This window comes from Cynocephalus volans, chromosome 6, assembly GCF_027409185.1.
Source record: "Cynocephalus volans isolate mCynVol1 chromosome 6, mCynVol1.pri, whole genome shotgun sequence".
Classification (NCBI taxonomy): Eukaryota; Metazoa; Chordata; class Mammalia; order Dermoptera; family Cynocephalidae; genus Cynocephalus; species Cynocephalus volans.
The window spans coordinates 27,504,209-27,557,819 of record NC_084465.1 but is presented as its reverse complement, the minus strand read 5'-3'; the positions used below and the strand labels follow the sequence as shown (position 1 = coordinate 27,557,819).

The following is a 53,611-nucleotide window of genomic DNA, read 5'->3' as shown; positions in this document are numbered from 1 at the left end:
CCGTTCCCTTGCCTCCTACGGACGACGGCACGGTCCCCTGGAGCGCCTCCTACCGGCCGGCTGCACACCTCCCGCGCGAGGGCCACGTAGGTGGAGGACGCTCTCCATCTGCCTCTGCAAACCCAGCAGACTCCACCTGAGCTGGGAGGAAAGCAGATTTCCACAGTCGTCACTAGCCACTGCTTGAGAAAACAGACAAGGCTGCAGGCTCCTTAAGGAAAAGGACCCAGTCTTGCCTCGGTTGGGGTACCCCGTAACAAGCGAGTGAGGCAGAGTACGCGGCGTACTCAAACTTGTTCATTTAGGGACTAGAAAGCACACCTTCTCCTATTTAATCATTGTTACCATTGTCAACAACGACTGAGCACCTAGCAAAGGTGTAAGATAAGGCACGGAAAAGTAAGAGTTCCTGTCCTCAGGCAATTTATTTTAAGAAACAGAACAGATAAACAGCTAGGCTGACCGGTTAGTTAAGAGTGTGGTGCTGATAACACCAAGGTCCAGGGTTCATCCCTGTACCGGCCAAACGCCCGACAAGAAGAAAATAAGCAGCTGAGAATTCTTTTTCTTTTCTTTCTTTCTTTCTTTTTCTTTCTTTTTTATTTTTTTTTATTTTGGTATGAGCGCTTTGGGGATCCGAACCCTTGACCTCGCAGCTCATAATTCTTATACCATACACGGTTGGCCCTCCATATCCAGGGGTTCTGCATCTGTGGATTCAACCAACAGCAGATCAAAAATATTTGAGAAAAGAAAAACAATAAAAAATACAGATAAAAAATACAGTACAACAACTATTTACATAGCACTTACATTGTATTAGGTACTATGAATAATCTAGAGATGATTAAAAGTATATAAGTGCAAATACTATGCCCTTTTATATCAGGGATTTGAACAACCCCAGATTTTGGTATTGGATCCTGGAACCAATCCAAGATTCATAAAATTTTTGTATTTTATAAATATGAAGGATGACTGTACTTTTTTAAAAACCTGACAATCTGAGGGAACAAATGATAAACACTGAATGATTGTGGGCAGAGGGATTGCAAAGATGCATTCCAAGGAGGCAGTTATGGGTCAGGCTCTTCAGCAACTATTTCACGAAGGAAAGTGAACTTATGCAATGATAAGATCTTGCACTTTATCCTTCCTGGTACCTTTTCCTATACACATAGGCACCTACTCCCTAGAATAAGAATTAAAACACAGTTTCTTCCAGCCCCATGTGAAATCTTGTCACTGTCAGTGGCATTATAGACAAGATGTTGTATAACATGATCATTTCCATATTCCTGCAGATCTCTCAAAGAGACAAAGTTGGACTGATCTAAATTGTACACAATGATCAAGTCATTTTTCTGGTCCCAATTCACGGAATGATCATTCTGCACACAAAAAGAGCCAACATACAGGTTTATGACTATAAATAGGAGAGGTAGTGTATCAAGGCACACTAAGACTGGCTTCTGTAGTTAGGTGAGCATAGATCCAAATCTGGGCTTCCTGCTGTTTAATCACCTGTCTTGAACACTCTCTGAGCCTCAATTTCCTCATCTTTCACCTGGGGTACTATCTATCTTATAAGGTTGTTTGTGATTCGCTAGATAACACATGGAAAGTTCCTGGTGCATAGAAGGCTCTTAATAAACACAAGCAGTGATTATTGTACACTAAGTAAGCTGTAACTAATTTCTGTACTTTCGACCACAGCTAAATGCAGTACGTTATAATTTCTATTTTATATTTATTCAACAAATGTTTATCGGTTCTGATTCTTGTACTGGCCAGGCACACAAAAAAAGAAAGTTTATTGGACATCTCCCATGTGCTAACAAGATGCGGGGAGCACAATGGATAACAGGATGGTCATTGTTTTTACTGTCATGGACCTTAAAGTCAAGTGGGACAGAGAGACAAACAAGCAATCAGAATACAATTCGAGAATGGCTCTAACAGGGAAGGACACCTCTCTACCTAGCCCAGACACCTGGGCAGTGCACAGACAGAACCAGATGTTCTGAGAAAAAAGTCAGAACCTCTTTAAAGGCTCCCAGAAGTAGGGAGAATATGATAAAATAATGGCACACACATACATAATGAGTAGGCTCAAGTAATGGCAGACCTGGCACTCACTATAGAGTGGCTCTGTCTTATCTCCAGAGCTTGTTGGCTACAAATGAGATTTGCTAGCAAACTATTCATTAAAACAATCATATTACAATGGGATAGCCTGAGGGCTTAGGCATTTCATATGAAGGGATTTTACCTACAGTAATGTCTAGATCAGTGGTTCTCTACGGGACATTTTGCAACATCTGGAGACATTTTTTATTGTCACAACTAAGGGGAGAAAGGGTGTTGCTATGGTTTGAATGTTTGTCCCCTCCAAAACTCATGTTGAAACTTAATCCCCAATGTAACAGCATTGGAGGTGGGGCCTTTCATCTAAGAAATAAGAGTATTGGCTTAGATTATGTAAAAGGTCCTTTCCAGCTTGATAAAAGTATATAAATAAAATATACTTATAGGATTAGGGTGCAATTAACAGGGGGCTGTAAGAGTGAGGGGTGGTGGTCAGTCCTGGTGCTGGTCTGTCTATACTCCCTCATCTTCCAGATTTCCTGGAGTCAGGTGCTGAGTCCATGCATCAAAAATGTATGGAACATGGGCCAGCCCATGGCTCACTCAGGAGAGTGCGGTGCTGATAACACCAAAGCCACTGGTTCAGATCCTGTATAGGGATGGCTGATTAGCTCACTGGGTGAGCGTGGTGCTGACAACACCAAGTCAAGGGTTAAGATCCCCTTACCAGTCATCTTAAAAAAATAAATAAATAAAAGTATGGAACAGGTATGGTGCTGATAACACAAAGTTCCAGGGTTCGATCCCTGTACCAGCTAGCCACCAAAAAAAAAAAAAAAAAAGAAGTTTGATCCAGCAATCTTACTTCTGGGTATTTATTTACCCATAAGATTTGAAATCAATTTGTCAAAGAGATGTCCACACTCCCATGTTCATTGCAATGTTATTCACAGTAGCCAAGATATGGAATCAACTAAGTGTCCATCAACAGATGAACGGATAAAAAAAAAGTACATATACACAATGAGATACTATTCAGCCTTAACAAGCAAGAAAATTCTGTCATTTATAACAACAGAGATGGAATTGGAGAACATTACACTAAGTGAAATAACCCAGGCAGTGAAAGACAAATACCACATGTTCTCATATGTGGAATCTAAAACAATTGAACTCATAGAAGCAGAGAGTAGAATGGTGGTTACAGAGGCAGGGAGGTGAGGGGAATGAGGAGGTGATGGTCAGAAGGTACAAAACAAAATCTGAGTCAGGAGGAAAATGTTTGGGTTGTTATTTCTTATTTTTTTTATTTTTTAGTTCTATTGCACAGCATGGTGAATATAGTTTAACAGAGTATTGTACATTTCAAAATTGCTAAAGGAATAAATTTCAAATGTTCTCACCACAAAAAAATGTTAAGAATTTGAGGTGATGGATATGTTAACTAGCTTGATTTAATTATTCCACATTGTGTTCATAAATCATAACATCACTTTGTACCCCATAAATTTATACAATTATTTTTAAAAAGAAATTTCAGATCACCATGCCAGCCAGCCACAGGAAAAAAATTTTAATTTAATTTAAAAATAAAAATAGAAATAAAAAAATGTTTGGAGCACCTACTGTGGGCAAAGCACCGTGTTAGGTGTTAGAGGGATACAAAGGGGAATTGGATACAGTTCTTGCCCTTGGATTACCCACAATGTGAGAGGGCAGAAGAAGCAAGGATAACTACACACAAGGACAGGCACTTTGCATACCCTGCTCATTCATCCTCACTGCGTCGCTTTACTTATGCCTATTTCTCAGGCAAGGAAGCTGAGGCTCAGGAAGATTAAGCAGCATGTCCACAGTCAGAGAGGGATGATTGGTGGAGCCTGGCTTAGACCCTTGGCCTGTTTGCTCCAACACATGAGCCTTTTCTAACGACTCCCACTGCCTGGGCATTGCCAAAAGAGGGGCACAAACAGCTCTGGAGAGCAAAAGGAGGGAGACGGTCCAACCTGGAGGGAAACAAGAGAGACTTTCTGAGTAGGGGAGACACTCTAATTGTTACTTTTAGTTTTTTTTTTTCTTAGCTGGCAGGTACAGGGATCAAACCCTGGACCTTGATGTTATGAGCACCACACTCTAACCAATTGTACTAATTAGCCAGGCTTCTAATTGTTATTTTAAATATCTTCCTAGTAACTCCTCTTCCATTGCACAGCACCTGATGCCATCAGCAGAGAACCTAATACAAGTCACAGCCCATTGCAGTGGCCTTCAAAGGATGATTATTTTGTGATTCAGACTTTGATCTGAGTGATATCACTTGAAATAAGTGGATTTTAGCTTGGATTTTTTTTTTTTTTTTTTGTGGTGGGCCTGTATTGGAAATATTTTTGTTGTAGATTATATTTATTTTAACAAAATTTCTGCAGTAGACATAGCAAAGTTCCTTGCTAACAATTGTTCCTCATGATCTGATTGTGGGAAGAGAGTGAATTGACCTTTTAGAAGCAAATATGAATATTCTCACCCTGTAGAAGTGTATCCTAGGCCTAAAGGTAGCTGTGATGACTTCCTGTGTTTTTGTTTGTTTGTTTGTTTAAAGATGACGGGTAAGGGGATCTTAACCCTTGACTTGGTGTTGTCAGCACCACGCTCACCCAGTGAGCCAACCGGCCATCCCTACATGGGATCCGAACTCGTGGCCTTGGTGTTATCTGCACCGCACTCTCCCGAGTGAGCCACGGGCCAGCCCGACTTCTTTTGTTGTTAATGCTTGAAAAGACTGTATTGATTTGTTCAACAGATAACTGTGGCACATGACAGCTGTAACTGTGCATAGGCACGTGAGGGCGTACAGAGGAACCTAGCCAGGGAACTGAAACATTAAAAGCTAAATACAAATATAAAGTAGTAGTTCTCAACTGGGGGTGATTTTGCCTCCGGAATTCATTGGCCATGTCTGGAGACAATATTGTTTGTCACAGCCAGAAGGGTGCTGCTGGCATCCGGTGGGCAGAGGCCAGGGATGCTGCTGAACATCCCAAACTGCACAGGGTAAGCTTCCGTATTTGTCCATAATTTATAAAGAAATAAAATTTATTTCTTACAGTTTCAAAGGCTGCGAAGTCCGAAGTCCAGGGAACACATCTGGTGAGGGCCTTCTTGTTCTGGGTGTGTGGTGACTCTTCACAGCAGTGCAGAGTGTCACATGGGGAACTGCTTGAGCAAGAGAGACAGGGCTAAGCTTCTCATGTCTCACTCACTCTCCTTATGAAGTCATCAGAACCACGCCCACTACTCCATGAATGGATCAATCCATTCTCAAGGGTACAGTCCTCACAATCCAATCACCTCACAATCCAATCACCCACCTTTCAATGACCATAATGGGATTTCCTACCCTGTTAACAATGTCACAGTGGGGACTAAGTTTCTAATACATGAAACTTTGGGAGATGCATTCAATCTATATCACCCTCTACAACAAAGAATTATCCAGCTCAAAATGTCAATAGTGCTGAGGTTGAGAAATCCTGTCAGAATTACAGAATTACATGCTCATTGGGTAATGCCAACTATGAGTGTTACAGAAGTTGAAAGAAGCGACCCAGCACTATCAGCTGGAGCAATCAGGGAAGGTTTCATGGAAGAGAGAGGACTACAGGGTCTATGAAGGAGAGTTAGGATTTAGGTAGGGAGGGGCCTGGAGAAGACATTCCAAGAGGGAAGATGGGCAAAGTGCTGAGGTGGGGGCACCTAGGAGGTTTCTGGGAGCAGTGAGCCACCCACCCTGGATGGGATGTGATTTCCACTCCACGGCTTGTAGGTTGGGTAAGGCAAGTTTGTTATCTCCATGTGACAGAGGAGGAAACCGAAACACAGAATGCTTGAGAGGGGATCCTGTCATGGTCTCTGAGCTGGGACTAGAACCAAGTCCACCTGTTACCCAGGCCCTGGCCTTTCCCCAGTGGAATCTACCTCACCTGAGCCATGATCCCATCTTGCGCTGATATCAGCCACCAGGAGCCAAATGCAACCTTCAGGGGCATCACCCAAACCAAAGCTTCCTTCTGCCCCAAATCCAGCTGTCCTACTCTGGAACATCCCTGTCTCTTTATTTGAAAGGGAGCCCTGTAGAAACCCAAACACACACACACTCACATACTTCTCAAGCAAGAAATGGAGAGAGGCTGGGAGAAAATGGAATCCCATTCTAAAGAGCACAGACACATTTAGTACAGAATATCAGTTGAGAAGAGAACCTGCTGGTGCAACAGAAACAGAACAGCTTCTGGCCCGCCAAGGCATGGTCACGGTCACTAGGAATGAAGCGGCCAGCAAGTGGGAGGGTGGGGATAGGAGGGGGCTGGAACAGACAGGTGTTCCGTACTGCTGGAGTGGGGGAAGTGGGGACAGAGTCTCAGCTGGCGGAGTGAGGGGCAAAGCGAGAGCTGCCCACTCAGATGCTCTGAGGAGACCCAAGGGCAGATGCTGAGGCCTGTCTGAGAAGCAGGGAGCAGTGAAGGTCCCCAGGCAGTCATTACACAACTTCAGTCCCTGCAAGTCTGTTCTGAATGACTGGGGTCTCTCCTCTCCATTCTACATTTGGGGACCCTGAGGTAAAGCGTCCTGGAGCATGGTCAGAAAAGGGTAAAAAGGAGAATGAAAGGCAGAAAAGAAAGAATAACTGGAGGTGGTTTAGGCCAGTGGAGACAATGTGGGGATGGGATGTGGGGAAAGTAGAAGTGAATTTCCAGGAGCTGCCCCGGACGCCTTAGAAGCCAGAGTCATCTGCCTGTGCCAGATACTGAGGAGGTGGGTGAGGCCAGGTGAGAAGGAGCAGCGGGCAGAGGTTAGAGGTCCTGCAGGAGGCACAGCCCCAAACCTGGCTCTCTCTCCCATCGCTGCCACCCACCCAGGCCCAAGTGATGGAGACCCAGGCACCGGCCCCATGACTCCTCTCCCTCCCAGTCCTCATCCCGGCCCTGGCCTCCAGGCCTTAAGCAGGCTGAAAGCTTCGCCGGCCGATGGTTTCGTGCAGTGCTGTGCCTGCTTCAGTTTCTCCACTGAGGATAACGTTGGGCCATAAAGAGCTGGTATAGTGCTGGGGTCACTGGCCCAGGAGACATCTAGGCCGAGACCACAGCAGTTCCTTCCACCTGGGGCCACAGCATCCACTGCACTGGACCCCCTCTGAGACGCCCTTCCCCTCACCCACAGGGGCACAGGAGCACCAAGTGTCTCTGAGGACAGTCTGCCCACCATCCCTTGATTTTATTTCCAAGCATTTCCCACTCTGGCCTCATAAGAAAAATGTAAGCAATGTGCAAGCTACACTTTTCTCTTGCCCGGGAGGCCCTGACATTATTGAAGCCACAACAAACCCCGGCCTTCACCCCAACCCACTCCTGCCTCTTGCCCAGGGCTTGAAAGCAGAGGCCCCCACCCTAGCCCCTGCATTGGCCGGCCTGCGGAATTGCTGCTGTGGGCGCTTTTCAGTCTGCAGAGTGCCAGGAGAGCAGAAGGGGGAAGATGTTCCGGTCCAAGTTTGGGACAGCAATTGGGTCCAAAGTTCAGAAAAAGCCCACCCCCTCCCTGTCTGCTAAGCCCCTGCCTCCCCCTGCCCTCTGCCAGGTCTCAGGTGGCACGCAGGCTGCTGGGTTTTATAGAACAGAGGGCAGGGGGCAGTGGAGGCCAGGATGTTGGGAGGGAGGGGAAGGGTATGGTCCCACCCACAGGAGAGGTGGTCCCAGGCTCTCCCCCAGCCTCCATCCTGCCCCAGGCCTTGCCTCCTACTTGCCTAATTGGTTACATCTGGGAGTGGCACCTCCCACCCTGCTCCCAGGCCTTGAGACCCGGTTGGTTCCCACAGCTGTTGTAGCTCCCTCTGCCCCTCCCACTCACTCCCCTGAGGGGACACGTGGGCCCCATTTCCACTCCTCCCCCCAAGCAATCCAGCTCAGACCCCGGCTCGGTCCTCAGGGTGGTGTGAGCGGGCACCGAGGGTCTCTTGCCTGGAGACTTAGGTCTCGTGGCTGATCCACAGGGCCTGGTGCAGGCCCAAGCCCCACCTGGATACCTGCAGCCTGGAGCTGTATCCACAGCACAGCCTTCCCCTGCCTTAAATGTGTCTGCGGCTCAGCCCAGAGCCACGTGGGAGTACCAGGAAGGGCAGCCCTGGAGTGAGGGGGGAGGCACAGAGGTGGGCCTAATGAGCCCAGGCCGGATGAGATCTTGGTGGGATTACAAGACGCACCCTTTGCGGCTCCTTGTCACCCTGCATTATAGGCCTATGTGGTCTTCACTCTATTCCCCCATCTTCCACCCCTGACGCAATCCCACCGCACCTTCCAGGCAGGCCTGAGAGAGAGAGAGAGCCCTAAGTCTCCCTCACCCTGTGTGCACTGAAAAAAGAGAAAAGACATCATATCTGCAATCTTGAAATGCTGTGAGATACTGCCCTGGTGAGTTTCCAGTCAACAAAATCAAGAGGAATTCTCCCAAAACTGAAAGCAGATTTAGGAAGTGGTTTGGAAAGCTTCCATCACCACCAACCGGCAACAGAGTGGGTTCCTGTGGCCCCGAGAATCCTGAGCCAGCTGGGGGAGGAGTGTGGAGTGGGGGGGTCTGTGACAAACCCACTGAGTGCACCAGCTCTGCTGCTGTCTCCCTGGGTGCTGGCATGGGGACAAGGCCTGGCACCTGTCCTGGTCTTGGGGGACAGGGGCTATGAGCAGCAGCTCTGTCCATGGGCCCTTCTGCATGGGTGTGTTAGCTTCCCCTGCCCTGGCGCTGTCACTTCCGGCCTCGTCTTCCTGGTGGTTTATCACCCGGTTTTCTGAAGACTGATTGTCACCATGATGGAATATATTAAACAGTAGCTGAGATAACAAATCAAGTTACTTGAAAGTGCTTTGAAAAGTGTCAGGAATTACACAAACACAAGTTATTGTTCTTAGTGTTTCCATAAATCAAGGGGTGCCGCAGAGCGTCCTGCTAGGTGAGAGGGGTCTGAGAGTTCATCTAGTCCAACTCTTTCATCTTGCAAGGGAGAAACACGAGGCTCGGTGAAGGGAGTTGGTTCTCCCAAGGCCACCCAGAGTGATGAAGCCAGAACCGTAGCATCCAGTATGAAATCAGTGCTACGCTGTTCACCACATTAAATCCACTCCACACAGCCACCCTATGAAGCAGGAATATTAATCTGATAGAGGAGAAAACTGTAGCTAAAAAAAAATGTTTTAATTTACTTTAAAAAATTGATATATAATTCACATACCATAAAATCAACATTTTAAACTATAATTCAGTGGGTTTTAGCATATTCACAAGGTTATACAACCATCACCAAATTCCAGAACATTTTCATCACCCCAAAAAGGAACTCCACATCCATTAATAGTCACCCCCGTTCTTCCCTCCTCCCCAGCCCCTGGTAACCACTAATCTACTTTCTGTCTCTGTGACTTTGTCTACTCTGGACTTTTCATATAAATGAAATCAAACAGTATGTGGCTTTTAATTCACTTAAATTTTTGTATATGTATATATGGTAAAATCCACTGTTACTGATGTACAGTTCTGAGTCTTGACAATGTACAAAGTCATGTAAATGCCAACACAGTCAAAGGATAGAACAATTCCCATTACCTCAAACTGCCCTTGTGTAGTCCAACTGTCCCGCCCCGCCCCCACCCCATCCCTAGTCCTTGGCAACCCCTAAAATGTTTTCTATTCCTGTAATTTTGTCCTTTCCAGTAGTCCCATAAATGGAATCATACAATATGTACCTTTTTGTGTCTGACTTTTTTCTCTTAGCATAGTGCTAAGAGAAACATATAGTTTTGTGTCTGTAGGCCCTTCCTTTTTATTGCTGAGCAGTAGTTCATTACGTAGATGTGCCACACGTCGTTTACCCACTCACCAGTGGAAGGACATTTGAGGTGTTTCCAGTTTTTGGCAGTTATGAACACAACCACTATAAACATTTGCATGTAGGTTTTGTATAAATTAAGTTTTTACTTCTCTTGGGTAAATCAGGGTGAGGTTGATGGGGCATATGGTAAGTGCATGTGCCCCACTTAATTTATATCTTAATTTTATAAAAAATCGCTAAACTGTTTGCCAAAGTAACCACGCCATTTTGCATGCTCTGTTCCAGCGGCTCGGCATCCTTGCCAGCATTTGGAATGGTCAGGTTTTTTCGTTTGTTTTTTGCCATTCTGACAGGTGTGTATAAAAAGGTTTTAAAATTTGCTTGAAATCATACATATGTAAGTGGCAGAGCTGATATTTAATTATAACTTATCTGTCTCCAAAATCCATTCTCTTTTTAGTACACACACTGCTCCTTAAGTGTCCTGGGTTACCAGGAGCCTTTCTGGATAGTTCTTTGAGGAAAGAGACCATATCTCCTGCTTCTCAATGCCTTACACTGGTGTATAGTGCTATACAGTTTAAAGAACAGTTTCACACTCATTATTTCACATGTCATGATAATCGTATGAATCATGACTGGACACAAATTATTTTCCTCATTTTACACGGAAGAATATAAGTGAAGAGACAGTAAGTGACTTATGCAAGATCACACAGCCATTGAATGAGAAAGAAGTTCTAGAACTCAGGTCTTCAGATACCTAGGTTTCTGTTCTTTCTGCATAACCACAATACAAATATTACTTTTATTTTATTTATTTATTTGGTGGCTGGCTAGTATGGGAATCCGATCCCTACCTTTATTTTTAAAATATCCTCTTTACTTACTGTGTGCAAGACCAGTGATTCTTAACCCTGGCTGCACATTAAAATCTCCTGGGGTAATTAAAAAAGTAACTCCTCTACCTGGGCCCCTCCCCAACCAATTACATCCGAATCTGTAGGTAGGGTTCGAGACACCCATGTCTTTATTAGCTCCCCCAGGTGATTCTAATGTACAGCATCAAGACCCATCGTACAGGGGCCTTGTCGTTTAAACCGCATCATAATCCCATCAGCTAGGTATTACTATTCACTTTACAGGGTAGGAAACCAGGGCACAGAAAGGATAAGTTGTCCAACTTACCTTGCATAGTCCCTGATATCACAATTCCCAAACTGTTCACTAAGGCACTCCAAATGGCGACAGTGCATTCACAGAGATTCAGCAGGATTTCTGGAAAAGTTCGGGGAAACACAGCAGTGCTCGGCGTCTGTCCGATACCATGTGCACTAACCTGAGGTAGTTCACCATTTCTACAGTAGATGGCGCTACATTCCTTCCAATAACGTCGTATCTCTGCAAAACTGGATTTTCCAGCCTGAAAATCAGCGTGGAACAGGAAATGAATGTGGTGATGTCAAATCTGTTTCCGCAGTTGGAGAAGTAGTACAGTGCCCAACAGGCACAGATGTCCCATCAGTAAGTAACTGTGGTCATTCCAGAATAAAATAAAAATACTTTTCTTCGATTTATGTGCATTATTTTGTAAAAACAGCGAAACTGTTAGGACATAAGTACTTATTAAGTTGTTTGGAACTAACTGTTTAATAACGGTAAACCTATGGTATTTTTTTTTAAGGCACTGACACACTAAGGGCACATTCCTAATGCCAAGGCCACACAATAAATGGCAGAGGTAGAATTTGAATTTGATCAGTTTGACCCCCAAGTCTGAATGCTTAACCATCCCTCTGAACTGGACTCAATCAGTGCTTTTCTTCTGTGTCCTAGATGCCAACCGCTAAACAATGAATAGGGATGAACCTGGAAATGACAGAGCAGACATAAATTAAATGTTACTGTCATGACCACAAATTATTACAATGTCCTTTGGCAAGTGAAATAACATTCTGAGTCTGTGTTGCCTCATCTGTAAAATGAGAATAGCAAAATCTATTCTACAGGGTTGTTGTGAAGATTAAATAAGATACAAATCATAAAGTATCTGGTACAGCAGGTTCCCAATAAGTGTATATTCTCTCTCTTTCTTCTCTCCTCACTTCCATGACAGACCTGAAGACGCAGCAACACACAAGTGTCCACAGATGTGTGAAACACACACACTATATATATATAAAATCATCTGTTATCAAAGGAAAAAATCACAACAACTTTAAAGTTCTTAGGTGGCTTTATTGTGATTCTGGAATTGGGCACACTTCATTCCATAAAACAGAATAAGTGTTCCAATGAACCAAGCAGAGGAGGTTGGTTTTATAGACAGAAAAGGCTGAAGAAAGCAGAAACATAGAACAAAAAGTGAATTGGTCATTTCAAAGTTATTTTCCTTATAAGGTGGGACAGGGAGACAGAACAATAGAAAAACAGCTGATTATTTAACATCAGGTTACTTCAGGCTATACTTTTTGTGTAAGGATTAAAGCAGAAGGGACTTCATTTTCATCACGCCTATTAAAGATTTAAACTGGCCTCTTTGGGAACTTGGCTGTTAGCTCTCTCCTGATTTCTTGGAAGTTCGGACCACAACTTAGTTTAGACTTGGTGATGTGGAACTGACCGGTAGTGACTCCATTTTGATTTCCAGTCTGGTCTTTTGGAGCCTAGTGTAGAAACTTCATCCAAAACAATGACCTCCTATAATTTTTATTTTTATGTTTTTAATTTTTTATTTATTTATTTTTTAAAAGATGATCGGTAAGGGGGTCTTAACCCTTGACTTGGTGTTGTCAGCACCACGCTCTCCCAAGTGAGCTAACCGGCCAACCCTATATAGGGATCCGAACCCGTGGCCTTGGTGTTATCAGCACCACACTCTCCCGAGTGAGCCACGGGCAGGCCCCACTCCTATAATTTTTATTATTTAGAATGTCTATGCCCAGTCCTCAACCTCAAGCACATTATTTATACATACATACTCATATACATATATGTATGATCACAGCATCTTGGCTGATTAAATAAGCACAAAATAAACTGAAAGGCAATGAAGCAAATAAAACAAGTTCTTTCCTTTTGGGGGTGGCTGGACGATATGGGGATCTGAACCCGTGACCTTAGTGTTATAAGGCTGCACTCTAAAAATAAGTTCTTGATCTTACTCTCTCCTTTCTCCACACATCCTCCATGGATAGCTACTGCTGTTGAGAGATCCTCTGCCAGCCCCACAGTATGGCACAGACTCAAGAAGTCCATATCCGCCTCCTTTTCCAGTTGCCCATTGTATCACTGCACATTGTGCCACTGGATCAAAGGGATCCTCAAGACCTAAAAATTCCTCCAGTTCATTTCAAGACACTGGCACATTCCTGCCATTGCTTAGAAGAATCAGCCCCAGAACAGATGACCACCAACCTCCCCCACGTGTTATTTGCAGGAGTAAGGGGTAAGGAGAGCCTGAGCTTTAGATATTATTTCTTCAGGCTTGAAGGCTTTTATAAAACACAACTCTCTCTGCAAGAGGTAAATCTTACATCTCACCGGACAGGTGGTTAACTCCAGGTCAGCTACACAGAAGGAAGTAGAAGCAGAAGCGTCCCTGACACATTCATCCCACAAATATCAAGTGAGCATCTACTGTGTGCGAGGCACAGGGGCAGGGGCATGAACCATAAGCCTCAAGGCCTGGGGTCTAATGAAAGACTCAGGCTAGGAAACAGGTAATAACAACTCCCATGTGACACAGGCTAATACAGGAAGGAAGTGAAGGTATTATGGGAGCACACAGGAAGGACACTGACCTAGACTAGGAGAGTTGGCAAAGACTTCCTAAAAGAAGTGACATCTATCCTTAAAGGATGAGGAGTGAGGTCTGTGAGGAGGTGGGAGCATTCCAAACACAGAAAACAGGACAACACAGGAAAAAGGCCAGGGATGAAAAAGCATGGTGTATGGGATCTGAGTGCAAAGGGCTGGGCCATGGTTATGACCCCTTTTATTAAGTCTAAAATTTAGCCAGAATTTTTCATTTAACAATAATTTACCAAGTTCCCCCAGTGTAAATACCCTTTGCGGTTGTGTGATGTGTGTGTGTGAGAACACCTGCATATCGTGACAGTATGATCCCCACACTGATCTTCCCTGATCTTGCCACCAGGCACACCTTCCTAAGACTCTAGTGATCCCAGGCTAGCATCCTACCTGTATGTCAGGACTGGTTCACATCTTGGTTGTCCTAAGTATGGACATGCTTTGGATTCCAGCAGCCCTGATGACAAAGTGCCAGCCTTAGGCAGGGCTTGTATTAACCTCTCAGCCAGCAAGGGCAGTGGGTCAGAGGTAAGACTACATGGCAAGGTGCCTGCACACCCATTCTGAGTTTCAGAGGCCTCGGGCAGCTCATTGCTCCCATCAGAAACTTAAGTGTAGGGAAAGGTGGGAAAGATATTTTTTAGCTGAGGGTTGGACACCAGAATTCTGACCACAGGCAAGGAGCCTGAGGAGATGATTTGTCTTATTCTATTTAAACTTTTGGAATCCCCAGGTTATGCAAGACAGGGTGGTGTTAGAAAGCGAGTTTCAACATGCTTGCTGTCTAATGTCCACATGGTGGCATGACATCTGGGCATGAAGCTCCAGACCAGTCCTGTACCCACCTGCATCCCTACCCTGGGACCCTGAGTGGCCTAATACAAAACACCAACCTCACCGCCTTCTTAAAATTTATTACAAGCAAAATTAGTCAGGATAGAAATTGCCCCCAAAGAAACACTGCTTCAACAACCTTAAGCTGGTTGCTTAGTTGTTGACCTGCTTGTGATCAGGGCAAGACCCATGCCTTTTCCAGATTTGGGGAAAGACTCAGTCACCATGGCCCTCCCTGTTAGGCCAGGTTTGCTGACCTCATGGGTGTGGGTGAGGCTTAGCTGGAGAGGGACCTTTCACCTCCTTCCTGCCCACTTCTTTGCCTGTTGTGGCACAGGTCCCTATGGTGTGCAGGTAGGCACCTCGCACAACAGGCTGACATCTGTCACCCAAAGACTGGGCTCTGGTCCCAGGGAGTTTGGCAGCATCTACCACCTTAAGGGGTTTACAATTCTGGCCGGCTTTGGCGGCTCCCTAGGGCTCCCCCTCAGGGAGCCCCGGGCCACACCAGCAGTCACCACAGGTTACCCCAGGCCATCCTCAGGTGGAGCAGCTCCGTTCTGGGTTCTGGGACCATCCCTTCTGGAGGCCCTTCCATGCGGAAGCCTGTGTATAACGGGACCCCGAAGGCACCCGCTGACTCCCTGCTAAGATCTGAGAAGAGAGTGGCTTCCAAGGTGACTGGGACAGACTCCCCATGGGACGGGGCAGACATGGTACCCCCAAATCACCAGCAAACGCGCCTGCCCCGCGAGCAGAGATTCTGGGTTCTGCGCCTGTCCCCCCTCTCCCTGCCTCGATGTCTCAGCTGGAGGGTGAAAGTGAGGACAGACCCTTTCCCGTCACGGGCAGCCCAGGGCGGTTTCTGGCTGAGCCAGGCTGGGCGCAGGGGACCAGCCCGTCCTCTTCCTCCTCACACTGGGCAGCCCCGCATCGCATCGCTCCTCGACCCCAGGGGCAAACAGTGTCATCCAGACATTTAAGAGTGACACCTCCCCGGCTCAGGATTTTCGTGGTAGAGCAATTACTTATTGAGAGGAGGGAACTCTCCCATGAGTGCCCCTTTCCGCTGGAGAGAAGCCAGGGGATAGATGCATACCCAGGAGGCGTAAGTATCAGAGGCAGCACGAGGGATAGTTAAAAACACGAATTCTAGCGTCCTAAACTGCGCTTGACGTCCCGATTTTGCCATTTTTTTGAGCTGTCACCCTAGGCGAGTGTCTTTTCTCAGAGGCCAGTTTCCTCATTTGTGAAATGTATAATAATGATTATTGCACCTGTTTCTTAAGATCACCGTGAAAATTAAATGAGACAAAACATGTAATGCTCTTAGATGGTGCCGGCACATAGCACAAACTCGGTATATGATTTTAAAATATGTCTTTTGTGGGACAACACTTAATCCCAAAGGGTGGGGTTTCACACAAAGAGGGAGATGTGTTGGAGCAGGCAGGTTTTGCATTGCCAGCCAGGTTGCATGGAATACACCACAGCATGCTTCCTGCCGACCACTTCTGTTGTCCTGCTGGATAGAACAGTCCTAACTAAAGGCAAGCTGCGAACTAAGATGCTAATAATGCTTCCTAAAACTCCCAAGAATGATTTAATCAATCCTCCCATCTCTACCCCTTCCCTCCACCCCAGACGCAGGAGGTTGTACCCTGGTCCTCCAGAGCCACAAGACCAGGAGGTAACCTGGAAGTCTCATTGTTGGGAAAATAGGATAGTTTGGTCAGGGCCCTCACCTCCAGTCTGGTTGGGTGTGGTTCAGCACATCCTTTGTAAGCAAATTTGTGTGTGTGTGTGTGTGTGTGTGTGTGTGTGTGTGTGTGTGTGTGTAGTTAGAGTGCATGTGCGCCAATGTATCTTTTTAGTTTTGTTGCTATTCTTGTGTTCTTCAGAGTTTGTGAAGCGGCTGGCTGACTACTGCCTCAGGTGGTGGCTGCCACACATGCAGCCATGCTTTTCCAACCTACGGCTTCCAAGGACCTGTTTGCCAGTTACCTAGCTCATAGACCTGCATGTGAGGGGTCTGGGGACCCAGTCTGTGAACGGGCTTGAGGGGTCTGTGAGCTCCAGACCCAGCCCTAGCTCAACAATCAGCCCAGTCAGTGCAGGATTACCGGCAGGTAAAAGAGCCCAACAACTGGCGTGGCCGAGTAGCTTTACGCTCCTTATTCCCCTCACAAAATCAAAATCTATTGGTGTTTTGTTTTTGTTGTTATTTCTTTTCTTTTCTTTTCTGGTTGCTGGCCAGTTCTGGGATGCGAATGGTGTTTTTCTTAAAATCATAGAGTATAGATTCTTTCCTTTTTTGTCCTTGTTGCCCTTGTCCAAACTAGAGTCAGCTTCTGGAGGCAGCAAAAATCTCAGCTGAGGCCAAAAAGATGAATAAGAGTTCACCAGATAAGAAAGAACAGATCATTTCAAGCCTGAGAACAGTACAGGCCAGGCTCAGACGCTTCACACGACCTGGTGTTTGTGGAACAATCTGCAATTCTGTGTACAGGAACCGAGGTCGAAGCTGAGCCGTATGGAATAGCAGCTTAGCACACGGACTCGTGGGCTGCACTGCCTGGGTTTGAGTTCCAGTTCCATTGCTTATTAGCAAGTTACTTAATTTTTCTGTGCCTCAATTCCTCATTTGTAAAATAGAATCATAATGGTACTCACTTCTTAGGGTTGTTGGGAGAATTAAATTAATCGATATATGGGGAGAGCTTAGAACAGTGCTGGGACATGGTAAGTACCCCATACTGTTAGATGTTCCCATTCCCAACTAGTGTGTAAGTTTTGGAGCAACCCACCCCTTTCTTCAATTAATCTGAAATGGCTATCTGTGGCAGATCACTCCAGTGCACTCACCTACTCTCACTTCTTTTGTATCAATGTTTTAACAAACTTATTCCTGAACACTGGTCTGGGGGTTGGTCACATCAACATAGAAGGAAGTTTACTGCAGAAAATCAGAGTTGTCTTGTGACACAATGACTCAGTTGTACATTCAATATTTGGTCAGCAAATATTTAGCAAGCACTTACTATGTGCCAGGCACCATGTTCTACAGGGTTTCCCCTAGAGTCCCAAATAGGGAAATTAGGTGGAGGGTGATTGACTGAAGAGTCTCAGAAAGACTAACCTTTGTCTCTAATATCTCTCCTCCTGGACTTCTTGCAAGATCTAGCACTGATTTCCCATCTCCACATCCTTCTTAAGGATGATGCATTCTGATTGGGTCAAGGTTTTAAATTACCCAGAGAGGTCATACGTCAGGTATCTAACTGCATAGGAATTCCATGATCTGACTTACTCATCTTCTGGAGCACATGGACCCATGAAAGGGCTTTATGGGGACTGTGAACAAGGGAAATTACCTTGTTTGTATTTGTACTTTTTTTCCTCTGGGGGTTCTATTTCAAACAATACAAAAACTAAATAATAGGACAGTCTTCCCAATAGAAAATACCTACAACATGACAAACCTGCCTTTAAGTGCATAGCAGAACTTGGGTGAGGGGGAGGAAGGGAAATCTACAGGGACAAAAACCAAACAACCATCCAAACAAACATACAAAGCAAAGGAACTAAGAGAAGCCTGAAAACCAGAGTTGTTATAAGTGGTTCCTGAAGCTGTGGCTACCTGGAGTTGTTGGCTAGTGTTGATAACCAAGGCCTGGCGTAAAGCGGGGCCCTCAAGGCTTTGCTTTGAAGACTATACTCTGAAGGAAGAGTGGACCAGAAGAAACCTGGCAGAAGGAGGGGACAGGGGAATGTATTGGTCTCTAGCCGCGTTCTGGACCTGAAAAAAAAAGTGCCCACTGAGAATTTGCAATCTTGGGCTTCAGATGCATTGGAGAACAGAATGCATACTATGCATGGCCTGGGAAAACACAAGATAAGACAGTAACAAAAATTAGTAGTGGATTGGTTCCTTGAAGAAGCTTTGCACACAGTTTCTCTGGAGGAGAAACCTCTCAACCACAGGCTATGTAGAATTACCAAACAAAACGTTTGGACTAGTAAAGCTCAAAAAGAAAAAGAAAAAGAAAAAGAAAAAGAAAAAGAAAGAAAGAAAGAAAGAAAGAAAGAAAGAAAGAAAGAAAGAAAGAAAGAAAGAAAGAAAGAAAGAAAGAAAGAAAGAAAGAAAGAAAGAAAGAAAGAAAGAAAGAAAGAAAGAAAGGAAAGAAAGAAAGAAAGAAAGAGAGAAAGAAAGAAAGAGAGAAAGAAAGAAAGAGAGAAAGAAAGAGAGAAATGGGAATAAACCTGCATGAACAAATATCAGTGATAAACAGCAGCATAAGATCCTTTTCATCTTCCAATAATAGAAGGTAAGAATTTTTAAAGTGTTTAAAGAAAAATAAGAAGAAACTGAAAACATGACAATAGGACCATATGCTATTAAAAAAGATGAGGGAGAGTTGAAAAAACAAACGAACAGACAAACAAATAGAACGTTCAAAAATGAGAGCCATGATAATCAAAATTAAAAACTCAGTGGGCAAGTTAAACAGTAGATTAGACAGAATGGAAGACAGAATTAGTAAACTAAAGAACAACAACAAATGAAGATCTAAAAAATTACATAGAATGCAGCAGAGAGGCATGAAAACTTGGAAAACCGGGACAAAAAATCAAGAGACATGAAGACCAGAATGAGTAGGACTAACTTTCATACTATTGGAGCATTGTAAGGCAAAAACAGAGTAGAGGAAGTCAGTATTCCAAGAAATAGTGGCTCAGAAGCAATGAATGACATGAAATCCTCAACTTCTATCATCAGTGTAGGCTAGATGAAAAAGGAATATTTTTAAATGTCTAAAGTAAACAGCAAATTAGAATTTTATACTTAGCCGTTTAAAAGCAAATCACCCATGGAATGGGCAAAAATATCTGCAAATCAAGTGTCCGATAAGGGGCTTGTACCCAGAATACATAAACAACTCTTATAACTCAACATAAAAAGACAAATAACCCAACTTAAAAATGGGCAAAGAACTTTAATAGACATTTCTCCAAAGAAGACTGACATATAGCCAATACACCTATGAAAAGATGTTCAATGTCATTAGTCATTAGCGGGGGGGGGGGGGGGGGGAGGAGGAAGAAGATATAACAACCACAATTATTTGAAGTTGATACAACAAACAAACAGAAAGGACATTGTTGGGGGGGAGGGGGGGAGGGAGAAGGGAGGGAGGTTTTGGTGATGGGGAGCATTAATCAGCTACAATGTATATCAACAAAATAAAATTTAAAAAAAAAAAAAAAAGAAATACAAATCAAAATCACAAGGAGATACCACTTCACAACCGCTAGGATGCCTAAAATAAAAAAGAAAGACAGTAACAAGTGTTGATAAGATGTGGAGAAACTGGAACCTTTACATATTGCTAGTGGTTTTATAAAATGATTCAGTCACTTTGGAAAACTGTTTGGCAATTCTACAAAATATTAAACATAGAGTTAACATACAAGCCAGCAATTCTACTCCTAGTTATATACCCAAGAGGATTGAAAACATGTCTACAGGGCCAGCCTGTGGCTCACTCGGGAGAGTGTGGTGCTGAGAACACCAAGGCACCGGGTTCGGATCCTATATAGGGATGGCCGGTTAGCTCACCTGGGAGAGCGTGGTGCTGACAACACCAAGTTAAGGGTTAAGATCCCCTTACTGGTCATCTTTAAAAAAAAAAACAAAAAAAAACGTGTCTACACTCATCCATATCTGTACTAATTCATACTTGTATTCTTATTCATAATAGCCAAAGAGTGGAAACTACCCAAATGTTCATCAACTGATGAATGAATAAACAAAATGTGGTATATCCATACAATGGAATATTATTTGTACATAAAAAGTTAAATTCTGATACATGCTGCAACATGGATAAACCTTGAAAACATTATGCTAGATGAAAGAAACCAACCACAAAAGGCCGTATATTACATTACTCATTTATATGAAATGCCCAAAATAATATTCCTTTATATGAAATTTTTTAATTATGCCAAGAAAAGAGTATATGTGTGTGTGTGTGTTTGAGTATGTGAGAGAGAAGGCATGTGTATATACATTTTTTTCTCCCCCATCTGGCAGGAAACAGCAGAAACTGTTAAAAGTGGTTGCCTTTGAAGATGGGAGGTGCATGGATAGAGCACAGAGATTTGGAGAGGATTTTTATTATTCAGATGCAATTCACATACAATCAAATTCATCCTTTAAAAGTGTGCAATTGCTGGGTCATATGGTAACTGTTTAACTTTTTTGTTGTTGCTGTTCTCATTCTGTCATTTTATTACCCAATTATCCATTACATTTACAATCACTTTACATAACCAACCATTTTCATCATCCTCACACTGTTGTAAACCACATTAGCAAGTTAATACATAAAGCTTTGAACCTTTTTCATCATCATCACACCGCTGTAAACCACAGCAGGTTAAAAATGATAAAAATTAACTTTTTAAGAATTAGCATCAATGACCAGATATGAAAGTCCCTCCCAGAAATAACTCTATTAGTGATTGAGAAACCACGCCTTAAAGATCATATGAAATAAAATAAAAATATGTAAATATGTTTAATTTTTTTCTTAGCAAAAAATCTTTCTAAAAATAACAATGAAAATTTGTCTCCGTACAAAGGCTACATTACTATTGAAAAAATACCAGCATGAAGAAAAGATACATATTTGACAGCAGAAAAATGATTTCAGTGAATCACAATGTCTAAAGTTTTCAATGAAAATAAATCTGCAATAAAGATTTATGCCTCTTCCTTTTTTCTATTTTTTATACACACAGTATTGCACATACCAACAAATAGTTGAAGTTAGGTTACACCCTTCAAAAAATCACCTAGTTAAAGTTGATACGAAGGAATCACGTCAAGGAAAGGCCACGACAGGACCTATGTTACCCGGGGCTTCCCAATCAAGTTGCAGGTCAGAACACCTCTGTTTTTTAAAAACTAATTTTTTGAAAGACCCTCCTTTTTAATGTAACATTAACAACTTGGGGGCACATTTATTTACAAAACAAAAGGGAACAGGTTATAATCTAATAAACTAAAGAAGCTCTCTTTAAAAAAATACAAACAGAAGAACGCTTTCACAATCCTGGTCGGTCGTGCACAATCCATGCTTGATTATAAATATGCAAATTAAGGGAAAGCAGTTTCCACCACCTAGTCACAACTTCCAGCACCAAATGCTGTATTTTTTGTAACCTATTCTTCATAAAGTTTTTTTTTTTTTGCCTTCACTTTAGCTTTGAGCTATACAATCTTTTTTTTTTTTTTAATCTCAGTGTTATTTTAGTACATGAAAGAGAGGTGCTTCTTCAAAAGTTTTGTTTCTTTCACATAATTAGGTAGATTTCTGTAGGTTACATATGATCTTTAATATTATAGTTATAAAGCTCTAACTTCTTCATTTTCAAAAACACAAGTAAGCATGAAAAAAATAAAGTTACCCGTCTGTTAAATCATTTTCTTGCAGAATTAAATTAATATTTTTTTCTGAATAAACTTAGAAAATATCGTAGAAAGTATGCATGTGTATATACATTTTTTCCATCAGTCTTCTCCACACTCAGAATGTCCCGGGACTATTTATTAGGGCTATTTTCAGTACTTCGAAAAGCCTGATGTAACCCATATGCTTCCTCACAGTTAGTCCCTCCCTAGACTAACTGAAAAGTCAAGTGACTTAATTTTGACTGGAATTATTGTTACTGAACCAAGAGAGGTCCATCATCGGCTGCCCAAATATCTAAGAATTCTTTTATGCCAAAGTTTGCAGTGTTAAAGGTTAGCATTTATTTGGATGGCCATTCAAAGGAGCACGATGGCCCGCCAAAGGAGCTTAAAGACCTTGTGCTCCTTGACCACCTAAAATCACAAGCATCTGTAGAGCAAAGGCATAGGTGGGGTCCCAAGAAGTCATGTGGGAATCCGACTGGTCAACGGTGAGGTCCACGTTAAGGATTGTTGGGGGCTGAGGGTTAGATACATGGAGGTTATTCTGCTTCTCTGTCTACTTTTGTGTATGATCTAAATTCTCTATAATAAAAAGTTAAACAAAGGGGATGGCTAATTGAATGCTGTTATTTCTGGTATCCTGACTGAGGTACTCCTTGGCTCCTTTGAATCTGGAAGTGTTTAGACTTCAAAGCAGGCTTGTAGTTCTTTGTCATCTGCGAAGACAATTCGAGGAAAGGGGTTACAGATGTTATCTTAAGCCCTAAGGCCTTGCTTTAACAAACAAACATCCTGACCTTTCAGATCAGGTCTTAGCCTAAGGAAGTGTATGTTTAATCAACTCTTCTCTTATCTTACTATTAACTGAATGTGTTACCCCTAGGAATTTAGCCAATCCTGCTTGGTCAAGCAGATTTTCTTTTGCTAGTTTCTCCTTCCCCCAGCCAAGACATGTTCTGACTGGGATTAGGGGAACAGCTAGGAGAAATCAGAATCTGTCCCCCACCATTTCATCGTTTAAATTAAGTTTAGGTTGCTTAGAATAAAGAAGACACTGCCTTCAGGTTTTATCATCACCTAGTAGCACAAACCCAGCACACAGTAAATGTAGAAGTGAATGAATGAATATATATTAGCTCTCACATGTTTATTTATTTATTTTTATAAAGATGATCAGTAAGGGGATCTTAACCCTTGACTTGGTGTTGTCAGCACCATGCTCACCCAGTGAGCTAATCGGCCATGCCTATGTAGGGATCTGACCCGGGGCCTTGGTGTTATCGCACCACACTCTCCTGAGTGAGCCACTGGCTAGCCCCCACTCGCATGTTAATTTAAATCTCTGGTTGGTAAAAATTTGGGGGAGGGACAAAATCAAAATGTGGATTCATGGATGAAGTCTAATTTAAAGGAGTCCTTGGTGTGAGAAAAATAGCAAACTTTGCCTTTGGGGCAACCCAGGAGTGTGGCCAGTCCCCAAAGTTACTCTTTAGGTGATACTGATGGGAAAGCTTCTCTTCTTTTTTTTTAAAGATGACTGGTAAGGGGATCTTAACCCTTGACTTGGTGTTGTTAGCACCACGCTCTCCCAAGTGAGCCACGGGCCAGCCCTGGAAAGCTTCTCTTCTAAGGTTTTGTTTCTTCTGTTTCGTTGGACCTCTGCTCCTAGCTCACCCCTCATCTGGCCTCAGGTATACTCAACCCCTAGAAGCCTAAAGGACACCCACCCTTGTGGTAGATAGTGTCCTATAGGATTATCCACCTGCTCCCACCCCACCTGCCTTGTTCCCATCCCCTTCCCCATGATCCAACATAGTCTTCTGCTGTTCTAAAATAAAATGAGCTAATCTGAAATATTCCTGCAAATATGTAAATGGTGCCAATTTGTGTCAAAATCGTTTTTCTCCCCTATTCTACATACCACTCCACTCAATCTGAATTAGTTTTCTAGGGCTGCCATCATAAAGCACCACAAACTTGGTTATTTAAAACCTCTCTGGGGGAGGATCCTTCCTTGCTCCTTTCAGCTTCTGGTAGCCCCACACGTTCTTTGGCTTGTGGCAGCCTAACTCCAATCTCTCCTCCATCTTCACATGATCATCTTCCTTCTGTCTGTCTGTGTTCAAATTTTCCTCTTATAAGCTCACTAGTCATGTTGGATTAGGGCCCATCCTGATCCAGTGCCCCCACTCCATCTCCTCATTACAAATAGACACAGTATTAATTTGTCCCGTCTGTGCATGGAAGACTGGAAAATGGGCACTTTCATATGGTGTGAATGGGAGGGCTATTTGACAATATGTAACAAGAGCTTAAAAAGGGCACGCTCTCTAGTTTTTACTCTCAGGCATTAATCTTCAGAAACTAATCAGACAAGAGTGCAAAGATGTAAGTATAAAGATAGTCACTGCAGCTTTGTTTACAGCAGTAAACAGTATAACATTCTAAATGACTATGAAGGAGAATTAATTTGATTTTAAAGAGGTTGCAATTCACCTGAATTCTTTATTCTTACTTATATTTCCTTTCTCTTAAGACCACAAAACTCTTACAGATATTAAAATAGTGTCTTTTTATGAAACAAGTGGAAATTTGAACACTTTTTAATGATATTAAGAATCACTCTTGATATTTTATTTTCCTTGTTTGATTTTTTTTATTTTTGGCAGCTGGCCAGTACAGGGACCCAAACCTGGGACCTTGGTGTTGTAAGGCTGCACTCTAACCAACTGAGCTAACTGGCCAGCTGCTATTGACATTTGAGATGTATAATGGTATAGCTTTGCTAAAAATGAGACTTCAACTTTTAGAGATGTATGTGGAGTATGCACAGGTGAATTGACAGGCTGTATGAGATGTGCTTCAAGGAATACAGGAGGGAGAAAGTGCATGGGTGTGTGGATGGGGCAGGATTGGCCATGTATTAAGGATTGTTGGGGGCTGAGGATTAAATACATGGACGTTATTCTGCTCCTCTGTCTTCTTTTGTGTATGACCTAAATTCTCCATAATAAAAAGTTAAACAAAAGGGATGTCTAGTTGAATGCTGTTTTTGTACAATCTTCTAGGTGTCACAACTTCTAAGGTTGTTCTATTGATTCTTCTCTATTATGTAATTTTTTAAAAATTGTATTAGTCTGTTTCTGTTGCTTATAAGAAAATACTTGGAACTGGGTGATTTGTAAGAAAACAATATTTATTGTTTACAGTTTTGGAGGCTGGAAAGTCCAAAGTCCAGGGAAACACATCTGGTGAAGGCCTTGTTGGTGGTGACACTGACACAGGGATCTCACAGGGCAGCAGGAGAGCAGAGAGAGAAAGCAACCTCCTCATTCATTCTCTCTCTTCTTTTTCTTTCTTTTTTTTTTTTTTTTGTGGTTAGCCAGTAAGGGGATCCATCACTCTCTTTTTAAAGCTGCCAGAACCATTCCTATTATTCTAATAATGGATAAGAATGGATCAATCCATTCACAAGGGTACAGTCCTCACAATCTAATCACCTCTCCAAGGCTCCACCTTTCAACTACCACAGTAGAATTTCCCACCCTCAACAGTTATAGTGGGGATTAAGCTTCAATGACTTGGAGAGCCATTCAATCCACTGCATTCTGCCCCTGGCCCCCCTAAACTCGTCCTTTTCACATGCAAATACATTCATTTTGTCCCCAAAGTCTTAACTTGTTTCATCTCAGAGGTCCGAAGTCCAAAGTCCCATCTGTGAAATCAAAACAAGTTATCTACTTCCAAGATACAATAGTGGGACAAACATAGGGAGCATATTTTTGTTCCAAAAGGGAGAAACAAGCCAAAAGAAAGGGATAACAGGTCCTAACCAAGTCTGAAACCCAGCAGGGCAGGCATCAAATCTCAAAGCTGGCAAAGCATGTACCTTGACTCCATATTTGATCTCTTCTGCATGCTGGCTCAGGGGTTGGGTCCCCAAGTCCTTGGACAGCACAGCTTTTATGGCTTTCCTGGTCTCAGGTAATGCTTTAGCTTTTGCAGGCTGGCATTGCATGCTGGTAGCTCTGCAAGTCTGGGGTTTCCATGGCGGTCCTGCTCTCATGGCTCCACTGGACATGGCCTTGGTAGGGTTTCTCTACTGCAACTCAGACCCCACATTTCCCCTCGGTATTGATCTAACAAAGGCTCTATGAGGTGACTCTGCCCCTATAGCAGATCTCTTCCTGGGCCCCCAGGCTTTTCTACACATACTTCGAAATTAGGGTGGAGGCTCCTAAGTCTCTACAGCTCTGGCATTCTGTGAGCCTACAGACGTAAAACCACATGGACATCACCAAGGCTTCTGGCTTGTGTCTTCCAAAGCTGCAGGTCCAGCCATATCTGGGGCCAATTTAGCCATAGCTGGAACAGCCAAAACTGCCAGGGTTTGCCAGAAGCAGATTACCAAGGTGGCCTTGGGCAGTTAGCCCATGGAGGGTGCCTCAGGCCTATTCCCCAAACCATTCTGTCTCCTTAGGCCTCTGGGCCTGTAAAAGAAGGGCTGGTCCCAGAGACTTCTGCAATGCCTTCAGGGCTTTTTTTCCCTTCTCTTGATAATCTCTTTTGTACAAATCTCCTTAGTAAACAGTTGCTGGGCTGCACCATTGCATTTTTCTCCTGAAAATGCTCTCTGCTTCTCTACCACATGGCCAGGCTGCAAATTTGCCAAATCCTTACACTCTGCTTTCCTTTTAAATTCTACCTTTATGTCATGCCTTTGCCTCCATAACTCAGCAAAGGCTGTTACAAGTAGCTGTGCAGCTTCCTGAATGTTTTGCTGCTTAGAAATTTCTTCTGCCAAATACCCAGGGTGAGCACCTTTAAGTTCCACATTCCATAAAACTTTTGGGCATGAACAGAATGCAGCCACATTTCTTTCCAGTTCATAGCAAGGGTGATCTTTACCCCAGTTCCCAACAAATTCCTTATTTCTATCTGAGACCTCCTTAGAATGGCCTTTACAGTCCATATTTCTATCAGCATTCTGGTCACCACCATTTAACCAGTCTCTAAGACATTCCAAACTTTCCTCACCAGCATCTTGGCTTTTCCTAGCCTATGCCTCCAAGTTCTTCCAGCCTCTGCTCAACACCCTCTCCGAAAGCTACTTCCACATTTTCAAGTATTTGTTATATGTTAACAAAAGTATTTGTTATATGTTAACAAAAGTATTTGTTATATGTTAACAAATACTTGACACCCCACTTCTCTGGTACCAATTTTCTGTATTAGTCCGTTTCTGTTGCTTATAACAAAATAACTGGAACTGGGTAATTTGTAAGAAAATTAAATTTATTGCTTACAGTTTTGGAGACTGAGAAGTCCAAAGTCCAGGGAACACATCTGGTGAGGGTCTTCTCTGGTGGTGGCTTTACAGCAAGGCAGGGTGTCACATGGTGGATGGTAGAGCAGAGAGAGAGAGCTTGTCATGGGCTCTCCTTTTAAAGCCACCAGAACCACTCCCATTATTCCGAGAATGGATCAATCCATTCACAAGCTATAGTCCTCACAATCTAATGACCTCTCCATGGCCACAGCTTTCAACTACCACAATAGGATTTCCTACCTTCAACAGTTACAGTGGGGAATTAAGCTTCAATGACTTTGGGGGGCCATTCAATCCACTGCAGGGATGTCTTATTGAATACTGTTTTTGTAGAATCTTCTAGGTATCACAATTTCCAAAGTTGTTCTATTGATACTTCTCTATTGAATCATTTTTTTAAAAATGCCATCTGCCCAGGATGAAATGAGTATGAATGCACTTTGACAACTGACAGCCCTCTACATATATAAGGGGTTATTATGACTCTTTAATTTTCTAAACATGTATTGTTGTGTTCTTCAGTGAAACACAAATTAAACAAAATTTTTGCTCTCAAAGAATTTATAGTCTAAGATTTTCCTCTGTTTAAAGTGACTTTTCTCAAAAAGGCAGTGCAAGATGATATACAACAAGGCCATGTGTGTAATCAAGGAGTTTGGCGCTGGGAAACTTAGTCTCATTTGATCCAGTGAAGGTGTGTGGAGTTGAATCAGGATATTAGATCCCTGGGCAGGCAGCAGAGATCCTGTCTTATTCATTGCTGCATCCCCAGCATCCGGTATATTATTTGTATAATATCCAAATAATAATAATAATAGGGGTAATTATAATAATAAAATATAACTAACATTTGTTGAGCACTTCAATGTCAAACACAATGCTAAATGCTTTGCCTATATAATCTCATTTCCTCTTCAGAACAGTGTTATGGGGTGGGCATGGTCATCTACATTGAGAGAAAACTGAAGAAAAAACAGCCTCAGGAAGGGTAGTAACTATCCAAAGTCACAGTCAGTAAGTGTGGCGCTGGGTTTCAACCCAGACCCGTGGTTTGTCCTGGAAGCTGCTGCTCTTAATCAAGATACTCTGAAATGCCAAAGCAAGAAACCCAGTCCTCATGGTGTGTATCTCCTTGAAGGGACAGTAAGGACAGCAAGCTGGTGGAGCTTGGTGATACTTACATCCACGATCCCCTCACCAGTGGCCCCATTTCTGATTCTGCCACCCCTAGCTACCTTCTGTTGTCTTTTGGATCCCCAAGTAGACTTTTGTACAGAGGAAAGAAAACACTCACTGACCAACAGCACAGGTCCTAGCAGATTTATTTCTCATTATAATTTTTTTCTTTCTTTTTTTTTTTTTTTTGATGGCTGGCTGGTATGGAGATCCAAACCATTGACCCTGGTGTTGTAACACCACACTCTAACCAACTAACCAGCCAGCCCTCTCACTGTAACTTAATAGAAATTAATAAGCGTTTGTATGTCAATTTGGTGTGAGTTTTACTAATTTTAAGTGAGTTCTTATAATATTTATATGTATTATGTAATATATTTTTATTAATTTTAAAAATTTTATTATATATAAGTGCATCATATATAAATTAAAGTGATTTTTTTGGTTTGGTTGGGTTTTTTTCGTTTTTCTTTCTTGCAGGTTTTTTGGCAGCTGGCCAGTACAGGGAATGAACCCAATTTAAATAATTTAAGTAATAAGACCCAGAGCCTTATCACCTAAGGGTATGACAATACAATCAAATTTCTAGAACTGAAAGTTAAATAACTAGGGGGTAAGATGGAAGAAGAATCCTAAAACCAAGTAGTTCCATCTCCAAAATGCCTCACCCAGTGCATTTTCATAATTGGCAGTTAATAATTAATTGTTGAATAAATGACTGTACTCATAAACAAAATTAGAAGCAAAAAAGGCAGGGAAATGTTTTCATAAATACAATAGCAAGGGACTCAACTCCTTAATACATCAAAAACTTGGAAAATTGATAGAAAAACATGACATTTTTAAATGAAAATTTACAATGTTAAATAAATCCCGAGTGAATGAATGGTTGGGTGGGGGCTTCTGGAGAGATGCCTCTCATGGAAGTTAGCACATTAATTTTCCAAGAGAGCACTGGGGACTGCATGAGGACAAGTGGACCTCAGGTACGTGAAGAGGGACTTAGTTAGAAAATGCAGAGCTCAGCTGCAGAGCTGAGCTAAGCCTTTTTCAGATGAGCAGGAGGGCAGAAGACGGATTGCTGCATGGCCTGACAGGATGATCAGATGTCCCAAGTTGGGGAAAGGGGCCAGAAAAATCAGGAAATACACACAGGTAAGCTCCCTGCTTTGGAAGCAAGAATGTGGTTTTACTGGGAAGGGGATAGAGAGTAAGCCCACCCTTTAGGAAGGAAATCTGACTCTGCAGATGGATAGCAGTCCTGGGGAGAGAGCTTGAGAGAGTCAAAGGAGGGCAATGTCCTCTCCTGAGCAGGTCCAACTCTCTGTGCTGCCCTGACAGGTCAGTGTGGCCCAGCCCCAGGAGCAGGGTAAGTTGAAACCTGGTCTCTGATGACAGCAACAACTTCTCAGTCTTGAGAAAGTCCTTCTCTTTCTGCCACATGAAAATGTCTTTTCCTTGGTCAACCAGGTGATGCAACTTGGGCTCAGCAACTGCAGAATTGGTTACTGCACTTAGTTACTGGCCCCTGCCCTGTTCCCATATCATTGAATGACTTGACTTTATGCCCTCCATCGAGGGGCCTCATAAATGAAGTCTCATCCTCAGGAGGCAAGGGTGACTTTTCACAGTGCACCTCCTTTGTGGGAAGGGGCTATTCAGGTATGCTGGCCTTTGAGGGGGCAGACTTTCCTCCTTTTTTGGCTTGGAAAAAGTAGGGGAGGCTAGCCGTTTAGCTCAGTTGGTTAGACACAGCCTTATAACACCAGGGTCAGAGGTTTGGATCCCCATATCGGCCAGCTGCCAAAAAAAAAAAAGGTAGGGTAGCTCAGACACCCCATGTCCACTGTTTCCTGGGTGATTCACTAACCCAACCAAAGAACCTGAACTTCCTGCAGTGATGAGGCCAGCACACATTCTTAGGTGCACAAAACTATCAACAATCACATGACCCTGACTCACAGACCTGCACCAGGAGGCTGTGAAAACCACACACTCAGGCCCAGGCACTCTGGGGCACCAGAGTCACACAGACAATGAGAACATCAGCAGGCCCGGAGCCACTGCCAGGTGCAAAGTTTTCTGGTGTTCACACACCTGCCCTTCTGTATACACACCTGTCCTAATTTCCCCACTCAGAGCCCCTGGGCTGTACACATCCCATGATTCACCAAGTTCATTATTTTGGGTAGAGCCCTCTTTTTGAGCAAGTCCCTAAGCTGCCCATTTTCTTTGTTAGGAAAGGAGATTCTCCACAATCCTCTATTTTTCCTTCTCCTCGACTTCTCCCAGATAGAGAAGAGGCAGGGGATATCGATGAATTTATTCCAGAAGCCTGAGGAAGAGAGGCTGCAAGGACTCTGTAAAAGCACTTAGTTGTAGAATCTAATCGGCTAGAAGGGATGTTAGAGCCATTATTGAGCTCAGTCTGTTTGTTTTCACAACGAAGATACTGAGGCTGGAGAAGGGAAGAGATCTGCCTAATACTCCAGGCTGGGTAGTGGCTGAGCCTGAATTTGGTGATGTAGGTGGAATGGGCAGTTTCAGTCAAGCTAAAGGGTTTAGTTAGCTCAGCAGAGATCTACTGACCTTTAGTGCTTTTGAGTAATAAAGATGCTGATCAATAAATAACCACTGAGCATCTGGTTTGTAAAAGGCACAGACTAAGGAGAAAAAATATTTTTAAATCTTAAAATAACCTTTTTAAAGTAATACAATCTAACAGAGGAGATAAGTGAATAAGATGTTAGTGATAATATTTAAGAACAGTACAAGAGGTTCTCTAGACAAAACACGCTTACCAGTTCAGAGGCATAAACATTGAATGCTATGACATTGAGTAATACATGCAGAAGAACCAGAGCTAGGGAGCTAGGGAGATGGGGAGGTTTCCAGGGCCGAATGGAATATCTGGGAGGCCAAGTAACAAGTAGTTTTAGCTGCCTTTCAGGATCTGTCAGATGAGGGACAGAGGGGTTTGTAGGAGCAGGGCTTGGGAGCAACTGGGCCACCATCATTGAGGGGAGGGGAGCAATTCTGACTGGATGGCCTTCTCTCTGGTCTTCTAGCTATAGTCAAGGCAAGAAGGGTCACTTGGGAAAAGGAAAAAAGGGTGGGGACTTCCTCAAAGGCTGGTGTCCTCTTCCCCTGTTTACCTTCTATCCCAACAGCAGTTTCTGTCCTTCTTGGCCGAGACAAGAGTCAGCAGGACAGCCCCCTGACCTCCACTAGCCCATCTGGAGCAGAGCCACAGAGTTAGCCAGCTGGCAGTAGAAATGTCTGGACATCTGTGCCTAGGGTAGAGGTGCCAGCCCTAAACTCTTGACCCAATTTCCCTATCCAAACTCACTTGTTTTCCCTTGTTGCATATCTGTTATCACAAAGTGGCTCAAGCAGTAAACTGACATGTTAGGAAATTTTAATTTTTCTCTGATTGTATAAATAATAGATGCACATGAGAGAAAATCTGGTAAAAAAAGAAAAAAGTTCATCATCCTATCACCCAGAGAAAATGTTCTTGCACAACAAATACCAATAAATAGAACTAGTTATTCAGCTGCTGTTCTGTTCTTTCCAACAAAAATTTATGAAACATCTGACACACAAAAATTATTCATTCAGTAAATATTTGTTGAGCACCTACTATGTGCCAGGCACTGTTCTGGGTTTAGGTACATATTAATCGATGAAATAATCCAAGTCCCTGTTCTCAATGAGCTAAATTCTAATGGGGGTAGCTATATAATCAACAAATGAATATAAAATAGGTATGGTGGTGTTGAGTCCCATGAAGAAAAACTGAAGCAGAGTGAGGGTGGGGAGTGTTGCTGTACGTAGGATGATCAGGAAGGCCTCCCTGACAAATGACATTTGATCAGGGTCCACAAGGAATGAGAGAGCAAGCCATTCATTCATTCAGCAAATATTTATTGAACTTGTTTCAGACACTCAGGATACAGCAGGGAATACAAGAGACATTCCACTCTGGGCCACCAGTCCTTCTCTTCATTGCAGGCACCTTGCTCTTCCTCCAAATGGCTTGAAGACTGAATTGTTCAGGAAGGGAAGGAAGAGGAAGAGCTACCCTTAACCTTTTAATATGAAGACCTAAAAAGTCTAAAATTAATCAATATCTACTTTCCTCCCAAACAAAAAGACTTGTTCAACTTTATCTCTGTTCACTGCTCTTTCTTAAATGTTTACTAATTTTTTTAGTTTATCTCGCTATTTTTACTTGCCCAAATTAATCATTATGATTAAAAATACTTTTGAGTGGTCATAAGTTGTTTACATATACCCACGTTTTCTAAATATTTACTCACCATCTCTTCTTGCATCTTACTATTTCCTTTTGGGTTCAGTTTCCTTCTTTCTTAGGTAAATACTTCAGAAGTTTCCTTAGTGAGGGCCGATGGTGGTTAACTCCCTGTTTTTGTTTGTCATCTGAAAATGTCTTTAATTGTCCCCTTTTAAAAAAAATTGGCTTTATTCAGATATAATTCACATACCAAAATTCACCATTTTAAAGTGTACAATTCAATGGTTTCAAGTATATTTACAGATTTGCACAACTATCATTACTAATTTCAGCACATTTCATCATCCTAAAATGAAACCCTGTACCCATTAGCGGTCATTCTCTATTCTCCCAAGCCCTGGCTCCTGGCAACCACTAACCTACTTTCTGTCTCTATGGATTTGCCTACTGTGGACATTTCATACAAATGGAATCATACAATCTTGCCCTTTTGTGTCTGACCGCTTTCATTTAGTATAATGTTTTCAAGGTTCATCCATATTGTAGCATATATTAGTACTTAATTTTTTAATGGCTGAATAATATTTCATCTTACCACATTTTGCTTATCCATTCATCAGTTGATGGACACTTGGGTTGTTTCCACTTTTTGGCTATTATGAATAATGCTGCTTTGAACATTCATGTACAAGTTTTTGTGTGAACATATATTTTCAGTTCTCTTAGGAGTGGAATTTCTATGTTTAACGTTTTGAGGAACTGTCATTTTGGAACTCTAGTTTAACTCTATGTTTCACTTTCTGAGGAACTGTTAATTTTATGTTTAACTTTTAGTTAACTAAAAGTAACTACTTTTAGTAACACAGAGCTTACTATGTTATAGTAACTCTATGTCAACTTTTTGAGGAACTGTTATGTTAGTCTGTTTCTGTTGCTTATAACAAAATATCTGGAACTGGGTAATTCATAAAGAAAACGAAATTTATTGCTTACAGTTTAGGAAACTGGGAAGTCCAAAAACCAGGGAACACATTTGGTGAAGGTCTTGGTGGTGGCAACAGTGACCCAGGGGTCTCACATGGCAAAAAATGGTAGAGCAGCGAGAGAGTTCCTCATGCACTCTCCTTTTAAAGCCCGCAGAACCATGTCCCGGACCACCATTATTAATCCATTCACTAAGGCACAGTCCTACAATCTAATAACTTCTTCAAGGACCCACCTTTCAATTACCTTAATAGGATTTCCCACCCTCAATAATTACAGTGGGAATTAAGCTTCCAATATACGGATTTTGGGGGACACAATTCAATCAACCCACAGCAACTGCCCAACTGTTTTCCATAGAGGCTGCACTATTTTACATTCCCAATAGCAGTATATAAGGGCTTCATTTCCTCCACATCCTCACAAACACTTGTTATTTTTTGTGTTGTTGTTTGTTTTTCTTTTTGTGTGTGTGTGATGTTGTTTGAATTAGAGCCTTTAGTGGGTGCAAGGTGGTATCTCATTGTGTACATTCTATTTTGTGTATTTGCTTTGACACAAATTGTAGCATACTACACACATGATACACTTAACTTTTCTCATTTAACAACATATTGTTGAGATCATATTGGTATGTACAGAACTGATTATTCATTTTTGCTGGCTTTATGGTAATTCACTGTATGGATGTACCATAATTTATTTAACCAATCCCCTATTGATGAGCTGTTATGTTTCGTCCAGTCTTTTGCTATTACAAACAATGCTTCAATGACTACCTCTACATACTCCATTCTCCACATGTAGACATTTGTCTGTAAGGACAGACTAGAAGTGAAATTCTGGGTTAAAGGGCATGTGCATGCTTTTATTTTTATGGATATCACCAAATTGATTTCCATACGGAGTGTACCAATATATATTCACCAATGCAGGGACATGTGGGGCTGCCCGGTTAGCTCAGTTGGTTAGAATGTGGGGACATGTTCTATAAATGGACACTAGATTGTAGTACCATATTTCTAAAAATATTGTATTCTTAGTGTGGTATTCCTGTGTGTGCAGACTTTAGAATTACTTCTTTTTAGGTGCTTTGGAGCAAGGGCAGCCCATAAAGAACTTTCCTTGGTTTGCAGTTCCCAAGGCCATGGCAGAACCTGAAAAGGGTTTGTCTTGGGGTTCTGTCTACCCTATCTTGGTAGAACAAGGGGTACACACTGAAGATGATGGATAAGATAATCATTCATTCATTTATTCCTTCAATCAACAAATATTTATTGATAGCTTACTATGTGGTGCTAGGTTCTGGGCATGGGATGAAAACCAAATCAGACCAGACACTCCTTTCATTGACATCTTCAGGCTTTCGAAGGGAAGCAGACAGTAACACAACTAAGGGTAAAGTAACACATTGGGAAGGAATGTATATCATGCTATTGGAGTCTGTAACAAGGGCCTGAAGGTCAGCAAAGGGTTCCTAGAGGAAATATGTTTGAATTGAGATTTGAAGGATGAGTAAAAGACTAGGTGCAGAGAGGTCTCTTCTTCCTTTCGTGGAAAAAGCATGGTTAACAAATAAAGAAGGGAGGTAATAATATCTATCTCACAGTGTTATGAGATTTAAGTTAAATAACACATGTAAGGGATTTAGTGAAATGGTTGGCACATGTTAGTTACTTGATGAATGCTTATTTTGTCTCCACTTTTTTCTTTCCTTCAATATATAACAATAGTGAATGTTAAAATTCCAGCTCCCCAAGCAAAGCATTTCCACCCTAGTTATGTTCTTACTTTGTATTTCTCTACTACTCAGTTCTCTCTCTTCCTCCATTTCTGGGCTCCCAAGCACTTTAGTAAATTTATCACAGTCTACCTCAGGAGCTAATTAGATTAATACCACCACTTATTTTGCCCTTAATATACACTAAGTACTTTACATCCATTATTTAATTTAATCTTCATAACCATCTTAGTAGGTAAGAACTATTATTATTTCCATTTTATAAAAGAAGAAGCTGAGGCACGCAGAGCCCAAGGACAATAGATAGCAAATTGCACAGCAGAATTCGAGTTGAACTCAAGTTCAACTGATTTCTAACCACTAACTGACACTGCCTTGGCTGGCTAGTTATCTTTTTTAAGTCTTGTTTGCCTAACCAGGTGACAAGCTTATTTGGGACAAGAACCTAGCTTTAGACTTTTTAGTAAAATAATACCCACTATTTATTGATCATCTACTATATTGCACACACTTTACATGCATTATTTCTAATTCTCACAATATCCCTCTGTTTTATATGTTATTTTCCTCATTTTACAGATAAGGAAATTAAGGCTCAAAGGGTTACTTAACTTGGCCAAGGTGGTGGAAACAGGACTAAAACCTTGATATAGGTAGGCCCAGCACCTACCCAGAGATGATGGCCAGTAATGTTTGTAGTTGATAGACGGAAAAACACAGCTATACTCACCCAAACCCTGGTTATCACCATCTGACATGACCTTTAGGCAGTGGCAGTGAATATGGGAGAGAAAGAATTGTTGGAGAGGTGCCCATCCCCTTCTTCAGCTGTGTGAAATATAAATATGGAGCTCACAAGAAGTAAAGCCCAAAAGGTTATTGTGGAATTCCTGCACTCATTCACTGAGCATAGGCTACCAATGAGCAAAGACCCTCCCTGGGAGTTTTGTAGTTCATAATACAGATAATGCTAACATTTATGGAATGTTTTCTATGTTCCAGGCACTGTTCTAAGTGCTTTATATGGATTAACTCTTAATTTCCAGGTAAAGACTGTTATTATCCCATATAACAGCTGAGGAAACCAAAATACAGGAAGGTTAAAGGATTTGTCCAAGGCCCCCAACTAGCAAGTGGTGGTGTTTGGGACACCTGGCCTCAGAGCTTGAGACCTATCCTAGTAACAGTGCGAGAGAAGGGTCACAAAGTCAAGCACAAAATCAGACGAAACTTCGGTATAATGAAGGACCAAAAAATTGCTGCGGGATGAGCAAATCGGTTTCTAAATGTCTGCCTGCCAGCACGTCTCCATCCCCAACTTTCTCCTTTCCTGGCCTTCCCACCCACTCTTTCCCGACAGACCACAGACAGTCCGGAAAGTAGGGGAAAGGCCGCGGCGGGGATTTGGCTCCTCCCTTCTCATCCGTTCAGTCCCTTTTCAGCACAGCCGCAGAGCTATAGGAACTCCCGGCTTCTCTCCCATCCAGCCCGAGCACTTGACCTGGACAACGGAACCGCTAGCTCTGGAACTCCGTGAACCTGCCTTGCGTCATCCTGCCCCCAGCCTTGGCCCACTTCCCAGGAGGAAGGCACTGAGGCCACCGACAGCCTTCTCAGAGGTCCTCCCCAGTCGCAGTGTGTGCCCCAGGACTCTTTTCTGAGATCGTCCATTGCGTGCTCTCACGACAGAACGTCTATACTGCCTTGCTTGGGGAGGATGGGTGGTGCTTAGTAAGGCAGCCCAGCCCCCAAATCTGGGCATAAAGCTGGACTGTGACCTCCTAGCTCTTTAGATCAAGGGGAAAGCACCCTTAAAAAGCATCTAGTGGCCAACGCCCACATTTTAGATGGGGAAACTGAGGCCCGCCGAATACAAAGGGCCTTGCCCTATGCAGTTAGGAGCCCACACCGGGGGCAGAAGCATTTTACATTTTCTTCAATAGCATGACAAACTCTCACAGAGAGCAGAACTTACTTAACATGATGCAAAAAGGCCTCACCATTCCATAAATATCAATGGCAAATTAAACCTCAGGATTCGGAATGGAGGGCGGAGGGTGGTGTCTGGAATCTTGGTACCTTTAAAGGGAAACAAAGTCCCTCTCAGTCCCTAAAATAGAGAAAACAAGGGGGTGGGGGAGGATGGGGGTCTGACGCCCTGTGGAAATTTGTACTTTGTTGATATCTCTGGTGAAGAACCCAACCTCCGATGCCAGGACTTCATCCGGTACGGGGGCCCTCGGATCGGGGTCACCTCAGGTGTTCCGCCGAGTTGGTAAGGGGGTAAATTTGCTTCAAAACATCCTTCAAAAGCTTCTCACAGGAGAAGGCAGTCGAGTGTAATACACACGCCTAGTCCCACTCCGGACCGCAATGACTCAGAACCTCTCGGGTGTACTTTGAGAAACAGCTCGACCCGCAACCAGCCACTTTCAGCCCCCACCGAAGACCGCCCTAGCCTCGGGGGCGCGGCGGCGGACGTGCGCCCCGGCGTGTGCGTGCGGCCACCAGCGCGCGTGCGCCCGCCCCGGGGGGCGGAGCCACGGCTACAAGGGGCGGAGCCACGGCTACAAGCTGCGCGGCCTCCTGCGGGGCGAGCCGTGGTCGTCCTAGAGCTTTGCGCGTTGAGGTCTGGCGCTGCTCGTTGTCCGACTTTCCTTCCGACTCCTGCACGACGTGCTGCCACAGCCAGCGGGCCACTCCTTGCTCTTCTCCCTCGAGGTGAGCGGTCCTGTGGGCTTCCCCAGCTCCCCGCCTCTGTCTCCCGGGCTGCGTGCCCAGCAGGCCGCCTCGCGTTCCCGGGGTGGGACTGCGCCTCCCGGAACCTCCCTTGTCGCCCTCGCCCGTACTCGGAAACCGCAGTGGGCCGCCCAGCCCTGTTTTCCCCTGGGGTGGCCCTAACTAGGATCCGCGTGGCCCACTCCATGCTCGCCATTGCTGGTTAGGCGTCCCCGCCATGGCCTCCCAAAGCACCCTTAACATCTCTTTTCTATCACAGCACTTAGCGTGTTGTGTGGTAACTGTCCCACGGGGGCAGGGTTCATGTCTACACGGTTTAGCATGTAGCCCTAGTACCTTCCAGGGTGCCTAACACATTGTGAGTGTTAAGGATATGTTTGTTGAATAAGTGAACTTGACAGATTTGACTCTCAAAGAGTTATACTTTGACAGTTTAAAAGTTTATAGTTGAGACGAATCTGATTGTGATGCTGCCGAGCCTTCTAGGCAGGTTGCTTTCTGAAGGACAGTTCTTATATTACCCCCTCTCCCCGCTACAAAAGTACTCTGCCTGTACTTCAGTCAGGAAGGTTACTGGTACCTAGACTGGAGCACAGGGATTGTGCATTGCACCCTGCAGGAACAAAGTCTTCGAGAAAAGTAAAAATTTTAAGAAGTGCTCTTGAATTAGCCCAGGAAGCAAATGGCTCCGTAGCCATGGGTTTTCAGTGTAAATATACTTGGAGATTCTGCTGTGGAAGAACATCCACTAGTGCATGGGAAAAGAGGAAGGTCAGGGCTATACACATATATATCCCAAAAGGCTGCAGATTAATAATCCTTTCCTGTCTTTTCTTAGGATCCAGAGGCCCTCCAGAAGAAGCAGAAGGCAGCTCTACTGCTCTGCAGAGGAGTGGGATCCTTTCAGCCATGAAGCATATGTTGAACCTCTACTTCTTAGGTGTGGTGCTGACCCTGCTCTCCATCTTCGTTAGACTGATGGAGTCACTGGAGGGCTTACTGGAGAGCCCATCGCCTGGGAGCATCTGGACCACCAGAAATCAACTACCCAACACAGAGCCCCCCAAGGGCCTTCCAGACCACCCATCCAGAGGAGTGCAATAAGACCTCCTTCCACTCTGGCCATACCTTGGAACACTGACCTAAGCACGTCCATCCAGGTGTCCCATTTCCGAGCAGGCAAGCTCAGAACATCAGTGTTAACCAGAGAACTAACTGTTACTAGGCCTTGAAGGGTCTGGCTGACTAAATGCTCTTTGCCCTGTAAAAAAGAGCCTGTTTAATACACAACCGTGGGTGGGTTGCCTGTGGCTTGGAATGGAGTGATCTCACTCTTCTCCCTAGGGTCTACTATATGCTTTGCTGTCCTCGGCAGTGTGGGTCTGACATCTCTCAGGTGGGGACTTGTGCTGCAATTTCAGCTGTTGGGAGATGGTGATGTTTTCAGCCCTCCTTCCTAAACATCTGCCAAGTGTTCTTTTGAACTTGGGTGTCTTATGGTCAGTTTATTTGGTGGTGATGTTTTCAGCCCTCCTTCCTAAACATCTGCCAAGTGTTCTTTTGAACTTGGGTGTCTTATGGTCAGTTTATTTGGTGTTCAGCCTCTCTTCTGTGAGAGCTCCTGTGTTTGGATAACAATTGAAGAGGTGGTGGGTTGGCTGTAGTGGGGGAAAGATGGAGTATTCAGTGTCCAGTTCTCATTGTTTTATATTTTTAAGTCCTTCCTGTAACGTAGTGTGGATGTGTGTGTATATTGGTCTGAAGGGTGGTGGGATGATAAAGCTTGCTCAGGACATGGGCATTATGGCCACCATGTGGCTTAAATGAACTTTTCTAATGCAATAAAGTTGAATATATATTTCCACTATGTGTCATGTTGACTTCTACCCTTGATATTAGTAGTGGGGAAGGGTCTTAATTCCTAGATTTTATGTTTAACATCTTAAAACTTTGGAGCAAGAAAGTACTTAAAGCACTACGTTTAAAACATAATGTCAACAAACCTTTGAATTTGGGGGCAGATGCACTTGGGTCTATCCTGTATCGACCATTAGTTGTCCAAGCCTCAGCCAAGAAAATTACAGTCCTTTCATGACTCTACATCTCTGAAGAAGAAAAATGATCACCTCTTCCAGCCCCTCACCTGAGTCTCTGGAGGAACGAGGACTATCAGTGTAGGTGGTCTTGGCTTTTTTCTTATGTACACTTCAATGTCTTTTACTTATTCACCAAAATGACTGCTTAATTGTGATTGTTTTCAAGCTCAGCTGGTATAATATCCACAACTGACATGATTATTTCTGCTCTCTCCCAGATCTAAGCAGCTTGGCCGTTACTCAAAAATACGGTGTTTTTTTTTTTTTTCTTGTTTCCACCACACCTCCATTCCCTGCCCCATGTACAAACATATTCACTCCTCTGCCTATGGTAATATATCTATTTGCACTCCTCTCTGGGTGTGTGCATCAGTTTGTGAATTTGTTTTACTTTTGCCAAAGGGAAAGAGCGGAACATGTCTCCTGTTAAACCAGTTTTGCTTCCTGAGTGTTCTTAAAGTGCCACTGCTCTAGCAGCCACTGCTATAGGCATCACTTTTATTTATTGCACTGTGGTGGTCATTAATGCTATTTACCAAGTATTTACAGCTTCTCACTTTCTGGGCATATGGTAGGCTGGTCACTTTGTTACATGACTTGTATTTTGTTAGCGTAGTATTCTCAAAAATGTAGTTGATTTTTTCTCTGATTTCAGGCACTAGCCACTAGCTGCCCTTTTCTAGACATATTTCCAAAGTTTGACATATATTCTCATTCTCATCACTATCTAATTTGGATATTTTTGAACTTCCAGTTGGGGAGCTGCGCCTCAAGTCTCTTCCCCAAGCAGTTTAATTGCAGTGGTTTATGATGTGCCACAACTTTAGCTAAGTCTTTGCTCTAAAACAATTGAATTCCCTTGGAGGTATTAGGAACAGATGTGGGCCGGCCCGTGGCTCACTCGGGAGAGTGCGGTGCTGATAACACCAAGGCCCCGGGTTTGGATCCCATATACGGATGGCCGGTTCGCTCACTGGCTGAGCGTGGTGCTGCCAACACCAAGTCAAGGGTTAAGATCCCCTTACCGGTCATCTTTAAAAAAAAAAAAAAAAAAAAAAAAGAACAGATGTGATGGCCATATCATAGTTTTCATCTTTCCTACAAGTAGGGTGACTAACTGTCCCTGTTCACCAAGAAAAGGGACTTCATGGGATGCAGGACTTTCAGTGCTTAAAGTGGCACAGCCCTGGGCAAACAAGGATGGCTGGTCACCCCACTTACAAGGCTAAGTTCGAACTGGATTTTGTGACTCCAAACAGTTCTTAATTTTATTACCAGTTAGGATGAGAAACAGTTGCTTCTTTCAACCTTGAATGGCCACTGGTTTCTATAGTCTCTCTAGATCCCTTATGCCTTCTTGCAAAGTGGCCAGTTCTCTTTTGAGCCCATTTCTTCTTGTGGTGCTTTGTCAATGGCAACCAACAGTAACTAATTCATGCTGCTAAAGTTCTCTCTCTTTTTTTTTTTTTCTGCAGCTGGCTAGTATGGGGATCTGAGCCCTGGACCTTGGTGTTATAACACCACACTCTAACCAACTGAGCTACCTGGCTAGCCCTAAAATTCTGTTCTTTGACTTTCCTAGATCTACAAGCATATTTGATAAGATATATCTGTCTTCTAAATCACTGCAGACAACAGTTCTACCAAATATTTTGCTACCGTATAACAAGGGTTGCCATTCTTCCAGCCTCCAATAAGATCTCTTTGCTCCCCTCCATCTAAGTTTATGTCACACACATCAGGTTGTTTTTTGTTTTGTTTTGTTTTATTGTTCAGCACCCCCCTCTAGATTCTAGTTTCTGTATCAGTCAAGGACACATTAGGCTAGGTTATGCTGCAGCAAGAACTCTAAAGCTTAAAACAGAACAATTGCCTAAGGATGCCCTCCCAGGAAGCAGAATAGAGGCCTAAGCAAAACATAGTCCCTTCCTCCAGGATAAGGGGCCCTCACAACATCTGCTCAGTTGGATATCACAATCACTAGGCTGCTGTGTCACATATTCTTCCCATCCCCCCTTAGTGCATTTAGCCTGTTCCTCTTCCATTATTATATATGGGATGTGTAGTGGCACATGGCTTATCTTTTTAGTTTACACTAGGGTACTTTAAAAAGTTGATGGAAAAATAGAATTAAAAGATAATATGACTCTTTCCATGAGCTTTTTCTTCAAAAAGATCTCCTCCTCAAGCTACATCTGAAACTGGTATAGAAATTATTGTACATCACTCAGAGATTCTTAAATTTGAACTTGATGTTGTAGCTAAAGAGAATTCTTGTGTTGTTTCCTTTAGAGTAGGTGTAGTGAGTACATTTCACCTGCAGAAGAGATAGTAAGCTGAATGATTATTGACTAGAAGGGTCATCAGTGGACGTCCATACCTTCCAGGCACTTTATAGAGTTGCACTTCCTGACCCCCTTGTGGTTGGATAAGGCCATGGAATTAGTTCTAGCCAATGAGTTGTGAATGACATGTCAGTTCTAAGTTGGAGTATTTAAGTGCTGGCTCAGAAACCTGAAAGCCACTCTTTTTCCCTCTGCTGGAGTAATGCAGACCAGTAATGCTCCATGTGGAACTATTCCATTAATGTAGGTCCTGTAGTTAGGGTGCCATGCAGCAGAGTCCTCAACCAATCCCTGATAAAAAGGAAATAAACCTTTGTTGTATTAAGCTACTGAGGTGCTGGGATTTTTGCTAATGCAGCACAACTTAGCCTGTCTTGCCTGATTCATTGCATACGGCACCTTTTGGGTGCCAGGCGTCGATTAAGATCTCATTGCTATCTACCTCAGACAATGTACACAATATACTAGGGGGAAAGCATGTAAACAAATGGGTCATGATTCTATGATAGAAATAATTGTATAAGATGGTGGGTACATAAAATTATTTGTAGGAAGGAAGGAGGCTGGCTGGTTAGCTCAATTGGTTAGAATGCAGCCTTATAACACCAAGGCACAGGTTCAGATCCCTGTACCAGCTAGCCACCAAAAAAAAAAAAAAAAGGAGGAAGATGTTAAGGATAAAGCTTCCCTTAGAGGATCTGATTTTTTTCTTTTTCTTTTTCTTTTTTTTTTTTTTTGGCAGTTGCCTGGTACAGGGATTGAACCCTGGACCTTGGTGTTATCAGCACCATGCTCTAACCCAGTGAGCTAACCAGCCAGCCTGAATTTTTAAAAATGAATAGGTTTGTGGGATGTTGGCCAAGTTAGAAAAGGGTTTCTCAGTAGAAGGAACAATGTGAGCAAAGTCATGGATGAGTCTGTGCACACAGTACATTAGAAAACTGCAAATATAAATTTTAAATCTCTATTAATAATTAGCTTGCAGCCAAACTCTAGTGCCATCTAGTGGACTCTAAGGAAGAAGGGTGCACTATAAATATATATGCTGTGTAATGCTTTCTGGATCTGAAAGGCTGTGCCTCTAAAGTTTAAGATAGATATCAGAATATTAAGGGCTGGAAGACATGATCTAGCCTAGCACTGTCCAATAAAAATATAATTCAAACCACATATATAATTTTAAATTTTCTACTGGCCACATTAAAAAGTAAAAAGAAACAGGAGGAGGTGTTTTTAACTTATTTAACCCGACATATTCAAAATACTGTCATTGCAACGTACAGTCAACATAAAAAGTTATTAGTGAGTTATTTTATGTTCCTTTTTTGTACTGATTATATACTTGTATTGGTGGGCATTTTACACTTACAACACATCTCACCTTGTGTTAGCCACATTTCAAGTGCTCTATAGTCACATGTGGCCAGCGGCTACAGTACTGGACAGTACAGTGTCACTGAGCTAATAGGTTGGTTGTCAATTCCCAGTACGCAGATCTATTCTCTACATTATAGTTATTTTCTTATTTTTTATTTTTTTTAGGATTCTTTAAAATGTAATATAACAAAACGTTAATAATGAGCTTTTTCACTCCTGAGGCAATTCTTATGTGGGAACATGTGGAATTTTTAAAAAAGAAAACCTATTGTAAAGAAATTTGAAATTATAAAATGTGTGTAACTTAGAATGCTGCTTTGCCCATAGAACATCAATAGTACCTATACACTTGTTTTGTTTTATATGGCAAAAATAGGCCAAATTAATAGCTCACAATTCATCACTTCAACACTAATTGTTTTTATTGCTGCTTCCTTCTAGTCCTTGTCCATACACATGGGGTATTTCTATATTGCAATAGTGTGAGTGCAATTTGGACTCTTTTCCTTTTTTTCCTTTTATAACAATGTACGAACTAAATTGATAAAAGTAGGAAGTTTTATGTACTCTGAGGAATTTTAAATTGGATAACATTATATTCATAAGACTTATTAGTAAAATATAATGTTAAATAAATAAAAACTATATAAAATTCTGAGACTGTAATAGATCTTAGGTGCCCGGGTGTGAAGGAATTTAATAATTGGATGGAAGAATGCAGAGAAGGCTAGACAATACCTACTGGAAAGGTGCTAAAAGCACTTCAAAGGAAGACTAAATTATTATCCAGTAACCAAAAAGAAATCTGCTTCTCTTTCCCTTTTTGTGTAAAGCTTTCCTTTCTTTTTAGGGCATTGTTGTTGTTGTTGGTAGTGGTGGGTTGTATTTTGGGGGGTTAATATATTAGTTGCCTATTGCTGTGTAATAAATTATCCCTAAACTTGGCAGCTTCAAGCAATTACAGGCTGAGCATTCATAATCCAAAAATCTGAAATCCCAGATGCTCCAAAATCTGAAACTTTTTGAGCACTGACAGAATGTTCAAAGGAAATGTTCATTGGAGTATTACAGATTCAGGTTTTGAAATTAGGAATGCTCAACCAGTATGTAGTCTGCAAATACTCCAAAATCTGAAAAAATTCAAAATCCAAAACACTTCTGGTCCCAGGCATTTCAGATGAGGGATGCTCAACCTGTATCCTCTCACACAGTTGCTTAGGGTCAGGAATCTGAAAGTGGCTTAGCTGGGTGGTTCTGGCTCGGGATCTCTCAGGAGGTTGCAGTCATGCTGTTGGCTGGGAATGCAGCCATGGGAGGTCTCATCAGCGCTGGCGGATTGGCTTGTAGGCTCTCTCACATGGTTATTGGCAGGCCTTAGTGCTGGATGGCTATTGGTCTAAGTTCCTCTCCATGTGTGTTCCTCCTCAGGGCTGCTCATGACATGGCAGATGGCTTCCGCCAGGGAGAATGATGAAAGAGACAGAGAACTACCAAGACGGAAGCTGCAATGCCTTTTATAACCTAGTCTTGGAAGTGACATGGTTCTTCTGCCTTCTACTTCTGCCTATTCTTTGCATCACACAGACCAACCCTGATGTGCTGTAGATGGGGTCTTGGGGATTACTTAGAGGCTGAAACACCAGGAGGTGGGGATTAGGGATCACTGGGCCCTCTTGGAGACTGGCTGCCACAGTTGCCTTTTCCTTTTTGGGTCACTTACAAGGACTTTGTTACTACAGAGGTGGCTGTGGGCATAATCAAAGGATACATTTTTTATAGATCTTTATTATACAAGTCTCTGCAAGTAAACAATGAATAGACCATGGCCAAGACAGTTATAAAGTGTTGAATTGAGAAGGAGGGTAAGAATTAAAATTTCACGTGCTAGAACACTCAAAGTCTGCCTGTGCGCATATATGAATATGCATTAGGGAGCACTAAAAGAATGATGTGCAAATCCTTCAAAAGTAACATTGTCTAGAATGTTTGAGAGGTCTAATTGTGGCTAACAAGATTTCCTGAAGACAGCGTTCCTGGGGCCTCAATAGTTACAAGAACTTGACCAAATCAGGATGGCATATATATATAAGTCTAAAAATTACTTATTTTTGCAGATTCATTTCAGTGCACCAATTACAATTTTAAAAGGAAATGGAGAAAGAATAGATTCTGGACAAATTATATTCCCATTTGGGTTTTTATTACTATAGACATGGAAATACCAAATTTTTTTAAAAATGAGTATTGTCATGTGGGACAAATCTGCAAATGATGAATCAGTGGCTATATTTTTGTAACATACAGTATATGCATGTGATACTGACATAATGTTAACACACACTGTGAACTTATGATCCTAGTGATTAGATGTGGATCTTAATGTTACTCATTTTTTAACGTAAATATTTCCATATTTAACATATATTACTTTGTAACATTTTAAGGTATAAATATTCTTAAATAATTTCGTATCATGTTAAAACTTCTTCTGATTTCAAAAACAATGACAAATTTTATAATGCTTTCAGAAATTGTAGAAATATGAGAAAGTCCTAATTTGGAAAATGAGACACCATGGTACAGATCAGCTTCACAATGACATTATTGTCATTGTGAATTTGTGTACCTAAGGCTTTAATCCATCTAGATTTTTTTCTGGTTATGTGATTTGAAGTCTAGAGAGAATATGTTCGTCTGTATCTCCTCAGATGGCTATCAATTATCCAACATCACTTATTATATAGTACATTACATCTCTTTGTCATTGATTTGACAAATGACAAATGACAATCTAGGGGAAAAAATTGCATTTCATATCACAGACAAAAGGTTGATCTTTCCAATATGAAAAGAATGCCTATAAATAGATAAGAAAAAGACCAATAACCTAATAGAAAAATTGGCAAATGTCATGAAATGAAAATGCCTAGAAAAAATAAAAAACAAATGAAAAGATGCTCAATTAAAATTACATCGAGGCATATCATTTTTTATCTGTCAGCCTGGTAAGAGTTCAAAAGTCTGATGGCACAGTGAGACAGTGGAACTTTGGGAAGCACAAACTCTCAAACATTGTTGGTGGAAATGTAAATTGGTAGATCTGTTATGAAGGCATCGTGGTAGTGTCTATCAGCACATATACCAGCAATTGGCCCAGTAGAATTGACCCAGCAATTGTACTTCTAAGAATTTATTCTTGTTACCAGTCAGGATTAGCTAGGATATTTGAGGTAATAAACAATTTCAAAATATCAGTGGCTTAAAATTACAAAGTTTTTTTTTCCCTTATGTCTCACTAATGCTACATGTCCAGTGTGGGTTGGCTGGAGGCTAGGGTATAAAAAGAAAAGAGAAAACTCTTTATGTGTTATATAGAAAGGGTACCTTAAAATATTGTTAAAAGAACAAAGTACAGAAAAATTAGCATAGTATGCTAATTTTATGTTAAAAAGGAGAGGAAAAGTTAAATGTACTATATTGTCAAAAATAAGTGTAAACATTTTCTAAAAGGATAAACAAGAAAATAGTTGCTTCATTTGGAGGGAAGGGTATGGCAGCTGAGCCAATGACAGGAGTGGGAGGGAGATTCTACTGTCTCCCTTTTGATACTTTTTGATGTTTGTATCTTGTGAATGTATTAGTTGTTCAAAATGTTATTTTAAAAATACTTATAATCAATCTTTTCCAATTTCTATTTTTAAAAGTCTTCTGGAATTTTGATTGGGATTTTATTGAATCTACAGATCAAGGTGATGGAGAATTGACATCTTAATATTGAATATTCCAGTCCATGAACATAGTATATCTCTGTTTTTGTTGTTGATAAGGAATTTTGCATCCATGTTTATGAGTAATGCTGGTCTGCAATCTGTTGCTTTCTTTTCTTGTCTTGTCTTTATCTGTTTTTGGTAATGCTGGATTCATAAAATGGGTTGGGAACTGTTTCTTACTTCATTTCCTGAGTTTGTATAAGATTGATATTATTTATTCCTTTAATGTTGGATAGACTCCTCCAGTGAAGCCATATGGACCTGGAATTTTATTTGTGAGGAGATATTTAGTTACAAATTCAGTTTCTTGTATGAATGTACGTATATATTCAATTTTTTCCTAGTCAGTTTTGAAAAGGCAGTTAAAAGTTCTTCCTAAGTCAGTTTTAATAATTTCTCTGTGGTGGCATATGTATAGAACATCTGAGGTGTCAACTTTATTGGCATCAAGCTGCTAAAACTATTTTCTTTTTTTTTTTTTTTTTTTTTTTTTAAAGATGACCGGTAAGGGGATCTTAACCCTTGACTTGGTGTTGTGAGCACCACGCTCAGCCAGTGAGCAAACCGGCCATCCGTATATGGGATCCGAACCCGGGGCCTTGGTGTTATCAGCACCGTACTCTCCCGAGTGAGCCACGGGCCGGCCCTAAAACTATTTTCTTACTGTACTTTCAAAATCCATAAGGTCTATAGTGACATCCCCTTTTTCTTCCAGGTTGGTAATTTGTTTTTTCTCTCTTTTTTCTAGATCACTCTAGTTACAAGTTTCTCAATTTTCATCAATTTTATTGCTCTTTTAAAGTTTTTTAACTTTTGGTTTCATTGATTTTTCTCTGTTCATTTTCTGTCTTATTGACTTCCCCCCCTTATCTTTAATATTTACTCCTATTTAATTTATTTAATTTGTTAGGTTTTTTTCCCTAGCTTTTTAATTTTTATTTATTTATTTATTTATTTATTATTTTACTGAATCATAATTGATCATACATATTTTGGGGGTTCAATATTGACATATGTTGATCAAATCAATATTACTAATATATATATATAGTTACAAATTGTACTTATTCTTTATGCCCCTTGTCCAACCTCTCCCTATCCCCCCTCTCATCCCCCCACCACTGATAATCTTAGATTTCTTCTCTCCCTCTGAAAGAGTAATGGTTACTCTGTTGATTTGTTGCCTAGATGATCTGTCCAATGCTGAGAGATGTGTTCAGGTCCCCCAATATTATCATAGAGCAGATGCTTCTTCTGTCACTCTGGAATGGGCCTTATGGAGAGAGACATCCTATTCTTTTCTTTGGTCTCTGCTGGTGACTCTCCTTGTATCAATGCACTCCAGTGGTTGGTGGACCATCTACGTGGTGGTTGTGATATCTAGCTACTTTTGCAGCAGCCATGGTTACTGTGGTAGCTGTGGTGGGCCACCCACATAGAGGTGATGTTTTTGGCATGCTCCTTGGCACTGGTGGTGTGCCTGGTTGTGGGGGGGTCCAGTCCCTGGCTCCATACCCCAGACCTCCAGGCAGGCCCCAAGGCACTGGCAGTGTACCTGGTTGTGGGAGGGGGGTTCCAGTCCCCCAGGTGGGCCCCAAGGCACTGGCAGTGTACCTGGGCCAGAACTAATTTTTTGTCCTTTGCTTATTTCTAAAATGGGGGGACTTCCTGTTGGAACCAGTACTTGAGCTGTGTGGTTGAACTAAATTGCTGCTTTACTACTTTTTCCCTAGGGAAGGATTTTTGTGCAGTTCAGGGTTTAATGGTCAGTCCTATAGATACTTCCAGCTCTCCAGAGACCCAGTGCACCTGGGTTGCATAGAAACTCTGATCTGGGCCTGAGTCTTTTCATCAAACTGCACCCCATGCAATTCTATATTCCTGACCATTCTCCTCTGAGTGGTCCTGTGCTGACTGCAGGGTGGATTGGCTGTCCTTGCCATGTCCCATCTTTCTCCTGGTGGGCCCATCACCCCCACCGCCTGTGCCCTAAAAACTTCCCATGGGACGGGCTGTGCGCCCGTTCCTCACAATGACTCACCAGTCTCTAAATGGCTCCCCTTTTTCAGTTTTTCTGGCTCCTTGCTCCTTTGTGGGCACAGGGACCCTATTAGTGGTATTGCTGGCCCGAGGGCTACCAAGGCCCCCTTCTCCCCTGCCACCTCCAAGCAACTTCATCCAAAGGACACAGCTGCTCCATGCACTCAGCAGCTCCAGCCTTAAAGTTGCTGCAGGCAGAAACACTCTGAGCAGTTTTTTCTTTCTCTCACTGTGGCTTCTCCCACATTCATGAACTCTGTAGGTCTCTCCTGCTCTTCCCCTGAGCTCCAGCAGCCCCAGCTTGGCTGTTGTTGCATTTTTATAGCTGTAAATTGGTTGATTTGTGGGAGAGAGTGATGCTGGGGACTGTCTATTCTGCCACCTTGGCCAGAAGCCAAATTTCAAGCTCTTTTTCTAGCTTTTTTAGATGGAAACTTAGATAATTGATTTTTGGACTTCTCTTCTCCTATAAGCATATGAATCTATAATTTCCCCTACTAAGCACTGCTTTAATTGCAGTTCATAGTTTTTGCTGTTATAAGGCCATACTCTAACCAACTGAGCTAACCAGCCAGCCCCCAATATCTGATTTTTAATTGAAGTGTTTAGGTCATTTACATTTAGTGTAATTATCCATATGGTTGATTTAAAATCTACCATCTTCTTGTTGTTGTTGTTTTCTGTTTTCCATCTATTCCTTGTTTCTTTTTCCTCTTTTCTTACCTTCTTTTGGATTGAGTATTTTTCAGTGCTCCATTTTATCTCTACTACTGATTTATTAGCTATCCCCTTTGTTTAATTTTTGATGGTTTCTGGAGTTTACAATATGCATCTTTAACTTATTACAGTCTACCTTCCCATAGTGTTATACTACATCATGTATAATGTAAGAACCATGCAACAATACACCTTTATTTTTCTTCCCTCATCCTTTGTGCCATTCTTGTCATATACTTTACTTATACATATGTTCTAAACCTGACATTACATATTACTTTTTTGTTCAGTTTAGTTTTGTTTTTTCAGGGGCTGGCAGGTAAGGGGGTCTAAACCCTTGACCTTGGTGTTATAACACTGCACTCTAACCTACTGAGCTAACTGGCCAGTGCGCCCCCCTCCTCCACATTACTTCATTATAATTTTTTAAACAATTATTATTTAAAGAACTTTTAAAATTATATATTTTAAATTTATTATATATTTAATTTTACAAGTTGTATTATATATACTTAATATTATATATCTTAATATATATTTTTCTCATGTATTTAAATTTTTCAGTGTTCTTATTTTTTGCATAGATATAGATTCATGTTAATACCTGTTATTATTTTTCTTTCTCCTGAGGAACTTTCCTTTTCTTTCTTGTAGCACAGGTCCACTGAAACAATTTTTCTAGGTTTTGTTTTCTGAAAACTTCTTTACTTCACCTTTGTTTTTGAAGGATATTTTCACTGCATATAGAATTCTGGGGTGGTAGTTTTTTCTTTCAGCAATCTTAAGATTTTGTTTCAATGTCTTCTGGCTTGAAATGTCTGCTGTAATTCTTACCTTTTTTCTTCTATACATAATGTGTTTTTATCAAGTGTTTTAAAAGTTTTCTTTTTATCATCGATTTTCAGCAATTTGATTATGATGTGCTTTGTAAGGTTTTCCTAGTATTTATCATGCTTGGAATTCATTGAGCTTCATGGACCTGTGGGTTTATAGTGTTCACTACATTTGGAAAATTTCTAGCCATTATTTTTTCAAATATATATCTCTACCTCAGGAAGTAAACAGTTATCTCCAAGAGAGCTGTGTTCGTGTGTCCACAAATCTGATCAGAGCACTTTTAGAACTAGTAATGTCTCTTGCAATACCTAGCATACCTTGCATATATTTGCTTCTCAGTAAATATTTGTAGAGCTGTGTATAGTAAATATTTGTAGAGCTGTATTTGTAGCCATGTATTCTGTTTGTTTGTTTGTTTTTCCTGGCAGCTGGCCAGTATGTGGATCCAAAACCTTGACCTTGGCATTATCAGCACCATGTTCTAACAGAGTGAGCTAACTTGCCAGACTGGTTCTTTAACACTTTTTATTTTTAAATTTATTTATTTAACCATAACACAAAAACTTATAAGAAATATGCTGAAAATAAATAGCAAGAAATCAAAATAAGTCAGGCACAGAAAGACCATTACCGCATGGTCTCTCATAGAAGTAGAGAGTAAAATAATGTTTACCAGAGGGTGGGAGGGGAGGGGATAGATGGGAGGGGACAGAGTGAACTAAAGGGTACAAAACTATGCTATTTACCCTAAGTGAATCATTGTGCAGTACATGCATGAATTGAAACAACACACTGTACCCCACAAAAATAAATATAAATAAAAGTGAAAAAATAGTAATAAAATTTATTTATTTAAATAAGAAATACATGCTCATGGTAAATAATTCAAACAGTACAAAAATTCATACTGTAAAAAGTAAGTCTTTTTTTCACTGAAGTTACCGATGTTCTCACCCTCCTAAGGCTACCATGGTTGGATTTCATTTTTATCCTCCCCAAAATTGTCTGTGCATGTTCAAGCCTATGTGTATATATCCTTTTTTTTTTCCTTTTACCCAAGTGATAGCATATTATATATACTGTTCTGCATCAATTTTTAACTTAGTAAATCTTGATGATCATTCCACATCAGTATATATAAAGTGGCCTTTTTATTAATGGCTGCATAACATTATATCATATAGATGTATCATTTGTTTAACTGGTGCCCTACTAACAGACATTTAAATTGTCTCCAGTCTTTGGTTATTGCAAATAATGTTGCAGTGAATGTCCTTCTACTTACTTAAAGTGAGAGCATGCTTCACAAGTAAGTGAGGTCTCTAGCACATGGGGCCATGCTGATGTTCTCTTTGTCATTTAGATTTTTGGTGTATATGATACAAACATTGCAAAAGACATCTCCTATTTCTTTTACAAGGAAAAGAAAAAATGTCAACAATAGAGAGTGCTATGATAAGCAAAAGTAACAACTTTGAAGGTTTGAATTTCTGGTGTTATAAACCTTGTATCACTAAGAAAAGTTAAAAGTTAGTTTCCTCTTCTAATGAGCAAGCCTTAAGAAGAAATAAGCTAATGAGATATAAGCTCCTGCTTCTGATGTCACAGCTCTGGGGAAACGTGAATGAGAAGCAGGTGTCCCTCCTGATGATAAGAGAAGTGCCAGGAGTTGCAACCCCAGTCGCAGGCAGGACCTCAGTAGTGTGTTTCTTGAGAGATTAGAAGACATCAGAGAACTGGCTCGACCCCTTGGCTTGCTCCCTGAATAAGCACTGAGAAAGCTGCCTGAAAAGGATAACTAATACCTCATTCTTCCTCAACACCATGCAAACCGAAGAACAAGTCCTTGGGTGACAGTTTCTTGTCCTGGTACCAAGGATAGAGGGTAGCGAGCGAAGGGGATGAGTTGGTGCCACTACAATGGTGTCCGAGTAAATGTTTAATAACCAGCTCTCCTGCAGGGTGGGATATATATATGCATACACGTAAGTATATATGTTTTTCTGAATAAATTTTAATGACATGAAGTAGGTATCGCACATAATCTATAAGTAACAATAAAATATATGATACTCTTTATTATCAATTTCACATGGCCAATGGATTCTCAC

General features: G+C 41.9%; 1 protein-coding gene and 1 long non-coding RNA gene across 3 annotated transcripts; one reads left to right on the top strand and one right to left on the bottom strand.

Moving 5' to 3' along the window:
• Nucleotides 1-32,553: 32,553 nt before the first annotated feature.
• LOC134379585 (uncharacterized) lies at nt 32,554-38,017 on the bottom strand. 2 transcript variants are annotated; one of them, XR_010023809.1, is made up of 4 exons: nt 37,784-38,017; nt 37,555-37,658; nt 32,919-33,062; nt 32,554-32,642 (listed from the first exon to the last, which is right to left on the bottom strand). It is a non-coding gene; the product is annotated as an uncharacterized LOC134379585 (long non-coding RNA). The 2 variants fall into 2 exon arrangements; XR_010023808.1 differs by having other exon boundaries at nt 37,555-38,017.
• A 128-nt stretch (nt 38,018-38,145) lies between these two features.
• On the top strand, nt 38,146-40,153 carry HILPDA (hypoxia inducible lipid droplet associated). Its single transcript, XM_063100824.1, has 2 exons — nt 38,146-38,300; nt 39,157-40,153. The coding sequence occupies exon 2, from the start codon at nt 39,228-39,230 to the stop codon at nt 39,420-39,422; it is 195 nt and encodes a 64-aa protein (XP_062956894.1). The 5' UTR covers nt 38,146-38,300; nt 39,157-39,227; the 3' UTR covers nt 39,423-40,153.
• Nucleotides 40,154-53,611: the final 13,458 nt, after the last annotated feature.

What these genes read in the sequence shown, in the direction of transcription:
- HILPDA (XM_063100824.1), top strand. Translation starts at nt 39,228, where the DNA reads ATGAAGCATATGTTGAACCTCTACTTCTTAGGTGTGGTGCTGACCCTG.